At 34.3% G+C, this 60,948-nt stretch overlaps 5 protein-coding genes across 5 annotated transcripts in view; 2 read left to right on the plus strand and 3 right to left on the minus strand.

The window, feature by feature from the left end:
- Positions 1 to 106, plus strand: part of LOC132632611 (oleosin H2-like) — a 746-nt gene extending 640 nt beyond the window's left edge. Inside the window, exon 1 of the mRNA XM_060348601.1 lies at positions 1 to 106. This exon is cut by the window's left edge and continues 640 nt beyond it. The gene's annotated coding sequence lies outside the window, so the exon portion shown is untranslated.
- Positions 107 to 11,995: 11,889 nt separating this feature from the next.
- On the minus strand, positions 11,996 to 19,147 carry LOC132632612 (tryptophan aminotransferase-related protein 1-like). Its single transcript, XM_060348602.1, has 5 exons — positions 18,255 to 19,147; positions 14,600 to 14,903; positions 13,054 to 13,334; positions 12,426 to 12,730; positions 11,996 to 12,329 (listed from the first exon to the last, which is right to left on the minus strand). Exons 1-5 carry the CDS (start codon positions 18,512 to 18,514, stop codon positions 12,136 to 12,138), a joined length of 1,344 nt encoding a protein of 447 aa, XP_060204585.1. The 5' UTR covers positions 18,515 to 19,147; the 3' UTR covers positions 11,996 to 12,135.
- Positions 19,148 to 32,136: 12,989 nt separating this feature from the next.
- Positions 32,137 to 35,518, minus strand: LOC132634206 (galactinol--sucrose galactosyltransferase-like). The gene is given in 6 exon segments (XM_060350495.1): positions 32,137 to 32,881; positions 32,978 to 33,345; positions 33,470 to 33,647; positions 33,761 to 34,034; positions 34,036 to 34,600; positions 34,603 to 35,518. Coding segments are annotated over 6 exon segments (2,289 nt in total). The 5' UTR covers positions 34,934 to 35,518; the 3' UTR covers positions 32,137 to 32,308.
- A 1,567-nt stretch (positions 35,519 to 37,085) lies between these two features.
- On the plus strand, positions 37,086 to 43,574 carry LOC132632613 (uncharacterized). Its single transcript, XM_060348604.1, has 11 exons — positions 37,086 to 37,420; positions 37,611 to 37,718; positions 37,971 to 38,076; positions 38,279 to 38,408; positions 39,310 to 39,367; positions 39,452 to 39,576; positions 39,654 to 39,779; positions 40,566 to 40,838; positions 41,574 to 41,794; positions 42,488 to 42,706; positions 43,184 to 43,574. The coding sequence occupies exons 2-11, from the start codon at positions 37,642 to 37,644 to the stop codon at positions 43,307 to 43,309; spliced, it is 1,461 nt and encodes a 486-aa protein (XP_060204587.1). The 5' UTR covers positions 37,086 to 37,420; positions 37,611 to 37,641; the 3' UTR covers positions 43,310 to 43,574.
- A 5,441-nt stretch (positions 43,575 to 49,015) lies between these two features.
- Positions 49,016 to 58,569, minus strand: LOC132632614 (FKBP12-interacting protein of 37 kDa). Its single transcript, XM_060348605.1, has 15 exons — positions 58,440 to 58,569; positions 58,292 to 58,337; positions 58,158 to 58,219; positions 56,888 to 56,955; positions 56,754 to 56,790; positions 55,703 to 55,790; positions 55,224 to 55,288; positions 55,055 to 55,132; positions 54,396 to 54,443; positions 51,906 to 51,959; positions 51,353 to 51,514; positions 51,017 to 51,086; positions 49,858 to 49,913; positions 49,555 to 49,759; positions 49,016 to 49,468 (listed from the first exon to the last, which is right to left on the minus strand). The coding sequence occupies exons 1-14, from the start codon at positions 58,464 to 58,466 to the stop codon at positions 49,586 to 49,588; spliced, it is 1,035 nt and encodes a 344-aa protein (XP_060204588.1). The 5' UTR covers positions 58,467 to 58,569; the 3' UTR covers positions 49,016 to 49,468; positions 49,555 to 49,585.
- Between the last annotated feature and the right edge of the window lie 2,379 nt (positions 58,570 to 60,948).

Here is a 60,948-nt window from a genome sequence, read left to right on the forward strand (position 1 = left end):
TTTTAAATTAATCTGTGCATGTAATGTTATGCTTTTGTGTAGTGTTGAAGTGTTTGCAGCATTTAGTTTTGATCTAGTGTAATAAAATGTGTGTACTTTCTTTTCAGTAGCGCTTTCTGTTTTTATTTTACATTTTCGTTTTTCATAACGTCGTTGGAATGAGATGATTTTATTAATTCCATAAAAATGATTTGATTCGATAAATATGGTCAAAGAGAATTCAATTTGCGCTGAACTCTGTTGTATCCATTTGCGGTTTAGTTAAATGATTTGCTCATTAAAGGAAAAGGCATCTCTTCTTCTAAGTTCTATCAGGAGTTTCTCCATTTTTATACTAAAATCTGATAGACAATCGTTTGTTAATCAGTTAATGTCACAATTTCAATCCAACCCATCTTAATCCAGCTGAATGGCATCCATCCCATAATATTCTGTATGGTCTTTTAATAGCTTAGTAGTTCACCTTAGAGAACTAGTCTTGTTTGTCAATGTCTTTATATTAGCTTTAATTTGTTCCGTCCTGCATTTTGGCACATTTACTTTTTCAGTAGAAGAATATTTAGAAAGTTAGCGCGGTTCTTTGCCACAGGGAAGAGTTGAAGTGGTACTTTAATTGAAAAGTTTAGAATTGCAACATTGAAACTTCTCCGATATTTAGGGGGGAAAGGACGAGTTGTTGAAACTTCTCCGATATTTAGGGGGGAAAGGACGAGTTTTGTGCTAAAGGTTACATTCTCTACAATGCTGTACTCCCTCCGTTCCCATTGTTCCTATTTATTTGCCAAAAATAGTAATTACAAAGTATGTGCCATTAAAAATAATCACTATTTTTTGGCTTGCCTGCACATAAAAGTTATTTAACTATTCATCAATTTATTTAATAATCAGCGGCTGTAAAAGTCTCTATTTATTGTGACAAAATGGATGGTTATATTTGAGGAAGGTCTAAAATAATTTTTTAAACATATTCAAGATCAGTTTTGGTCCTTTATATTTATTAAAAGTGAACACATATAATTTTCGTCAACAATTTAGCAAGATCTCGCAATTTGGAATTTGGTTATTCACCATGTACGAGGATCCCCGCTAAGCATCCATTTAATAACTCATAATCAGATCTTAGTAACTAACTATTTGCAACTTGACAATTTAAAACAGACTTTTCAAGTGATTAAATTTAAATATTATTTAATGGATGAAAATGGAAAAAAATTTAATCCCGATCCATGTCGTAACATTATTTTAAATCCATTCAATTTGAATTGGTATTTTCTCCATCACAATTATTGTGAAGAGACATCTAAAATAATTAGTCATGGACAGTTTATTTGTGAAAATGTATGTATAGCCAAAAACGGATCGTCCCTCAAATCGGGTCAAGTTATACTTGTTCAAGTTGACTCGATAGTGATACGATCAGCTAAGCCTTATTTGGCCACCCCCGGAGCAACTGTTCATGGCCATTATGGGGAAACCCTTTACGAAGGAGATACATTAGTTACATTTATATATGAAAAATCGAGATCTGGTGATATAACACAGGGTCTTCCAAAAGTAGAACAGGTGTTAGAAGTGCGTTCGATTGATTCAATATCCATGAATCTAGAAAAGAGGGTTGAGGGTTGGAACAAATGTATAGCAAGATCTCGCAATTAAATTTAATGAGAACTATGAAAAAACAAAAAGCGTCATAACTGCAACACCAACATTGCATCAAATATTAAAGAAAAAAAAATTGACCAAGAAACACAGGAGCGGGGCGCACCAAAGGGTACCACCAAAGGGTACCGATTGTTGGTTCCCTTGTCACCAAAAAATACTCCCTCTAATCTCGTGATTCTTAGGATTCCGCACATCTATTAAGAAATCAAAAAATGACATTAATTAAATGAGTTATTTACTTAAAAAGATCTTATCTCTCTTCAAAGGCTTCTTAAATATTTATTCAATCATTTATTAGACAAAAATAATTCTCAAAAAAAGATATTAATAGCTTCTTGATTTCTTAAAAATATTTATTTTGGATAAATCTAAACAAGCTAGAAATCACTTAAAGGGAACAGAAGAAAATAAAAATTACACCTCAATATTTTTACCAAACATCTTAAATAAACCAAAAATAATATAAACAATAAAGTTTAAACTAGTTCTTTCATGATTCTCGTTATATAGAAAAATACTATATGTTTGTTAATTATTTGTTGGTATACCTTTCATGGGTACACGAGGGCGCAAAGTCTAGAGGTTCAAATTACGATTTGGGAAAGTAGAATCGAAGTGCACATAGCTACATTAAAATTAGCTCATAAAAATATAATCTTCTCAACTCGTTGAATTTTGGGCGCAATAATGATACTCTTATTTATTAAATCAGCTTCTTTTAAGCTGGTCAATTTCGGTCATATCTAAAACTTGAAATAATTTGAGTTAAGTGTCTAATTCAAATTGAACCATACAAATTTTGTCAAAATATTTAAGTTAAACAAACAAAAAATTTAGTCAGTATATTATACATAACAACATCATATTTTGAGTGTCCATCTAAGGGCGGCCAAGCGATCGAACTTACATCATAATTTACGAGCCCTTACCTAATTTAAGAAAAACAATGAAGAAATATTTTTTTTAATAAGTTTTATTTGGTAATTTACAAAAACACAAACAATGAAATTAAAATTTTGTAAGAGTTGAGCAGGTTAGAATATGATTCAATATTGACTTCATCCTGATCTAATTCATCACACAACCAATTACACTTGAGAAGCTAGTACCAATAGACATTGAAGAAGGGATGATTTCCTCTTAAGGCTCTACAACGAAAAAAAAATTGCAACACGCAAGATCTCTTCTTATAGGACAAGGGAATGGTGGGACCAGCAAGATAAACAAGTTGTGCGAAAAATTACTTCTTTTTCTCGATTCTGAAAAACTTGGGCAAAATAGGTTCTTTTGGAAAACTATGAATTTTGATTTTTCACTATTGGTTACTAGTTGAGCCACTTTAATGGGTTGAGATAAGAATCTCTAGAGATCTTTCCTTTTCTTTCTCGTGTTGAGATCTTAGAATGTTGTACGCAGACCCCCTGTAAGGTTACTTTAGATAGTGATTTTTTATGTATACGATTGACATCCACATTCTAAAGTTACTTAGTAACTCTTACTTCTTGGTGTGGGTCTTTTTCGAATGATTGATATAGAGAGAAAAATTCTATATTTCCTATCTAGGCCCAATTAGCTTGGGATAAGCAGCTTTTGGAAGTTAAATCTGACTTTACTGAGCAACACTTACTTGTAGGGTCACCAAGGCTGGCTCCTTTAGCCATTTCGATCAGATTTTTGTCTCCCTTGATTCACGACCCTTGCAACTGAATTAATCTCTCTGTGTTGGGACTTGAATTGAGCTCTGTATCCTCATTTTTTCCCCTAAGCTAAATCTTATCACTTTTCAACATATTCTAATAAAGCCATAAAGACAAAAAAAGTTTTCAAGCTAATAAGCAACTTGAGAAAGAAACTAAAGAAAGAAAGAAATTTAAAAGCCAGAAAGATAGGAGTACAAAGAGAGATACTAAACAGTTGAAAAGAAAGAAATAGAACACTAATTGGAAATGAAGCATCGACTCCAATGGCGGAGCCAGAATTTCCGCCGAAAGGGTTCAAAATATAAAAAAGTAAATATACGAAGAAGTCTAAGAGGGTTCCACATCTACTATATATACATAAAAAAATAATTTTAACCTTGTAAAAACAGTGTTTTTTTCCGCCGAGGATGTTCGGATGAATACTCTCGGCTCTATGTGCCTCCGCCACTGATCGACTCTATGAAGTCCAAACTGAATTTTTTGTTGGCTTTCGCAATTCATTCATGAATAATAATTCAAGGGCGTGAAGCGGGGGCTTGTCTTTAAGTAGCGGGCTTTCATGTATCTACACCTATATGAATAGTGTATAACAGTTACAATATTCTCTTCTTATTTTTCTCCAAAAACATATGTAGATTACTAAAAGCTAGTTGTGAAACTTCTATTGTGCATCTCAATCAAGTAAGAAGTTCTAGTAAGAACTGTGTTTGCCATCCAATTCTTGACCCATGGCAAGATTACCTACCACTCTATGAATGGAGGCTCGATGAGTATCTTCACTTCATCAAATTCGAACTCATTTGATAGATCCAAATTTATGGTTTGTTTTGAGTTCACTCGGATTTTTCACTTGTATAGGTGCACCCAATCATGATGATAGGACACTTGGAACTTGGGTGCATTCACTACGAAAAATAAAAGAATACATCACTATTTGTGAAGAAACAAGAGAATAAAAAAAAAATCTTATAGATACTAAACTAAATAGAAACAAAATATTCTACAATTAATGTAGTAACTAAATTTAGAATGAAAATAAATATTCCATCATATTCGTGGACTAAAAAAAGAGTAAAATTCTAGAGTCCGGAACCTAAATGACCCAATAAAAGACCCATTGAACCAAAATATCCTAAGAAAAAAATGTGATACCAAAATACCTTTAACGCACTTTTTTTATGCATTATATAAAACTGAGTTAACGTCTCTCATTAACATCCGTTATCCGAGTATTTTAAAAAATTAAAAAAAAAATGCATAACGTGACAAAATAATGCGCTATGCTGAGCACTCGAATTTTGCTAACCTTAAACAATGGTTAGGTCAGCTTGTGTTGCCTTTTTGTCAAAATGTTCGTGTTTTGTGTTTATAACAATTAGGCAAACTTGTGTATTCCTATTCAAATTACTTTGTATCACTTTTTTAATTGACTTTTAATATCCTATAGAATTTTAGTTAACTTTAATATTTTGAATATTAGTTAAAGTTTTAATTATTATAGTTTATCCTACATTGAAATACTTTTTCAAAGAAATTTTTGGTTTTCAAAGAGCATAAAAGTCGACCAACATTTTGAGGATATTTTTGTCGTTCAACATTTAGCGTTTCAATATTCATGTAAATTAGTTTCAGAAATTTTTATAATTATTTTCCAAAAAAAGAGTAAGACACTTAATTGATATGGAGGGGATATTATTTTTACTAAGCATAAACTAAATCTTATATTTTAATTGTCTCAAAAAATAATAAGAATTATTTTCTATAAAAGAAAGAAAGACACTTAAATTGATACGGAAGGAAAATTGTTTTTCGTAAGCATAAGCTAAGTGTTATATTTTTTGTTGTCATAGAAAATGATTAAAATTTTCAAAATCTTATATGTTCGGTTGCCATAAAAAATTATTAAATTATTTTCCTTAAAAGAAAAGTAAGACACTTAAATTGATACAAAGGGGATTTTATTTTTCATAAGCATAAGCTAAGTCTTATATCTTCTGTTGTCTTAAAAAATGATTATAATTATTTTCTAAGAAGAAATGTAAAACACTTAAATTGATACGGAGATGATATTCTTTTCTTAAGCATAAGCTAAAACTTATATGTTTGGTTATCTTAAAAGTAAATTATAACTATGTTATTTTTTTTATAAAAAAGTAAGACACTTAAATTGATATGAAGGGGATATTGTTTTTTCTAAGCATAAGCTAAGTGTTATATTGTTTTGTTGGCATAGAAAATGATTATAATTATTTTTGAGACTTAGCTTATGCTTACGAAAAATAATATTTCATTCGTATCAATTTAACTGTCTTGCTTTCTTTTATAGAAAATGATTAATTATTTTTTAAGGCATCCAAAAATATATTAGAAAATAATTATAATCATTTTCTAAGTCAACAAAAATATAATGCTTAGCTTATGTTTAGAAAAAATAATATTCCTTTCATATCAATTTAAGTGTATCGCTTTTCTTTAATTTTTATAATTAATCATTTTTTAGAACAACCGAAGACATAAGATTTGAAAAATAATTATAATCATTTTCTATGACAACAAAAAATATAACATTTAGCTTATGCTTAGGAGAGACAGTGTTCCTTCCGTATCAATTTAAGTGTCTTACTTTGTTTTATAGAAAATAATTCTAATTATTTTTTCAGACAATTAAAATACAAGATTTAGCTTATGCCTAATAAAAATAATATCCCCTCCGTATCAATTTAAGTGAATGTTTGAAACTAATTAACATGAATATTGAAACGCTAAAGGTTGAACGGCAAAAATATTCTCAAAATGTTGATCGACTTTTATGCCCTTTGAAAACCAAAAGTTTATTTGAAAAAGTATTTCAATACTGGATAAAACTATAATAATTAAAACTTTGACTAATATTCAAAATATTAAAGTTCCCTAAAATTCTATAAGATATTAAAAGTCAACTAAAAAAGTGACACGGAATAGTTTGAATAGGAATACACAAGTTTGCCTAATTATTATTATCATAACACAAGAATATTTTGACAACAAAAAGGCAACACAAGCTCAACCTAACCATTGTTTAAGGTTAGAAAAATTTGAGTGCTCAGCATAGGGCACTATGTTGCTGCGTTATGCAAGTTTTTTTTTTTTTTTTTTAAATGCTCGGATAACGAATATTAATGAGGGACGTTAACTCATTATTATATAACGCATAAAAAAAAGTGCGTTAAAGTACTTTGGTATCACTTTTTTTTCTTGGAGTATTTTGGTTCAACGGGTCTTTTATTGGGTCATTTAGGTTCCGGACTCTAAAATTCTACCATTAATGTATATCATAAAATATAAGGCGAGTAAATTCTAACAAGATTTTTTTTTTCCATAGAAACAATTCAAGAATCAATACAAAGAGTTATAGTCTATGTGCATTGCGTTGCAATTTTCTAAATATTTAGATTTGTTACAAAATATTTTATAAAATATGTCTAGTTTCACTTCTAGAAATTAGCTACCGCCCACATCTGAAGCAGAAGACCCCAAATCCTTCGATAAAGAAAATTCTATGACTCTTTTATCAGGCACAATGGTAACTACCAAAGCTTCAAAGGTAGCAAGGAAAATCACTGAACATGTAAATGAGGAAAAACAGAGTTACTTCAGTGTCGTAGCATCAAGTGGGTTATTTTCGTCTCGGTACCTAAGTTAACGCGTATGATGAAAAACTTATGAAAAGACGCTTTGAAAGAAGGTCTCATTAATGAACGAATTTCATTAATTCAAGAAGAAAACTACTACTATTATTTTCATGATTACTATTCATCCTATTTTCCTCCGGTCAAAATGAATTATCAATAACATGACGTCCTGATTATTTCGACCCAACAAGTGGTATCAGAGCCAATGCTTCAACGAAGTAGAAGACAGGTTCAAGGCGGGTTCCAATCAAACTGCAATCAATTTCGCGATAATGAAAATTTTGTCCAAAGTACTACATGTGGAGGAAAAATTCCAGTCATATTTTCAACATTTCTGCTACTGCATCTTTAAAAAAAAATTAAACTATTTTTAACTCATAATATTTTTAACTATGACAAGCATCAGTGCTAAAGATTATGTGAAGAAGGAGAATAATCCAGGCCAAGGGAAGATTTGTTAGGGTTTGACTTGAATTTCCTACCTTGTTTGGATAATACTATAATTGTGTTTTACTTCGAAAATGCTTTTTTTTTTTGTTGGAAAAGATTTTCGTGGTAGAAAAGGACTCTTCAATATCTATCTTTTTTCATGGAAAAGAAGTTTTGGACTTCTATAAAAATAAAAAAGGGGGGATCTTTTCTTTTCATACAATAACTTCATAGCATCCACAATGTAGTTCTCAAACGAAGTCTTGTTTAGGGAGAAATTATTCTCTCAATAGTTCTTATGCTTTTTTTTATGTTAATTCTCATCTATGTAGGCTGATTGGCCAAATCATATTATAATATTCGGTTTCTTTTATATAGTTCTTTTTGTTTCTAATTTATCGTCATTCAAGAGTTTCAACGGTTACCATGAACATGACGCCCTGATTAGTTTGATCCCAACACATATATACCCTTTAGACATACAATTTTTCTTTTTTGCTTTTCACTCTTTTTAAAAAAAAAAAAAAACTGTTTAATTATATATTGTAGTCATTTTTCACCAACTTGGAATTGAATTTTTTGAAAAATTTGCTCTAAAAACTCATCTCCTCCAGCCCCCCCCCCCCCCCCCCCAACCCCACACACCAAAATTCATGTTCTTTTTCCTCCATAAATTTGATTAAATGTCCACAATATATACTTTGTATAATGAAGTGAAAACACTCACTTTTTTGGATTGATGGGATAAATTCGTATTCTTTCGAAATTTGAGGCACTTTGGTAGTGGACATATATAGATGCCACGATTTCAACTTTCAGCAAAAAAAAATAATTATAAACTGGATTGTGCAAAGAGTGTGCAGATACTAGCCTCTAGATCTGCCTAATGTAAGGTCTGCGTACATGCTACTCTCCGCAAACCCCACTTATGAGATCACACTAGGTATGTTGTTGTTGTAGAATGCAAATACTATGCTAATAGTGTATGCAAAGAGGAAGCAATGGGAGCAAATCTTCTGTATATTTTTATATAAATCATAATCATTTATATATTAGCTTTTTAATATAGAAAGCAGTCAAAACATTTTGTTAACATTTTGGCATCTGCACTTAATTTCAACTAGGAGAGTATTTGTTCCTACAAAAACTAAGTCGGTTTATAAAGACTCCACAAAGTTGATCAATGACAACCTCTGAATAAACTAATTATAGTCTTCCTCACGACCGATCAAACTCGCGCTCACATACTTTTTGCTGGAATCAAAATGCTCCCTGCCCCTAGTCAAATGAATTGCAAAAAAAAAAATGAATTTCGATTTATGATTACTCTAAGCAATGGCCAGATCTTCGGTATATTTTAAGTTACATTCATTTATATGTTGTTTAATATTAGAGAGCAGTCGAAGCATTTCTCGACATTTTTGCATCTACTCTTCATTACTTCACTCCTAGAAGACAATTTAGTACTACTAAAAATTAGATCTGTTTATGGAGACTCCACGGAGTTGATCCACGACAACCTTCGAATAAATTTATTATAGTCTTCTTCATGACCTATCAAACTGACACGCACATACTTTTTACTAGAATTGAGACTTGTGCCGCCTCTAGTCAAAATCTTGTGTTTCTTCAGAAAAAGTTCACAGTCATCTATGGCCTTCTCACATTTCAGCCATGCAAAAGCTGTGAAGAAAAGAAAAAATGGTAATTACAGGGGTAAAATCAAATGCAGCTGATCAATTTGTAAGCTATATTATCAGGCGGTGTTCTAAATGTCCAATTGTTAAATTAGTTGCATGTGCCAATAACCAAGTTAGGCAAACTAAAAGTTTGGCCTTTATTTACTGTCTCTCACTCCTCGCCATTTTCTAATAGCCATAATCAAAGAAGCGTTTACTTTCATTAGAGGTTTCTACTTTCTCATATAAGTATCGCCTATAAAATTCAGGTGTGACTTATGAATCTTTAGAGACTCTGATGTGATTCTAGATGAGAAAATGATAAATTAAACCACAATTAAACAAACAAGATAAAATATAAGAATTTGAATAAGAAATAGAAAGGAGGGAGAATGAACTTTGGAAGAAAAGAAGGGATGATCTAACCATTAAAATGCAATAATCATTAGACTAATCCAAGGAAGAAGAGAAATTGAACTCATACAAGAGATTACTTACCCAAGTAATTAAGAGGGTTTAATTGGAGAGATAAGAGGGTTTTCCCCAATACTCAGGAGCCTAAAACCAAATGTTCATCCCAAAACTAACTATTCCTAAATGTGAAAAAGACTATTTATGCTAGTCTTTTGCAAACATAACCAAATTACAAGAATGATCAAGTTATAAAAATAGCCACTTGAGCATATTAGTAATCTTGAAGTCTTGCTTCCATGCTTCCTTTAAGTTCTCCAAGCTCACGATGGTTGGAAGTATGCTCCAAAGTCCTTGATTACCTTCTTCGTTGTCATCAGTTCCCTCATAAATCCACATTTGAGCATGTTATGGACCTTAAAGAGCATGTTATGGACCTTAAAGGCTCTTTTAATAAATCTTGCATAACGCTTTAAACTTTTTGTGGGTGATTGAAAACTTCTATATCCATGATAGCCCACACCCTCACTCTTAGCACCTCAATTTGCATCAGACTCCAATGCTGCTTATCTTTCTAAATTTTTCCATTTTTTTCGCAGTTGCTCCATCTTTGACTAGTGCCCATCTCCAAAGATTTATATTTTCATAAAGAAAACAAAAATAAAATGATATGTTGATACTCAGGTTCATTCAAACACACACAACATGCAATCTATTAGAATTGCCATTTATTTTGTGGAGCACTGATGGTTCACATCGAAACAAAGAAATAGCACTTGCTCATTCAAACTAAGCAAATGTGTCTTAGAAGTTTGAATTTCGTTTCTGCTATCATGTCTTATTTCTAACCATTCTTCAGGACAAAAAAAATATGCTCTTAATCTTACCTGGAGCAATATAACAAAGTTCACGTTTCATCAAAAGTTGAATGAACTTATGTATGTGCCAGGAATTAGCTTATGTATCTTCCATTGCACCAGCCATCAGTATCAGCTTATTTTGCATCAAGTTTTATAACCCATTGGCATTTACATCAAACGACAAGATAACTGTAGTTTTGAATCTAACTTCTGGATTTTGGACAGTATTTTGAGTGAGAAAGTTCTATAAGTGTGAAAGACTATTTACATTATTACAGAGAGCATTAGTGATCTAATGAGGGAGAACGAGACAGAATCGTGGCTCTTGGAAATGGATCAATGGGTCAGGCGAGTTGGTTTTTAAATAAATGGGTGGATTTGAGGTACTTTGGTAGTCGACATTGTTTATATGGTTTCATCTTTGGCCCAAAAGAGAAAATGGAGTATTATAACCTGGACTGTGCAATGCTTGTGCAAAGAATGTGCAAATATTTTGCAAATAATGAATGCAAAGAGGAAGCAATAGGCGCCAGATTTTCAATATTACTTTTATATAAGTTATATTTATTTAGATGTTGTTTTAATATAGAGAGTCGTTAAAGCATTTCAAAACATTTTGGCATATGCTTTTAACAACTTCACCTAGGAGACTATTTGCTCCTACCAATAACTAGGTCTGTTCATGGAGACTACAGAGAGTTGTTCAAGGACAACCTCCGGATAGACTCATTTTAGTCTTCTTCGTAACCTAGCAAACTCACCGTCATATACTTTTTAATGGAACAAAAATGCGCCCCACCTCTAGTCAGAATCTTGTGCTTCTTCGGTAAACTCTCACGGTTATCTATGGCCTACTCACCTTTTAGCCATGCAAAAACTGTAAAGAGGAGGAAGAAAAGGATTTTAGGATAATCATATTAAGGCTACTACAGAAGAATATATGCAGCTGATCAATTTGCAAACTATATTACCATGTTGTGTTCCAAATGTTCAATTGCTAAATTTGCATTTTCCAAGAGGCAAGTTGGGCAAACAAAAATTATGGCCTTTGTTGACTGCCTCTTTTTGTCCCCACCTCTTCGCCAAAATCAAAGAAGCGTTTACATTCATCACAGGTTACTGCATCCTCAGCGTTTACATTCATCACAGGTTACTGCATCCTCATACGTATCGTCTATTATAACATCTAGGATTTTGGTGGCTCTAACTTGTGAATCTTTAGAGACACCAATACTGCTTATCTCTAAAAGATTTGCCATCTTTTTTGCAATTGCTTTATTGCTGACTAGTCCCCATCCACAATTAGTCCTGTATGATGAAGTAAAAACATACCCACTTCTTTAGATTTTGTCTCAGCAACTTTGAATCGATGGGGAAAACCCGAATCCCTTCGAAATTTTAGGCACTTTGGTAATGGACATATACAGATGCCACAATTTCAACTTTCACCCAAAAAAGAACAAGGAATATTATAACCTGGACTGCGCAAAGTTTGTGCAAATATTGTGCAAAAAGTGTGTACGCAAAGAGGAATCAATAGGGGCAAATATTGTGCAAAAAGTGCCTACGCAAAGAGGAATCAATAGGGGCAGATCATCAGTATATTTATAAGTTATAGTCATTTATATAGAGAGCAGTAGAAACATTTCTTAACATTTTCACATCTGCTCAACACAATTTCACTCCTAGAAGACTATCTTTTCCTAAAAATAACTAGGGCTGTTCATGGAGACTCCGTAGAGTTGATCAAGGACAACCTCCGGATAAACTCATTGTAGTCCTCTAAATGACCTATCAAACTGGCCCTAACATACTTCTTACTGGAACCAAAATATGCTCCCCCTCTAGTTAAAATCTTGTGCTTCTTGAGGAAACTTTCACAGTCATCGGCCTTCTCACACTTCAGCCAGGCAAAAGCTATAAAGAAGAGGGAAAAAAAAAAACTAATTTTTAGGATATTATATTAAGACAACTACAGGTATATGCAGCTGATCAATTTGTAAGCTACATTACCAGGTTGTGTTCCAAATGTCCGATTGCTGAAGTTGCATTCGCCAACAGGCAAGTTAGGCAAACTAAAACTTTGGCCTTTGTTGGCTGCCTCTCTTAGTTGTGTCCACCTCTTCGCCATTTCTTGATAGCCATAATCAAAGAATCGTTTACTTTCATCGGAGGTTTCTGTATCCTCATAAGTATCGCTTATAACATCCAGGATTTTGGCAGCTCTGACTTGTGAATCTTTAGAGACACCAATGCTGCTTATCTCTATAAACTTTACCATCTTTCTCGCAATTGCTTCATCTTTGACAAGTGCCCATCTGCAAGATTAGACAGCAAATTTCCATAAAATAAGAATCAAACGATATGTACACACTCATGCCCATTCAAACACAGGTAACAAACAACCTATAAGAATGCCATCTATTTTGAGGGGCTGTGATAGTTCACATCGAAACAAAGAAACAGCACCGGCTCATTCAAACTAAAGTAAATGTGTCATTGAATTTGGTTTCTGCTATTAATTCTTACTTGGAAACAATATAAGAAAGTTCAGGTTTCATCAGAAGTTGTTTGGATGGAGGGAATTAACTCAAAGCTCCTAAAGATTGAGAATCATAGTAGTCCAAGATAAGTAACATACCCTAAGCGCATGCCAGCATGTCCCGTGGATTTGGATAGGGTGAACAACATTATGTCATGGTCTGCCCGAGAAGAAATTGGAGTATACTGAGGCCAATAATAAGCTAGGTCATGGACCAATATTCCTCCATTCCCATTGAACACAGCTTCCCTGATTTCTCCATCAGGATTGTTTGGGTAAGTCACAAGCTCAATATAGGGCTCCTCTTTGTCAAAGTCATTGGCATCACCTCTCCACTTGTAGAGCCCAGATTTCAAGCATTCAGTGATCAGTGGGTATGACTGCAAGAAGTTAAAAGTATATATGAATATGTAAATTTATTCCTATATCATAACAGAACCATGTATCATGTGTTGTTTAAGACTTGCTAAAAGTAGCCAAGTTCCATTCTTGGAAAGTCACAAAATTAAAGCAAGATCAATGGCAGGATAGAAAGTTAAATTACTACATGACTTCATGTGCAGCCAAAATAAGAAACTCAATAGTGAGCACCCTAATTTCAATAATATGCCTCCGGCTGCCAACTTTTCTCGAGTGAGAATAGAAGTTCATTACAGGTTAGAAAGTGTTCCACTGAGAAGGCAGGTTAACAAGTTGAAAGAAAAATGAGCCTGTTATGGTGTAGTAGCTTTTTTTGCAGCCATTCGTGGTGATATCCTAAATAAACATCTTAACACAAAATATATACTTTAAATGGGAGAAATGGATGAATATTGTCTAAGTAAGTTGTTTGACGGATTAATAATGTATCCAAGTAATAAAACGCACACGGAAGTCACTTAGAGCCTGTTTGGATGGGCTTAAAAAAAGCAACTTATAAGCTGCTTTAGATAAGCTAAGCCAAACGGGCCCAATTATTTTTTTGGGCTTATTTTAAGCACAAAATGGCTTATAAGCTGGCCAGCCAAACACTCAAAAAAGCTGAAAACAGCTTATTAAGCTGTTTTCAGCAACTTATAAGCCAATACAAACGGGCTCTTAATCAACTTTTTGCTTTCTAGGTCTGCAAGTGCTGATTCACTTCTTTTCCATGAACGGTTGTAACATAAGAAACTAGAAATAAGGAAACAGAAACCAGATGCTCTTGTTACTTGAACAGTAATCTCTTTTGAACTTTCTTTCAGTATGAAGCATAGAGATGATGAATAATGGAATTAGATAACAGAAGGGAACAAAGACCATTAAGGATCTCTGGGTTGGAGATGACAGTGTGTCAATTTGTAGGGAAAACGTAAAATACGAGGAACATCAAATATTAAAAAAAGGGATCATTTAACAGAGTGCAATAAGTAGGCACATCAAGGTACAAAGTACGTTAAACATTTAAGAAAAGCATAGTTAAATTTTTTCCTTATACAGGAAGCAATATCAAACAGGAGATGTATAGAGCAGAAACATGCACCTCACTGCATCCAAGGAACATAAGAACAATTCTAGTGAAGAACACTACTAGTACTACTTATCATGCATGGGTTGACCAGAAATGGAATGATCTGCCATTTTTAAAATCCATTGGGAAAGGAAAATTATAACGAGCATCACCTACCGAATAATATGGGGCAGCAGATACAATATTCATTGGTTCGGGAGCATCGGAAGGACAGAGGGCATACAATACAGCCTGAAACAGTTGGGTAGATCCTGTCCCAACGACGATGTGTCGGTTCTCAGTCTCAGCATTCCCGACTAGATTGTGCAATCTAGTTACTGCATTTGCAAAACCTGGTTCGAGGAACCAGCAAAGGTTCTTGGTATCTGAAAAATAACTAACAGATTGCCAACCAGATATGACAACTGTAGTTCTGTCACCCATCTGCTTCCAGTAACTCTGGTACATAGTAGGATCACCGCTGCATTGAGTGCAATAAGACATAAAGAAACTCTTACAGTCTGAACATGGTGACAACAGAATCATGGAAAAAGATTCTCAGAACTCATTAAATTAAACACAAGCATTCTTAAATGAATAGGATCTTCCTCTATAATTAGTTGAATTCACAGGCACAGACAGTATTTACAAGGTATGGTCAAGTAATAAGAGCATAAGTTTCGCAAATGAAGTACGCAAACCCATGCAGCAACGTTTGGAAAGTTAGGTATAAAATAGTAACTGTGGTGATAGAAATAATTATTTGAGCAAGTAAATCTGAAGATCTTAATTAATATTTACGAAGCAGATTAAAGCAATTAGATTTACATAACAAATGCAACATATAGTATCGTATAATTGAGGAGGGTTGCAATCTAGATGGTGGTCCACCTTTGCTACGATATAAATTAATATGGAATAAAAAGGTAGGTATGTAATGCAGAGTTGTGGACCACGCCCCACTAGAGGAACAATGGGATGAAAGAGATTTACATGCCAATACAAATTACAGAAAACTTCTAGTATTGTATATTTTTATTTTTATTTTTACTCCACAATAAGCAAGAGATGAGTTCAAACGGAAAAACGTGATGAGTGAGGATTTATAGCCGACCCCAACTTATTTCGAACTGCGCTTAGATTTGTAAAAATCAGGCCAAAGAAGAGAATTTTCTCCCATGCAGCTTCTGCATGTGCGGCCACATGGGGCTTTTGAGAGCCAATTTTCGGCTTTGTTCCCCTGTCTATCTAGGATCAGGCGAGGCAGAAGTGCCACCAAAATACATTCTTCACACTAAGGACTAAAAGGTAGTGAACTAAAAATGAGTCCAAAAAAGTTGGTAAGTGCAAAGACATGCCTCCAAAACATTTAAGACCAAGCAATGCACCCACTTTTCCAAAACGTATAAAGGGGTGGGTCTTAAAGTGCACTCCCCCAAAAGCATTAGTCTTTAGATCTTCTCAAGGACAAAAGTGGATCTGTATGTATCAAATGCACTAAACCAAGAAAGACCAGCAAACATGCATCTAATTACAAGTAGAGTAAAAGTAACTTTAAGATAACATGGTGGCTTTGGAATCCAGAATGACCACCTTATAAAGATTGGAAATATAAAATACTTAAATATTAAATTATAAAAAGATGTTTTCTTTGAGTAGTTTGAGGGTCCTCTAAAAAGTACGTAGCACGAGAATGGTGATGTCTGGTCAAGCAGATGAACAAGGCCCACCATCCATGGTGGCGAGACTAGAGGCAGAGCGAGAATTTTTAATTTATGAATTCTGAATCATAATTTATTTTGATTCTTGGGTTCACGATAAATTATCTGCACACACATATTAGCTGAATTTTTTAATACTAAAACCTAGCTTTGGGAACAGAGATCATTAAGTACGAAGTGAAGCATTCTCCACTATCCCTATAATAATAAGCACATTGGAAATCACAGCCAGCAAAGATCTGTCTTTGTCTCAACTAGCAACTGACATAAGCGTAAACCACCCACTGCAATGGCTATAATGCCTTTTGCTTCCTGTATCTTTTTAACTCAGTCAACAACTCTAAACAACACAGGAAATAAAAAATAAACAAACCTGAAAAGCGAAGTAAAAAAGACAACACAACCTAAGGCCCCGTTTGTTCACAGAAATTAAAAAAAAAATCACTTCTTTTGGAACTTTGGAGTTGTATTTAGCTATAGTTTTTGAAATTGTAATTTTTAATGAAATATAGTTATAAAAAAGTAAAAAAGGAGAAAAAATTTAAAAAATAAATTTTTTGAGTTTTTGGTATTCCGGATTACAACTTCAAGTTGTATTCGGAATTCTTATGATCAAACGCTAAAAAGTAAAAAAAGTGAAAAAAATTCCGGAATAAAGTGAATAATTCTTATGGCCAAACGCCTACTAAAACTCCTTCCCTCCAACAATTCTTGCCTAACATTTTCACAGTAATTACCCGAGGGTGTTTATACCGAACTAAGTAATTTAGTTTAACATCTAAGGCCCCGTTTGGATATGTTTGAAATCATGATTTGAAAACATAGCAAATCGTATTTGGACATGCAATTTGAATATTTTAAATTGTATTTTCTCTTATAGATATAAAAACCCCACAAATTGTGAAAACTATCAAAACATTCTTAATACTTATACAATCTTACCAATTGAGCAAGTCATAGTTAGTAACAAAATTAGTACACTACTAGAAGGCCTTTCTAAAAAAATATAACATCAATTAATCAAACTTTAATTCAATAAAAAATGAAAATTTAACATGAATAGTAATATAACTACTCTTTAATATAATCATCGCACATAAATTAAAGGTTGATAGACATATATAAAAGTTGATGGAAGTTAATAAGATTGGTAAATGATTGATAGGGGTAATTGTTAAAAATATCTACTAACTTATGGGTCTTTTACAAAATATATACTTATGGGTTAAATTTTATATTTAAAAAAATTGAAATCATGATTTCAAACTCCAAATCACGCTTTTTTGGATGATTTGGGGTTTAAAACCATGAGTGAAAATATATGTCCAAATGCTGGTTAGGGGTCCTGATTTCAAACCATGATTTGAAAACGTATGGCCAAACGCCTTCTAAAATTAAAAAGAAAATTATATTTCACATGATATATATAGAAAGTCATATATCTTGCGTTTATCGGTTGTGTAGCCACGGATGCATTTTAATTCTTCTCCTCTTATGCTATATGACATAAGCCCCAATAGATTTTCGAATCTGGCCAATTTATTTAGACCCTATTAACTGATAAAGATAGAACAACCCCACCCCCCACGCCTCTCCTCCCCGGGCAGTCCTCATAACCCTACCGATTCGGTAAAAAGAGTAAAGTAATAAAAATCAGAAAAACATCGAAACCCCTCCTCTCATGTCAGGCAATAATAGCAAAGGAGCCTTAATTTTTCCCGGCTTTACAAGAAAAAATAATACAAGAAACAAAAAAAACTGAGGACAAGAAGCTTTGTTACATGCAAATGAACAGATCCGAACTGGAAAAAAAGCAAAACTAAAATTGTACATCGGAGAATGACCAAAAACCCAAACACAAAATAAGGCAAAGATGACCTGTATCAATAGCTCATATATCCTTTTTGCAAGCAAAAAAATTGACTTTTGGCTCATGCATTCATGTATAAACCTGATAAAGGAACACGAATACGCTTGGGATCTATCACCATTCAAAAAAAAAAATTAGAAGAATTTGGATGAGTATCTGATAAATATTTCAGGCATGCATGGAAGAAATGTTAAGCAGATTAGTAAAACATGGTTAAAGAATAGATTTTTGTGTTACTTACTGGTCCAGATTTATGAGCTTTTGTTGGATTTGCCCATCATTTGCTGGCTTAGGCTCCGGTGGATACGAAGATAAGGATGAAAGATGAGTCCCATTTTCTTTATCTGGCAGGCTAGACCATTCCAGCAGTAAATTTCTATCATGAATAAGCTTTAAGAGCAACCCCAAGTTAATCGCAACAGATACGACCAGCCAGTGTACTGCCCCTGGCAGGAACACCTGGCCTTTTATTTTCTTGGCATCTGCAGCCTTGGTAGACATGTTTTCAACAAAGTTGTATATGAAAGTTGAAACGTATAGAGTGAAGTGAGAGGATGAGTGAGGGTTCTTGCCCTATGTTCTATTGTTATATATAGTGGACTTTGAACAGCTGGAAAGCGGTGGTAAGTGAGAGTTGAGTACTCATTAACTCTAGGCCTAAAAAATTAGACTTGTTCCTGATTTTCTCCACTCAGTTCGCGTAGTCGTTACGATCCAGAGATGACAAAAAGAAAAATTGTCTCTGACGAATTTGCCTCCATTTAGTGCATGCACAATAGCAGTTATGAATATGAATCGATGTGCGAAATCTATTACGGTAATCTTGACTGTTTGACTGATCATGTACAGATGGGTTGTGATTCACAGTTGGGGAGAAGATAACATTAAAGCGTTGGCTTTTTCTGGTTGAAAAAATAATTGTGGGAGTATTTTCAGGGAAAATTGAAATTTGGTGAGTCGCTAAAAGCTTGGAAGTAGAAGAAGCACTATTAAACTGCAACTCTTCCTCTATGTTAAATGAGGGTATATTAAATTTTAATAAATTATTAGTTAATTTGAAAAGGGTATGCTTTTGATGGTTCTTGTTTTTGGACTTGGGTTAGTAGAGATGGGTTAAAAAAGCTGCAAGCAAGCCGGTGACCAGTGGTGCACTCCCACTCCAATCTTTTTCTTTTCATTTTTTTTCGACTTTACAGCCTTTTCAGATATTTTTACGATTTTATTATTTTGCATCTGGGGGTTCTCTTTTTCCATTCATAAGCGACTTCCATAAAAATATTCAAAAGAAAAAATAATGATAGTTAAAACTCTACGGGTGTGGTGTTTTCAAAAAACCAATTTAATTGATTGAACCGTTCCGTATCAAATTGATATTTAGATTTTTTTAATAAAATCGACATGTTATATAAATTTATAACTGTATTGAATAGTTAGGTTGATTTTTTATTTTATAAAATAAATTGAAAAATACTGAATCGTACAGAATAAATTTATATGTGTAAAATATATTATATCTATTAAATTAAATAGAATAAAGTATCAAATTTTTGCCTTGGATATGGGATGACGAAAACGATATAAGCCGGCAATATAATTAACACCTTAATTTTTAACTCTGAAATCTATTATACTACTATTGAAATTAAATTAGTTCTAGCATCTCGAGTATTAACTAGCTTGTAAGCTATAAGATATTTCAATGATCTTGGATATAAAGCTACAAACTATTAGATATATTTCCTCTTAAATGATTTTAAATTTCTCTTATTGGATACTTAATTTTAGAAGACTCAGTTCTTGAGTCCCATTTTGATTGATTTTTTCCGCTCGTGCGAGCTAAATTATACTTTTTGTCTTTGCTTAACATTTTTTTACATTACCGTAAAATAATGGGATCAATCTTTATTCTTATCGTCTTTCATGTTTTTTTGATTCACCACCTTTTAAACAGTAAAAATGTCGAGAGTTGTTTCCAAAATCCTATAAAAGTATGTATAATATCGTGTCTTTAACTTTTACTAGTGACTATAATGTGATGTTCTTTTTTAAAAAAAATACCAAAAATTAACTGAACTATACCGATACCGAAGATGAACTGAGATGATGGGATGATTTTGAAAAGTTTAATTTTAGTTCTACAAAATGAAATAACTGAAAATTGGTATGATATAAATTTTATAAAACAATTGTCAGAACCGTACCATTGACACCCCTAGTAAAAGAACACATGCTTTAATAAATGTTTAAGTTCTATATATTAACAGTATAAGAAATATTTACATTATAAAAAAGAGCAGCTCGGTGCCAAAAAATATTTATAATTTTTTATTAATTATAATTTATAAATAATTAATATATTATTATAAATTAAAATTCACCAATAATATATACTACAAATTCCAGGCAGGCTCTCCCTTGAACGAAAAAAGAATAGAATAACCTGTTGCATAACCCAAACTCATGATGTGACATTTCGCTGTAACTCTAGTTTTGCTTCAGGATTGAATTACGTCTTTCCTTATTAAAATAAAATAAAAAAATACAGCGTCCAATTTTCTCAAATAATTAAAGACCATTATAACTTTATTGAATTATGTCTTTCCTTATTAAAAAATAAAAAATACAGCGTCCAATTTTCTCAAATAATTAAAGACCATTATAACTTTATTGAATTATGTCTTTCCTTATTAAAAAAAAAATACAGCGTCCAATTTTCTCAAATAAATAAAGACCATTATAACTTTATTGATTATGTCTTTCCTTATTAAAAAAATAAAAATACAGCGTCCTATTTTTCTCAAATAATTAAAGACCATTATAACTTTAAATGACTACATTATTTCTAGTGTGATTGTTGTTTGCAATGTGAATGAAATCTATATCTATATCTATATATAATATAAAGCTAATCATAGATAAGGTGATGTGGCACATTTCGATGACCAGTATTCTCATTTATCTTTTTTCTCAATTTTTTGACATTTTCCTCTCATTTCTCTATTTTACTAAATAAATTGTTAAAGGTTTCATCCCTCCACCCATAATAATAACTCACTCACCATGTTTAATAACATTTGCGATCAGATATTTCATATTCCGTAACATTTTTTTCTAATGAATCGTGTAGCAGTTTTTTCATTTTTGTAACCTCTACTTACAATTGTATTTAATGTGCTTTCATTCCTCAAAATTAAGCTGATTATTAATTCTTGTATATGCCTCTTAATATTTCTTATGCACTATATAGGATTGCAGTGAATCTTGTGTGTATATACTCTAATTTGTGTTCGTATGCTTTAATTTACTATTCGTTTATTTTTAGCAATATATGTTATTGAAAAACGAAAGGAAGTCGTGGGAAGGGAGGTTAGTCTACACAGACTTCAAATAAACACACAAGGCATGTGGGGTGTGGTATTATCTTCTATTTGCTTTGCAACTTTTGTGCTTAATTGTACCACCTATTTGCAGAAGTGATATTGCCATTTGACAACATACAATTAAATTACACTTTTTTTTTGCATCACGACAGGTGAAAACATTTTATGATATGCCTGCTCTCTATGTAATAGTGATTGCTTTCTAAGTTATATGATTACATGCTGCTATGAATTAACCTCCACATATAGTACTGGAAAAGAAACAATTCAGTAATTCATTAAAAGTTGGGTTGTGCCGAATGAGATAATTTTCAAGGTCACACCTCAAATATATCTATTAAACAGGAATTCTTTAATTAATGAACCTTGAAATTTATAAGCGGTACAAATATTTTCCTGTAAATAAGTTGTTCTATATATATAATTTCGCATTATAATCTATATTATTAAATGTAAAGCTTATATTATCATCTACAATAATGATTGATAATGCCAAATTTTATAACTCAAACATAAATTTATATATTACATCCTATTAGTTTCACTTTTAAATGGAAATAAATTTTCATCTTATCCTAATTTCTTACCATTTGGTGTCACGGTCCTATTGTTTAATTCACATTGAAATATTCTTAATATCTATTTACATGAATCTACCTTTTTATTATTTTTAATATTCAATATTAGGAAAAGACTATTGAAAATTCAATTATCATCGTGTCTTTTTTTACTGCGCGAAGCGCGGACATATTCACTAGTACTAGTATAAGGTAGGGGTCAAAACCTTGACCGTTTTGAATTACAAAGTGATCATAATCTCACTCAAATCCGTTTAAGATCTCGTTCTAGTTGAGATTGACCGTGGTAGACTAAAATTTGACTAGATCTTTAGGTTGGCTATAATCACATCGATCACATAAAATATAGTTTGTTTTTTGTTCGACAAATTATTCGACGTTTCAGCTTTATGATCGATAATTGATATGTTTAGGTTCATGATTACATTTTCAATTTTGTTTCATGTTCCTATTTTTTTCTGTTGAAACTTGCAACTTTGATGTTAGTTTTGTGTGATATGTTTAATTTGTTCAATTATTGATCTCAAATTTGAATAAAAGAAAATATTTGTGGTAGGTAAAGAGTTAGTGCAAAATTAACTCTATTTAATGAACCCTCGCGATACAGTTAAGGATAGTTTATACAGTCAATTTCAAATTGGTTGGAATTGAAGCGTTATATTTATTATACTACATCCTTGATGTTACAAATGTAGTACAGAATTACGAAAATCTATTACTCCTAACAGAAATCACTTTTAAAAATTTATTATTCTACGTGAATGAGTGTACATGTGTGTGGAGACGTCCATTTTAAAATATTTATTGTGGTGATGTAAAGTAAGCACATGTAAACTATAAATAACTCTTGAATTATAAAAAATAAAAATAAAAACTTGTGAAACGCAGCACTCTAGAGTAATTCATCATCAATTAAAAAAACGAATAAAGCTCAGATGTGATTGAGAATATCACTCATAAATAATTAACAACTCATTGACGAACTTCACATTCACTGTGCAACCACAAAAATTCAAATCATATTATTTTATGGATAATAAAGCTCATATTAATACCGTCCAAACTCATCAGTCATCACCACATCAATTTTAGATGTCTCTCCTGTCAGTTGTCAGTGAGATTATCTAGGAGAGAAAGAAAAAGGTTGAGAGGTGCTTTGGTAATTTTTTAAACCCGAGAGTACATAGGATGTAATTAAAAAAAGATGCAAGAATGTCGATGTTAAACCAAACTCAGAGCCCGTTTGGATTGGCTTATAAGTTACTTATAAGCTGTTTTTAGATTTTTTGAGTGTTTGACTGACTAGCTTAAAGTCATTTTGTGCATAAAATAAGCCTAAGAGCCTGTTTGGATGGCTTATGCCTATAAGCTGCAAAAAGCTTATAAGCTAAAAAAAATAAGTTGGATAGTCTAACTTTTTTTTTTTGGCTTATAAGCTGTTTTCAGCTTATAAGCTGTTTTAGATAAGCTAAGTAAAATGGGTCCAATTATTTTTTTGAGCTTATTTTAAGCACAAAATGACTTCAAGCTGGCAGTCAAACACTCAAAAAAGTTGAAAACAACTTACAAGCCAATCCAAACGGGCTCTAAAAAATAATTGGGTCCGTTTGATTTAGCTTATCTAAATCACAGCTTATAAGCTAAAAAAAAAATAAGTTAGCCTACCCAATTTTTTTTTTTTTGGCTTATAAGTTGTTTCCAGCTTATAAGCTGTTTATTTTAAGCCCATCCAAACAGACTCTCATCCCAATTTCGTCATTGCTGACTCATGTACTTAGCCTTTTTTCTGATTCAGATCATCATAATCAATGTCTGATTTTTGTGGTTAGCTTAACTAAATGGATTCTTTCTTCATAACTAGACGGCATCTATGTGTATTTGTATGTAGTTGTCTTTGAATAGTGATTATAGTGCATCTATGCGTATGTATTTGTCTTTGAATAGTGATTATATATATATAGTATATATTATGTTTAAAACATGATTAATAAAACATTGTAATTTGTGCTCCGTATCTAAAATTTTATTATATTAATGTTTGCTACGAATACAAAATCGGCAAATTTATTAATATTTTTTAAAAGAGAAGACTTGTTTAAAAGGAAACTATTTTCCTCTCTTTGAGATAAAACAATAGCAATATTTAAGCATACTTTCAATTTTAATTCGATTAATTTAAAGGTGTAAAATACTTATTATTTTTTATCAAATTTTAATTTGGATAATTCTAATTCTAATTATTAAATTAATTTTAAATGTTTAAAAAGAAACAAAGTAGAAATTGATTTTCTATTTAAACGAAGAAATATTATTTTTTAATTTTTGGTAAATATTCTCGGTTTAGCTCATTTTACTTGTCATGTTGTCTTTTGCATTAAATTCTATCTTATTTTAAAATATAAATATTTTAAGTATATTTATTTTAGTGAACATGACAACTTGATTTTGTCAATATGAGATACTATTTTCAAAACACGATTAATATAGCATTGTAGTTTGTGCTCCGTATTTAAAACTTTATTATATTAGTGTTTGCTACGAATACGCATGATGTTTAATATGAGGCCCACATTTTTTTTAACATTGTTTGTTTTTTAAATATGGGATTCACTTTTTTTTTTCAATATTGCTTGATTTTGTTAATATGGGGTCTACTTTTTTTTTTCCCGTGAGTTTGGATGTGGTGGGTTCCACTTTTTTTTTTTTTTTTAAATACTGGATGGTGTTTAATATGGGTCCCACAATTTGGGATTCATTTTTTTTTATATATATTGCTTGATTTTGTCAATATGGGATACTATGTTCAAAACACGATTAATATAACATTGTAGTTTGTGCTCCGTATTTAAAACTTTATTATATCAGTGTTTGCTACGAATACGCACGCTGTTTAATATGGGGCCCATAATTTTTTTTAACATTATTTGTTTTTTTAATATGGGATTTACTTTTTTTTAATATTACTTGATTTTGTTAATATGGGGTTCACTTTTTGTTTCCTGTGAGTTTGGATGTGGTGGGTTCCACTTTTTTTTTTTAATACTGGATGGTGTTTAATATGAGACCCATATTTTTTTTAATATTAGTTGTTTTTTAATATATATGGGGCCCATAATTTATTTTTTTACAATTTTTTTATGGGTCTGTTTAATATGGGGCCCAAATTTATTTTTTATATATATACTATGTTCAAAACACAATTGATATAACATTGTAATTTGTGCTCCGTATCTAAAACTTTATTATATTAGTGTTTGCTAAGAATACAAAGTCTGCTCTTTTTTTTTTTTTTTTTTTTTTTTTTATATATTGCTTGATTTTGTAAATATGGGATACTATGTTCAAAACACGATTAATATAACATTGTAGTTTGTGCTCCGTATTTAAAATTTTATTATATTAGTGTTTGCTACGAATACGTATGGTGTTTAATATGGGCCCACATTTTTTTTTAACATTGTTTGTTTTTTAAATATGGATTCACTTTTTTTTTCAATATTGCTTGATTTTATTAGTATGGGGTCCACTTTTTTTTTCCGTGAGTTTGGATGTGGTGAGTTCCACTTTTTTTTTTAAATACTGGATGATGTTTAATATGGGGCCCACAATTTTTTTTAATATTAGTTGTTGTTTAATATATATGAGGCTCACAATTATTTTTTTTTACAATTTTTTTTATAAGCCTGTTTAATATGGGGCTCAATAGTTTATAATAAATATAAGTTCAGCATATTATTAGATTAATTTGTCCTATAACAAATATTTTTTCATATCACTTTTGATATGGTAATCTCAAAAGGATTAACTTATAACACCAATACTATAACAATTTTTACACCATTAATATACTTTAACTGCTAACATAAAAGTATTTGTTTTTATTTAATAAACTCTCAATTTAACTGTGATGTAGATACAGTCAAACCTCTCTATAACAACATTATTGGTTTCGAAATTTTTCAGCTGTTATAGAGAATTAATGTTATACACCTATAACAGCATTTGTTATTAAAATAGTATTTAGTTGGCTGTTATAGCTAAAAAGATGCATAAAATCTATTTATTTTTTAGTTTTAATGTTTTCAAAAATAACAAATAATTTAAATTTTAAATCTCAAAGATATGAATACTTGACTAACTAAACATTAAAGAAAGTTAGTAGAATTTGAATAGATCTGGAATCGTATAACTGTCAAAAGTGAGTGACTGTTCATCGGAACTGTTATAGTCCGAATACTCATAAGGTAGGGTCGACGCCCGCCTTCCCCCGGAGGACAGAATAGCACTTCTTAGTGACTAGGAGCGGAGAGCCCGTTGCACCTTGTTTTTCTGGCCTATATGTATAAAGTTTTAAGCTCTAAGGCACACATTTTAAATCTACAGTATTTGAAAAATAAATTCTTTCAAGATTGATGGAAGAAATTCATAATTGTAGTTTGTTTCGTAGAATTCAATCTTTTAGTGTGATATAATGCTTGAATTTATGAAGTTTTGCGTCCAAACTTTCAGCAAATGGGTATCCAATTGCTTTCCCTTGAAGAGAATCTAAGAGTTGAACCGTTGAATCTTCTAACTCAGTCCAAGTAACAATAGGTTGAGGTTCTTCATCAGCACTTTCATTGTCGTCTTCGGCTTCCATATTTTCTTGTTATATTTTTATAAAGATAGTTAATTATTATATTACCAAAAAAAAGCAGATAGTTGTTATATAGGGAGGGTAATTTTAGAAAGAGCGTACTGTTATAAGGTTGGTTGTTGCTGTCATAAGTAAAATATTGTTATAGAGAAGTAAAATATAACATAAAAAATCGGTTCCGAAAAATCTTAATTGTTATAAAGAGATGTTATTATATACGGATGCTGTTATACAAAGGTCTGACTGTAATTATATATTGTTGGAGGTTATTTTATCCAAATATTATAAAAATATTCATTCATTATCAGTGTATACAGGTAAACTCCTCGAATAGTTAGAATAATAACCTAGCTATTATAATGTATAAGCTAGTTGTTAAAAGTACGTATTGTATTTTAAAAATAAATAAATTCTCGATATATATAGCTTAAAACTTTTTTTTTTTGTACTTCCTTTTAGTATGAGGAGGTCCGAGACAGGAGGATTGATAAGAGAAATTCCAATAGAATCTCAATAAAGTATGAGAAAATGACCTCATTTGCACACTTCAATCTAAATTAGAAAATGATTCTAAAAAAATCATGTGTTTCATTATTTATAATTTTCCTGTATGATTTTTTAAAATCTTTTATGAGAAAGATCATATAACTAAATATCATTTGGAATGAACTATAAAATCAAATCTATTTAATCTAGCCTCTTAAAATATAACTATCCATTTAGATAAATGTAAACACATAATTACATGTTTGTGCGTAGTGGGACTATTGGAACTTAAGAATAAATTTTCACTTTCTAAATATCTTGAAGAATATGCATTATTTATTTCATGCTTACCCTAAACCCCAAATTCTCACAGAAACACCACCTGTGGACGGACATGTTTCAACATAAAATTAATTAAAGTGGTTAAACATTGATCAAATAAACATTTAACCCTTGGTATAATGTGATTCAATGATGAAGATTTGATTTGTCCAAAAAAACTTTTACCGTCCACGCTTTTCATATACTACTATGAACGTCTCTGTCATTCCCATTGTATCTTTAATTAATTACCTAATGAATTTTTTGAAAAGCAAATGTTTTCTTGTTTTAATGAGACCTAAAAGTAGCGACATATCATCGATTAAAGCACTGGCTTTTGGGGGCAAGTAAAATAAGATCAACCTTTCATGTCTAAACACTAAGCAACAGAAAGTTTCACATTATAGTGTTTCCAGTTTAGGGAAAGGAATTTGATGTAGTAATGAGCGTGTTCAAATTTACCTTTTTTTCTTCCTAGATAGTATTCGCTTGGATAAAAAAAAAGTGTTCATTTAGCCTTTTTTCTTGAGTAAAAAATGTGTATACTTATCAAATCAAGAAAGAATTAAACTTATTTTTTCAAATTTGCCCCTATGAAGTGTTATATGATCAAATCTCAATGTCTATTTAATTAAGAATAGTTTAGTCAAATTACCTAATTGTCTAGGAATTAATATTTTTTTAAAGAGTGTGCGAATGACTAAGTGGACTTTTTTATTTATTCGGAGGGATTATTAATTTAACAATACTAGCATTTGTTATTATTCTAAGGGTTAAGTTCTTTACAATATCTTTAATAAACTCTAGTTATCTTTGATTTACTACCTAAACTATACGAATTAATATAGTTTGGTGTAATAACAAATTTGAGTACGTTTTATTACCTGTAGAATGTTATGTCATATTTTTGTTATGCTAAATCAATTATTGGGAATCTGTTTAATTCAGACAAGAATTTCGTCTTTATTGTGAATCTTGCTACATGTCTAAGTAGTTTCAGGAGTTCATTGAAATGTACAAGACTATAAGAATGTACGAAACATAACCTTGTGTCGTCTATTTTACACCTAAAAGACCAGGTAAAGTAAAACTCCATGCTCGGGTCCACAAAATCAGAACACTGCAACAGTTAAAAATAGGTCACTATCTGTGGAAGGACCATTTTGTGTTGGTGTGCAAGAGAGAGCTAAGTCATGCTAATCTTTTATACCAAGAATGTTCAGAATGAATAGTAAATGCATGGGATGTGGTAGCTTAAGCTTAGATCACATATAAATGAAGAAGTAGATTTTTGCCGCGTATGTTAATCTATTATAATAGATAATTTACTTTATTTTTAAATTATTAAAATTCACTTTTTGATGAACAACTACCTATTGCTCCTTACCTTTTATTTTATATGATTTTAGTTTGACGAGACACATAATTTGAGAAAGTAAGAAAAACTCTTGAATCGTATAGATTAAATTAAAGATATATATAATGTACTAAAATGCTCTTTAAGTTTTGTGATTTTAAATTTGAGAAGAGAAATATTGAGACTAAAAAGTTATTAAACATAAAAGTGATACTATTATTTTAAAACAGACTAATCAAACAGAAGACCTAAATTAAAATTGAGGAAGCATCTTTTAAATTACTTGATAGTATAAAAGCAGTGTAAGTTGAAACTCTTTTGCAATTAAGACCAAACGAAATGCACATATATTCAATTTTGGGACTAATATTTAAGTCATATTTATAGTGCGTAAAATTTGCAAGATTATCTTTTTCGAAATAACTTCATAACACCTGGTGTTTGAAGTGACATATGAATTAAATTCAGTTATTTTTATTTGCCCTCCAAAAGAAGGTGTTTGAAGTGACATATGAATTAAATTCAGTTATTTTTGCTTGCCCTCCAACTTCTTTTACGTAAACTCCGACCATATGAAATTCAAACGTCATATATTTTAAGTTATTTTAAAGTAAATAAACGTGCAAAACCTTCTGGGTACAAATTAAGTATATCCACGTAAGGTACTCTCACATTAAGGCTGGTCACTATCTTTTGTTTGCCCAAAATGCAGAAGTGGTCCTATAATGTAGAAGTGGTCCTATAAGAACGAAGAAGGAAAGGCTACAAAAGGCTAACTAGTCTTAGACCTTGACCCTTGAGGCCTCACCTATGATTGATGATTAATGGTCCTCCTCAACTTGCGCCATTAGCCTCCGGCCCATTACTACTCTGAAGATGCTACGTGGCTATCAGAGTGACCTTTTACTACTTCTAAAATTGAGGTCTCTTAGTTATTATAGAGAACTTGGAAATGTCCACTTATGGTCCAAGTCTAAATTACTAACTATAAATTGACCAAGCATATCCAACGTATTAAATGGAAAACATGCGCTCGAAGACTTTGAGCGGATGGACTTATGCCTATAAGCTGTTTACAGTTTATAGGTTAAAATAAATAAATTGAGATATTCTAATTTATTTTTTTGGCTTATAAGTTATTTTCAGTTTATAAGCTGCTTTAGATAAGCTAAGTCAAATAGACCCAATTATTTTTTTGAATTTATTTTAAGCACAAAATAACTTTAAGTTGACCAGCCAAACAATTAAAAAAGCTGAAAACAGCTTATAAGCAACTTATAAGTCAATCCAAACGGGCTCTTACTACATACTGTATTTATTATTATTTCATATATAGACCTTGATTTTATTCACATTGATCGACTGATTCATAATACTACGTGACGTTATACATTATTTTACTTCTACTATTTTCTGCTTATCAAGTTGCTATAATTTTCTTAAATATGCATAAGTGAATGGTATAACTATTCAGTATTTGGAACTTATTGCCTGACTAACCCGAATTCACTCCATGTAAGATTCATTATAGGAGAAAACACTTTCCATTAAGAATTTCTTTTCCCATTTTCAGGATGTGAATTGGAGATCTTCCGTAATTAAGGATGAAGGGGTGTACATCTTGTTATCATTTATGGACACGTACATAAGTGGATAGTGGCTTGCTGATGAATTTTGCTTATCTAACAGGATATATTTTGTTATTTGAAAGATCAAGAAGAATGTTATTTAAAACTTTCATCTCCTTTTTCTCTTCTTGCCCCAATTAAAAAGGCAAATGCATTTATAGCTTACCGAAGGGCAGTATCCTTTTAAAGAGTCAAAAGCAATAGTGGAGAAGGAAAGCTGCAATTATAAACACCTCTATTTGTGGAGGTTGAATAAAGGGGCATCCACCCACTATGAACCGAAAAGTTTATATGTTTTCATGTTTTGTTTTTCTGGGAAAGGAGGTAGATTATTGAGATTCCCATAGAATATTCACCAAAGAAGTACGTCCTTCAAACTTCAAAGTTCTTGAAACTTGAAGAGATGATAGATTACATTATGCATGAGACTCTGTTATTTGTCAATTAATAAACTTTATTCTAAGCCAAAACCTATTAGTCAGTTATATGAATCTCATATCATGATGAATCCTGCTAAGTCAATTACGATTTACTAATAAAAAGTTTCAGTAGTACAATCATCAATAACATCAGTAGTACAACACTAGATTCTTGTTGTATCATGTTTATCACGTTATGTTATGCTGATATTGCTGCTAAGTCAATTACGATTTACTAATAAAAAGTTTCAGTAGTACAATCATCAATAACATCAGTAGTACAACACTAGATTCTTGCTGTATCATGTTTATCACGTTATGTTACGCTGATATTGACACGCCATTTATCTTATCTAATTAAACTTTCACTAACTAAAAGATTATTAAGTTGATGCTTTTCATCGACTTGTATTTTTACATAGAGAAAAAGAGACAAACTCAGTGCTGCTTTGCCTCTAAAAAGAGACTTTTGACACACAACTTTTTTCCTATATCTAAATGTTTTATGCTTTTCCTTAAGATATTGCCCAGCAGGCTAAGCAAAGTTTCCTTAGCTGATGAAGCTCAAAATATCCAACTTTAAGTAGCGTAACCCAAAGTGATAAGAGACAGTGTATATGCAGAAACTTGTCCATTTCGTCCATGCAAAGCTTGTGCTGTTTTGTAGACTATGGGCTTTGTTAGTGTGTCCAATGAGCCATTTCTTACTCAATAAGCTTGAACAAATGAGACCGCTTCAAGAAGTTGACGGGCTTGTCACAAACAGGCCTTCCCTCTCACTTCTAAATGTGCAAATACATGCCAAATTTAACAACAAATGCTGATGCTTATGGAGTTTGTAGTTGTGAACTGGACCATTTTGACTAGGAGAGTATCTGATCTTGGGCCTTGCAATGTAAAAAAAAAAAACTGATTTTCCCAAAGGAAGTTGTTTCTGAAAAATACTAGTTTTTTTCTTTTTTCTTTTAAGTTTTGGACTTATTTGGCAATCGAGTTAATCTAGGTTGTATGAACTTCTATGAAGTATGTGTAATTAAACAATAGGTTGTTTAATTAGAAGAGACCCCATACATCAGATAAAAGTGTTGAATAAGTGGAGTATGTACCAGTTTTAACTTTCCTAATAAAGTTTTACCATTAAGCGCTTAAATTAATGAAGAAAATTAAATATATAATCATAAGTGGCATCTTTAATCATCATAAGTGTGCTTCTAGTAGTTGGAATTTTTGTTTCTGCAAAATTTACCCCATGAGTTACTAATTGGCTCGAGCTTGGAACATCATAAAGAAGGAAATGAATGATAACTCTATTTCATAATGATGTTACCACGGTTGAAGCTTTCAGCAGGAGAAATGAAGGATGGAAAAGTAAACGGAAGCATAATGGAGCATTACAATATGATTTAAACTCGTAATTTACACTTAAAGATCTTCAAAATTTTAGTAAAATTACAACAAGGGGCAGGAATGTGTAATTCAGAAATCAGAGCTCAGAACACATACTTAATTTCAGCCAATCTTGAAGAATTAAACCATGGAACTTGAACCACGACCATATGATCTTCGTAACTAAAATCAACAGAGACTCCGTTAATCATACAACATAACGGCTTCTCAGATGCGAACACCCTCATCTCACCACTCCCTTTCACTCCTATTCGTACTGAACTTTCACCATTATCATCGTCATTGTACACAAGAGAGTCAATTGCACCACCAGAATTGAGCATGTTCAGCAATCCAATTGGCGCAAACTGTGCTGATTTTTCCAACAACACTGCTACAGGGCTTACCGTTAGCAGCTCATAGTCGAATGGCTGAAGAGTAATCTCCACATTATCAGACAACTTCAAGAGCTTTAGCTTCTTCTGGCAATACATGTACACCGCGAAAATGTTCACTCCTTCCACAGAAATTGGATTTCTTCCATTGCTCCATTCAACATCTTTTGGACTAACCAAACATGTCACTGCCACTGAATACTCACTCGTGCTTTTGTTTTTCCTTAAAACAGGGCACCATCCTCCTCCTTGACAATTAAATGCTCCAAGAACTCCGCTAAACTATAGCCATTACACCCAGAAATAACAAAATAAGATAAAATTTTGATCAATAAATTGTTAAAAGGCATGAATTAAATTCTTAAGATTAATGCTTACTTTATTAAGGTTCCAAATTTTAAGCATAGTTTTGCCATCGTGTAAAGGGTCTTCAAACAGGCAATCTCTAGTTGGCAGTGCCTAATGTTGACAACGGAGACTGGAACCATCGGGCAAGACCAATGTTTTCAGCAATTGGAAGTTGTGTTTGCCCACTGAGTCGCTTACATATACAGGTCCTCCTGAGATGGCTCGAGAGGCGGCATGAAACTCAGCACAAGGGTGAGTAGATTGGAACATGTCCCAATCAGGCTGGATGAAATTTCCCATCCAGAGACTGTTGTAAGCACAATGTACCATGTGACATCCTTGCAACCAAAATGTCCCATTATAATCACCAGATGGATCAGTGCACCAAAAATCATCTCCTGCAAAAGTAGTATTAGTGAACTGAAAAATAAGACAGTTTATGTGATACAACATGTTAATATACGCTGATTGTGTATTTTTGTCTTGTTTATATAAATCCCTTTTTAAATGTTTGAGACATACCTACGCGTCCTAGAGAAATAGTCTCTGTCCCAAGGTACATAAAGTCATTGCAATGTTCCATGCTAGCAATCACACCATTCCCTTTAAAATGTTTCCTTATTGAAGCGTTTAAGGCATTGTAGTATGATTTAGCGAGTTCCACTCGTCCTCCGTAATCCTCTGATAACATCTCCAGCAACTGCATCGACAAGTATGTGAATCATAAACATTGTAGCGTTAGTCAAGCAGATAGAAACGAAAAAGAAAAAGAATAGAAGATCAATATTTATTATTGAACTTTTGAGAACTTACGTGAATAACATCCACCTTGACTCCATCAATCCCAGCTGATTCAAGATGCGAGTGCAACCCTTCGTACAGTTGGTGCACCTTCTCTGGTGGGACCAATCCAACTCCATTGTTCACAATCTTGTCCACAGCCAAATCCTCCATAGTCATCTGCAAACCCTGTGATAGCTTAGGACTAATGACCCTACTATCTGGCATGTTTGGCACATTAGGCCTAATCCCGCCCCAGTACCCACACAGTGCATGCCACACATATACATGTTCTACACTCTTAAACCTCTTTTAGGTCCTCAATAAATGCCCTCATCCCCTTTCCCTTATGACTCTCATAGTCCCTAAATTTGTAATTCTCTTCAAATTTTATTAACCTACATGGCATCTGTTCACCAGCAGCAGTCCTGTTCATCCCTTCTTGATCAGTTATTGGATCATCGTCATCGTGGCAAATTGATTGCCACCCATCATCAATTAGGACTAATCCTGGAAGGCACCCACTCTCTACTAGGCCCTTAACCCCTTCCCCTACCCCTTTTGGATTTACCTTAAGGTAAAAAGCATCCCAAGTGCACCAACCAAATTTATCAACTATACCTGGAGGAGATTTTTCTTCTAACAACTTAAAAGTCCCTAAATGTAATCTAGTAATCTTCATAGCATTTTTCACCATTTCGTACGGCTCCTCACCTACGTGCATATAAATGCAAGTCCGAAACCTGGATTCACGAGCTTTACTTGATCCACTTTCCACGCAAATGTCCAAATTATCATCCTGTCCAGGTTGGAATGAGGCTCTAAAGGAACCTTCTAGAATTGGAAGTAGCAAAACATAAGGACGGCCGTTTCGGATTTGTCTAGTATTATCATTTGTGTCTCGTGTTGAATGTCTCTGCCATTTTGGCCCACCCAGTGTGTGGTCCACCATACTTTGAACCTGAATATGCTCATGAACCTTATGTTCTTGAGCTTGCCTATAGGGACCACGTGGCAGCTTCTGGCCCCGTCGGAGTCAAATCCGACGAAGCAGCCGATTGTAAAATCTTTGGAGATGAATGGTGATGGAGTGGCAATGATTTTAGCAGGGACATGAGTAAGTATAGGATGACCATTGGCTAAAAACTCAGTGCCTTCAAGGGTGATGGACAAAGGCTTTGTGTTATCATCTATTAGCCTGGCCATCAGAGGCGGACCCAGGATTTTGAGTTCGGGGGTGCTGGACTCAGGAATTTTGAGTTCGGGGGTGCTCTATTAACTATTTATATCTGTTTCCTTTATATTTTCTATACAATTATACACTCCGTGATTAAGTTTAATGGGTGCCGGAGCACCCAAACTTTACACATGGGTCCGCCCCTGCTGGCCATTACTTGTGAAGCATTCTTGTTCAAGCTTGGAGCCATGGAAACAGAGAAACAAAGGTATTTAAGAAGTGTCTAGAAATGGAGTGGTTACTATAGGAGTTGAAGAGGAGGACGAAGGTTAATTTGAGAGTTTGTTAATTAATTGTTACAAGTGACGATCAATGCTTCTATACAGAACTCTATATATAGATGATTTCTCTCACCCACTCCCATTCCAGAAGTGTGTGTAGGAGTGAAAAAAGTCTTTAAAAAAAGTTGACCACTGGTTATGGTTGGCCACGGTTGGTTAAAGGAAATTATGAGCCGAATATTCTACAGTGAACTGTTTTTCGGTTTCAAATATTGTTATTTTATATTTTTCCAGAATTGTTAGTATTGCATTTTTTTCGCATAACTTCTCGACTTTAACAAGAAATGGAACCAATTTTCCTTGAAGTTAATTGCGTATGCCTACAGTATTTTTATTCGGCAGAAGATTGTGAATTTTGAGATACCTAAGCTAAGATAACTAGATAAGTTGCATCAACACTTCTTAAATCAAACATCATACACTATCCCCGCTTCAGTTTTGGAGACCATTGAACAGGAAAATATATTCATGGATATGACGTGAATTTGGGCAAAGTATTACCAAAGTTCTTTTCTTTTTTATTTCTTCCGTTCTTTCCAGATCTCCTTTCATTTGTTGTTTTCTCTGGATGATTCTATGGGACATCACTTGCTTTTAATGTACGAAATAAAGAAAAGATGTTTCTAGTAGCTATATTAGCCTAGTCCTCGATGCTAACAGAAAGAACAATTTAAATTAATTGCGTTTACTAATGCAACATCAAGTTTTTAATTTGTTCCTTTGCCTTTCCTGAAATTATTGTATCATCAAGTGAAGTCAAAACACAGGAGCAAAGGCATGCATGGTTCCTCGAGAGAGAAAAGGAAGTATACATGTACTATTAGATAGTCCAACTTCAAACTTTTCAAGATTTTATTCGTGTTATAACCAAACAAAAAGCTAGCGCCTAAATTACTGGAAATATACAACCAAATACTTTAATTTGTCCTCGCTTATTTGACCTATTTCCCTAGTAGTTCTAAGTAACTACTAGTAGTATATAAGATTCTAAAGCAATATCCGTCATATATCACAAGCAAAGGTGCGTCCTTAATTAAGGGTAATATTAAAAATTAAAACTTAATTATTTTCAAATATAAAAAATATGTCATATTTTTGTTAATATCACATAAAATAAAATAGAAAAAAGATCTTTCACCATCGCTAATCCATGTATAAGTCAAAATTAATATCTTAAATCTCTATTAAATTTTGTGTCTAAGTTTGTTTTATTATATCAAATTAAACTACGAAAAATAAAGTGAACATGGAGAGAGTGCTAGTATAGGAACTGGATTGTAAACGTTGCATATTTTGCATTTTTTTGTGCGGAGTGCCCTTCAAAAGCACTGGTCTTTAATTTTTGACCCTCAAATTGGTGGTCTTTAATTTTTGGCCTTCGCCTAATACCACAAAGTTCTGGTTCCGAACCCTAGCTCAGTTTAAAAAAAAAAAAAAACGCACGGCAGAGGTTTGGATTCGCCATCAGGCAGAATTTTGAATGGAAAACTCTACCTTGCTACTGTTTTTTTTTTTTTTTTTGATTGAGTCAAAATTTAAATCCTAAACCTCGTGACATTAGACGAATGACAAAAATTATAGAGCACCCCAAAATAACAGACATTGCAGCGAATTGACCCATATTTTGCGGCCTAATCCAAATTCAGCTACTATGTTGCTGGGTTGGGCTACTGCTGCAATATCAGTCCAATTGTTCCACGGACCTTAAAGTTCCATCTTTACATTACGGGTTGTAAGGTGTGTTTCGATAGGGGGAGAAATATTTTTCAGAGCTGGTCAATTTTTTTAGAAAACATTTAAACCTTGAAAATGAGAAAAAATGACTTTCAAAAGTGAAAAAAGACAAGTTGTATAATAAGTAACATTTTAACTTCATTGTAATGTCTTCTCCCACCTACCCAACGCCTGCAATTGGCACCCTTGACCATCCCTCTCCCGCCACCCTGAACCTCCATTCCCACCCCCATCCAGCCCCACAGTATTTTGCTATATTATATATAAATATTCTTATGAAAACAATTTTTTCACTTACTTATCAAATACAAAAATATAAATAAAAAACTCACTTATTTTCCAAGAAAATATTTTCCATTCATCCCAAACACACCCATAGTCCCTAGTTTAGTTCCTGAATCTTACGAAACGGGTGAGGGTCCACATAAACAACATATGTAGGTACTGTATTCATACTTTTCCGTTTCCTGTTGGTCCTGTATTGGTCAGTACAAAACTTACAACTAAAATTCATGTGTGTGTACATTTTACGGAGATTTAGTACTCCATAATTTTCTAGATGAATGCATTAAAATTGATGAATTAATCCTTAACACCATATTGATTGTGCAACCTCTACAACAACAAGTAGAATTTGTCAATCGATATTTGAGAGCTTAGTGATGGCGGGAAAGGAGAAAGAAGAATCCGAAAATCAGTTCGTATGGGATGAAACTTGTCAGCTTTACTACCATGCCAGGTGCCTTTTCTTTTCCCTTTTTATCCTTCAACAATTTATTATGTGTTTAATCTCCAATCCCTTTCCCCTTTTCTATTATTTTCTCTTCTGAAATTAGGGCTTGAATGTTTTTAATTTTATTTAACCTCTTTAAGTTAAGCCGAGTTTCGTAAAATTTTGAGTTGTTTCAGCAATTATATTAATTAATTAATCAAGACCTATCGTTATTTATCGCCTTCTTTTGTAGCTAAAAGGTGTGGCCTTGTTATGCAGCACTGGATTTTATCACGATCCTCAAGCAGGTTGGTACTACAGCTGTAATGATGGACTCTATTATAAATTCGAAAATGGTACTTATGTTCCCATCGAGTCCTTTCAGGTAACGTTTTATTTCTTTATTTGTTTTAATAACTATTTTTTTTTTATGACATGGGAACCCGCAGCCGCTACCCTTCGGGTGCGCACAGGGTAAACCCAGTTATTTTAATAACTATTTGTTCTGCTAAGCCTTCCAATTTACGCTATCCAAATGTTGGCCTAGTTGATATATGTTTGTGAATTCGTTTATCATTCTATGTCAGGATGGATGTGGTGAAATGAATAGTTGTGAGAGCATTGCGCCTGCGGAGTCTAACAAAGATGCAGACATCAGTATTTCAGGTGAAAATGTGGCTCAAACAATGGAACCACATTCGACCGAGTTTTCTGAAGGTAAATAAGTTCACCCGCCTGTCTATGGATGCGTAAATGATATTATGTGTTCTTGATGAAGTTGTTGCTGCAATAAATATACCATCCTCTTAGTTCTATTCAGACCTTATCCTTTTTGTTTCGGGTCATTGGAAGTTCTTGTTGTATGCAACAAACTAAAGCATTGGATCGATCAATAAAGGAAGTTACAAGCAGATTGTTCATCAACTTCAGTAACCAACTGCAAAGTAAAAAAGGGCAGAAAAAAAGTTCTACTAAACTAAACAAAGAAAATAACACAAGACTCAGCGTCGCCCTAATGGAATATATCTTCTTCTATATATTGGCATCTTCATGTAGTGCACATGCTCCTTAGCCGGGGTCCCAAATGTAATTTGCCAATTTCCCATCCATGTCCTCCCATAACACTGTAACTTGGTGGGTTAAGTAATCTAAAATATATAAATGTGGAGACATTACTAGGAATCATTCTTCTGTTTCCGATATTCTAGTTGGTGAAATACTTATTCATGTCCACTTTGGAGTTGAATGAATAGCAGCAGTTTCTTGTGAATTATTACTAGGTGAGTCATTATCCAATCAGTTTTGATTCATGGTTTGCTGAGCTGTTTGACTTGTGATAAGTGTTGGATCATGGATGTAAGATGTTTATTCATGCATTTCTTCACTTATGATATCCATAAAGTTCTCTGTTATTTATTTGTCTCATTATTGATCCCTCTTGGTATCCGTCCTTTGTCACAACCAGTTTTCACCCCGAGTATAATAGCTGTCCTTCAAATTGCTTCATCCTTTCAGTAGAGAACTATTTGGTTGTTATAATCCTTTTTTTTTTTTTCTCTTTAGAAGTCATTTGCACTTGACTGTCACTTACCTTCTCTTTGTATTTCACTCTAAGCAGAGCAGTTGGAGGATACAAATTGCAAGCTTCCAGAAAACCCACCACCACCCTCAGAGTGGTAAAGCAATGTGTTTAGTTATCTGGTATTTTTATTCTTGTAGTTATTTTTCTGTCCCAACTGCTGTAATACATCTACTGTCAGGCTCGAAGATACTCTCATTGAACTTTATCTGGCGAATTACTCCACTCAAGCTGCCAATAGTACTTCTGACGTAACAGTGGCTCCAGAAATAAATGACACAGATCACACACATATGTCAGAAGCTGGTTGGTTCACTATTCTGTTCTTCTCAAATTATGATTATAACTACTGCATTGCAAGTCATTCTACCTTGGCGGTGCAGGGAATGGCATCACATATGAACTCGAGGAAGGTGAATGGATACCAGATGACTGGACAAATTCTGCTGATCCAATTGCAAATGACTGGACTGATTCTGCTGATCCAATTGATGATGACATGGATGAAGGTTAGTATTGATTGTGATACTCAACATTCATAATATCTGTATGCTATACAATTTTTTTCTCACTTGGCATTAGTGTTGAAATGTTGATGAAATGATGCTGAAAAGCTAAGTTGCGCGGACTCTTCACTTTAGATGCCGCACCCGTGTCGGATACTCCAAAAATACACTACTTTTGGAGTATCCGACACGCACCCGTTGACATTTTTGAAGAGTCCGAGCAACATAGCTGAAAAGCGTATGGACGTGTCAAAACTCAAAAGTTTGCCTATTGTTAATTCATTCCTATTTTTCCTCTTTCATCTAGCATTTTATTCTATTGATTTAACTCTTAGTGAGATTGAGGAGTAATTGCTTTGTAGGTCTCCAATGATATAGTAGTTTTTGAAATTTAAGATGTTGCAGAGAAATCCTCATAAAATGTTTTGGGGTCACTTGAGAGAACTAATGTTGGTGAATCTGTCCATTTTCAGAGTACAGATGGCAAAAGTATTTGGCATTCTTAGCAATATTGAGGGAAAAATTGATGCTCTCTCTCTCTCTCTTATATTCTTTTTTGTAGTTCGAATACAAAGGGAGTTAAGTTAAAGCAATTCTTTCGTTGACTACCTCGTGAATCCCTCTATATGATGTAACTCATACGAAACAAATGGAATAGGCTCCTAGTTCAGTGAAAAAGAAAGGGAAGGAGGATTTTGGGGATTTTTAAATACATATGCATCTTAGTTTAAATTTCTTCATTTTCATGGTTCTGGATGCATGAAATTGACTGAAGTTTCCTCAGAACAGGCATTTGTTTAGAGGAAGAAAACTGGCGAGCTCAGTATGGTCAAGTTGAACGACCATTTGAAGATTCTCTGTCACATATTCGGGCTGTTGATTTGTGGGATTGGTCAGTGGTTAAAAAGATCAGAAAAGGTCGAAAAAGAAGGGTGGCAAGGCTGGTAGGACGACTGGTGAAGCCCACTGCTAAGCTGCATCCATCAATGCCCTCGAGTGGCCATCTTCTTAAAACGGCTCCAGTATGTGAAGTCCATCTTGATCTGGTACGAGTTTCATCAGGTTTGCATTGTCAAACTTCCATTTACAGGGAAATTTCTGCATCCTATTTGATTACACAGATCAGTTATTGTTAGCATGTCCCTTTTAGTTGAGGTTAGTAAAATCCCCTGTTAAACTGTTGTGACCTACTATAAAAAACTGAATTCATGTAATTCCCTTTTAATGTCTATCTATTCAGTCCGTGATCTTTTCATTCCATGTGCCAGAAACTTCCCTTTTTTATTTGTTACGTGTGAGCCAACTCGTGCCTCTCTGGTGGCTGCCCTGCAAAACTAAATGTACAAATACTTTCTTTTCATGTTTCGGTCATCAGCATGTATGCATTCACATTCATTCATGATCAGCCTAATTCAGAGTACTACCAAATTAGACATGCATATTTGAGAGGATGTCCTGTAAGTTACAGTATCTATATCTAGACAGTAAAAGAGATGTAATGAGGCCCAACTTAGAAGGAATAGGGATTTCCAACTTCTTCTGAAACATCAATCACTCTTTTTGGCATTATGAAATAAGCTTTGCACCCAAAGGAAGTGACAATGCAGATTCAATCATATTTCATTCAATCCAGCGCATCAGCAAATTGTAAAACCTCAAGGACAGACAAATTCTACTATATGTGCTGTCATGAAAGATGTTTGTTTTCTTATTTTGAATATGAAATTTTAGGTAAGGCATTGGCCACCCTAATTTCTATCCTTGTTGGCATTCATTCAAAATGTCTCCGTCCTACAGGTCAGGTGTACAGGTTGAGAAATCCTAGCACAAAATATTTGGCTTCTTTGTCTAATTATGATTCTTCCAACCCAACGAAAGATTGGCGCTTTCCGCAAATGTCAATCAACAGAGAAACCCAGACGTGCTCACCAGTCACTGAAAGAGATAAACCCATAAGCATTGGACTCCCTGGAGAGGAGGATGTGTCTCTGCCACTGGAGATCAGTGTGCCTGAAAGGGTATTGTACATCCACTTTATGTTTCAAGTACTAATACATCTTTTATACTAAAAGATGATTTGGATATGTGGTCATTGGGACGAATTTCCTATATACAGTCAATTAGGGTGAGTCCTATAGCAGATTTATTATCTTGAAGCTCAAAAAATGAGTTAAAACTTTTTCAAAAAGAAATAATCTATAATTTGCTGCACTAGAAATTTTGTTAACTGGGAAAAGTATTTCAATTGTACTAATGTATTAGATGGCCAGCACAGCTGAAAAATGAAGATAAAAGAACATGTCAGTACAGCTAACAAACAGCATAAAATGAAATATCGAGACAATAGTGCTAGTTGCTGAGCTGGGTTTGGATTGATGATGATTTCATACTTATTGGTGTAAGATAACCAATCAAAGACAAGGGAGGCAGCCTAGTGGTAAGGACCCTCCACCTCCAAGCATAAAGTTATATCTTCGAGTCACCAAGGGAACAAAGTGGGAAAGAGCCGTTTTGAGCTCCTGGATAGAGGAGCTATTGTTTGGGTTTGGGAGAATTTACCATGTAACTGGAAACACCATTGAATAGCTCATAAGAAAAATTTGTAATTTTACTGGAGAGATGCTTTCTCCTGTTTAGATGGACATGCACAAGGAATCAAGGATCTAATATCTCTTACCTATCTGCTAAGTTGTGTGATTATGTCATTGCAGGACAGAGACCATATGTATAGGGATAGAGCTGCAGAAAGAAGAGCATTGCATGGCGGTTTTGGTGTTGGTCCAGGGCAAAAAATTTCACCTAACTCTGATGATTCTGTTCCTTTGGATGCAACTGCTGGTCCAGAGGAAGCCCTTTCTGAATCCTTGAGCAATTCGTTTGGAGCTGGTAGCTATGCCAGAAGAATCTTGGAAAACATGGGCTGGAAGGAGGTACAGTTTAATATTTTCACGACTTCGAGAATTATAATGTTAGCTACAAGTGTCACTGAGGAGGTTTTACATAATCTTGAATACCTTCTCTTTGGATCTCAAGAAAGTACAGACCTACTTAGACTTGTAAAACTCTGAATATTGTTGTTCTGATTCTTTCTTCCATATTTATCGCCCATCTCTAGTTGCTCATCAATCTTTTCACTCATGCGTGAAGGGAACTTTTTCCTTGTCAATTCATTACAAGGTTGTTGTATTAAGTTTTAAGTTATCCATCTTTTTATTAAAAAGAAAAAGTTCGAGCCTTCTATATTTGAACAGTATTCGATTATCTCTATGGGTAATTTCTTGGCTGTCTAATAATGAAGATTATTACACCTCACGACTACAGAGGATCTTCGTAATGAGACTGCTTAAGTCAAATTTGAAAATTTACTTATGGGATATTGTCACCTGATGGCTTGGCTGTTTGCACAGGGGGAGACACTTGGCTGCAGCAACAAGGGATTGATTGAACCATTGCAGGCTACGGGAAACAAAGGTTCTGCCGGACTGGGCTGGAACGATGAAAGAAGAAAGCAGACCATGTACAGTTCTAAATAAATGGGGGATGTAATTCCGCTTGTTGGCTGTCTGATAGAATATAATAACCTAGCTTCACTTGTCTGCTCAATCAGCTTAGTTTACTATTGTTGCCTTTGTACTGATCACACATATGCTTCAATATTTTATAGAACACCATATGGTTAAAGTACAATATTTTGATGGCCAGCCCCTTAAACTTGTCAAGATATTTCATTTAGACACTTAAACTAAACGTTGTTCCAATTGAACACCTCAACTCCTAATAAAGTGTTTCAATTGTCTACTTCCGATTCAATATTTTTTTTTTTTTTTGTGTGTGTGTTTTAATTCGTCTATTAGATAGTTAAGTTAATCATATAAAATATCTCACCTCCTTTAATTATACGCACAAACCTGAAGTAGAAAATGGGATTTTACGGCTTATTGAGACGAATGCGTATAAATAAAGAAGATGATATATTTTATGTGAGTTATATTAACTATCTAATAGACGAATGAAAACACACAATTTTTTTTAATTTTTTTTAAATTTGAACAGAAAGTGTTTAATTGGTAACTTTATTAGGAGTACATGTGTTCAATTGAAATAGGGCGTAGTTCGAATGTCTAAATGATATATCTTGACAAGTTTAAGGGGTTACCTATGTGTTAGCCCATACTTGATAAAGTTGTCATTTTTATATACGGAAAAGGGTCAAAATTATCCTTGAACTTTGAAAAATAGATGTCCATCGTTATACTTTAGGGCTAATTATACCCTTACCGTTATACTTTGGGCCAAATATACCCTTCAGTATAACGGCGTGCCACGTGTCAAAATCTCAGTGGCCAACTCATTTTCCCTCTTTTATTTTTCATCCGGATGCCTACTCCTTCAGATCCGACCCAAATAACATATCATTACCCAAATAAACCCAAACCTAACCCGTATAACATATCTATAACGCTGCTCTCTCTCTCTCTAAAAAAACACAGACCACCTCTTCTACAGTAAATCACTGCCTTACCTCTCTCTACATCAAACCTAACTTCGTTTATGTCAAGATTTCTGTTGTCATGACTAAACTTCGTCCATTGTCTGCTACTGTTGTTATCTTCTTGTATTTTCAGTTTTCTAAGGTTTGTTGCGGATTCTCTGTTTTGTTAGTTTTTTTTTTTTTTTTTGTGTTTAATATGTTTGGCATATGCTTTTTAATGTGGTCCTGAAATGGGTGGATATGGTTAAATAAGGTTTGCTTTTGAAGTTATGTTTTAGTGGTTTTAGGTTTGGTTTCTGCTTTTGTAGGCTTGTGGGGTTGGTGGTCATCACTAAGCTTCGTCCATTGTCTGCTACTATTGTAATCTTCTTGTATTTTCAGTTTTTTCTAAGGTTTGTTGTGGATTGTTAGGTCTGAATTGTTGCACGTTTATTGTTTTGAAAATCTGGGGTTTTGCACAAAGTTAATCTATGTTGAATTTTGTGTAGTTATCTCAGTTACTCTAACCCCAACTTCAACCTTTTTGCGATTTTTAGTGGATTTAAGCCTTACACTATAACCCCAAAAACTAATACACTGAAAATCGCAAAAAGGTTGAAGTTGGGGTTAGAGTAACTGAGATAACTACACAAAATTCAACATAGATTAACTTTGTGCAAAACCCCAGATTTTCAAAACAATAAACGTGCAACAATTCAGACCTAACAATCCGCAACAAACCTTAGAAAAAACTGAAAATACAAGAAGATTACAATAGTAGCAGACAATGGACGAAACTTAGTGATGACCACCAACCCCACAAGCCTACAAAAGCAGAAACCAAACCTAAAATCACTAAAACATAACTTCAAAAGCAAACCTTATTTAACCATATCCACCCATTTCGGGACCACATTAAAAAGCATATGCCAAACATATTAAACACAAAAAAAACAACAACTAACAAAACGGAGAATCCGCAACAAACCTTAGAAAACTAAAAATACAAGAAGATAACAACAGTAGCAGACAATGGACGAAGTTTAGTCATGACAACAGAAATCTTGACATAAACGAAGTTAGGTTTGATGTAGAGAGAGGTAAGGAAGTGATTTACTGTAGAAGAGGTGGTCTGCGTTTGTTTAGAGAGAGAGAGAGCAGAGTTATAGATATGTTATACGGGTTAGGTTTGAGTTTATTTGGGTAATGATATGTTATTTGGGTCGGATCTGAAGGAGTAGGCATCCGAATGAAAAATAAAAGAGGGGAAATGAGTTGGCCACTGAGATTTTGACACGTGGCACGCCGTTATACTGAAGGGTATATTTGGCCCAACGTATAACAGTAAGGGTATAATTGGCCTTAAAGTATAACGAAGGGCATGGGTGAACTATTTTTCAAAGTTTAGGGGTAATTTTGGCCCTTTTCCGTTTTATATATCATATAAACAGTGGTTGGAGAAATTATTAGAAAAATAACTGTCCTAGATTTGATTTTGGGTTGTACGAAATCATGTCTTTATAAAATGGGGAATTATTTTTTACACAAGTAGATCCTTTATGGATATTCAAATGTGTTGTACTCTAGTTTTAGACCGGAAGAACTTCAAATTCTCTAAAACGTTTGATTCTCTGGCACTAGTTAATTACATGTGTTCGTTTATGAGTACGCATGGGTATTTTTCAGTTTTGGTGCATTCTGAAGAGTTTTTAAGAAAATAATATAATATTTATCTAACACGGTAATTCTTTTAGTGAAAATAGTAATGAAGAATCCACGTGTTAAAACTTGAGACTAATCCACCAAATAAACAAATGTCTGTTTACCCCGATTTTGGATAATCAATTAAATTTGTAAGTGGGTATAGGATATGCTCTTGTGCGGGTCCGTTGTGCCGTCATACTTCTGTATATCGGGCATTTTGAATCTCTTCGGGATCAGTTTCGGGGCTGCACTCGGAGGAAAAGGCCTTTGGATGTACCTTTTTGAATTCGGCCCCTTCAGCAAAGGCGGAGCCCTCGGTATCTGGTCCACCCGGGAATTGTATGTCTCGACCCTCTTTTCGGTTGAGTCCACCCGTTTCGCCAAAGTTTCGAGCATCTTTAGAACCTCGGTAGAGGAGCCGGCTCCGGAGCCGTCGCTCTCAACCATTCGCGCCTCGTTTCTTCCGGTTCCGGCAGTACCCTTTGCCTTTTCCGGCCCTGCTTCATCTTTTCCGCTCTGCAGCTGGGCAATTGCTATTCCTTGCTCGGCGATTGCCGCTCTTTATTCCTGCAACATCTCAAAAATTAAACGTAAGTTAACACCGTCGTTTGGTGCGTCCGGTTCTCTCCGGCCCTGAGTCCGAGACAATGTAACGGAATTGTGAGTGTTTAGAGGATCAGTGGCCGGTAGGGCGGCATTCTCTTGATCCACGGTATTTTGCCGGTTGATCCCTCTCTTGAATCGATGGGGTTCGGGTCAGCGGGGTTTGGCAATCCCCGTAGTCCGCTTCCCTCGTTTTCCGCCACGATCTCGGTGTTATTGACATGACCGGATTGTTCGATGTCGGCCATTTAGTCCGTTTTCGCAGAGACGGGCAGGGACGTTTTTTATTTTGATGAATATGGTAGAAATCAAGACCAAAGACCACTATTATCCTAGCCCCACGGTGGGCGCCAAACTGTTTACCCCGATTTTGGATAATCAATTAAATTTGTAAGTGGGTATAGGATATGTGCTTGGGTCTTGATGTGTATTCGATAGAGAAAATATGTGTATGAGGGTTCTTCAATAAAACGGTTAATGATGACAATTTGCTATGAATATAAATGTTTATAAACAATGTTGAATACTTGACGGAAGAAACACAATATAAATGGAAACAAGTATCCTTGGCCGGATTAGATATTGAGAGAGAGATTGTATATATGAACTCTTTTATTATAAATGTTCTTGGAAAGTAAAGGAGTCAACCCTTACAAAGGAGAGGGATTTGCCCTATTTATAATGTGACCTCCATGGGTTTCATACAATGTGAACTAATAAAATAATAGTAATAAGGACAGCTCTGCACGAATTTGGTGGGATTAGACTGACGGCGCCGTCTGACACACGCATGGTGGGTAGTTGACCATGACAGGACGCTACTGGCGCGTGGCTCGCGTGCAACGGCCGCACGGACCAATGGTTACTCGGACCAATAGCTATACGGACCAACGGCCACGAATGCTCGGGTCACCGGGCTTGGTCGTTTCAATGACGCAGAAGGCAGATCAGTCGGTGCCCTCGCTTAGCCCCGACCCAAGTGTTACCCCGGCCAAGGGCGAATAGTATCCGGCACATTCTCATTCCTTCCGCCAGTTCCTCGTTCCACTGGTTTGCCTCGCATCCGGTTTTTACCGTATACAATGTCAAAAAGAGGAAAGAATAAAAACTTAATCCTAATTAGTATAGGAAAAGAATTCTACAAACGAGTGTGAAATCCTAATCCCACGAGGATTATACTTAAAGAAAAACACTATAAATAAGTCACTCTATAGGACTTGTTAAATGCACTTTGGATATTTAATTTTCAATTACTTTGATCGCCATCTCATTTTGATAACTAAGACCATGACAATCTACGTCCCGACGATTACTAATTGGCAGAGTAGACTTGAAAATGGTGGTGAAATCTGTCGTGTTCGATCAGCACCCGACAGAGTGATGCGCCCATCCATTTTAGTTGGTAGTTTCCACCGTCAGGGTTCATTAAGATAAACACGGATGGAAGTTTCATGTCGAACTCAGGGTTAGCGGGGTTTGGAGGTGTTGCACGGGATGATAGGTGGAGGTGGATTCTTTGGCCGACTTAGCAGGGTAGCGACGTCGAGCCTTACAGCAGAACCGTAGGTTTGACCCTAGCTTTGAAGAAGGTCATTATCGAGACCGATTCGAGTGACGCCTTGATGCTGTTGAGTGTGGGAGACAATCACCCCGATAGTGGAGTGTCGGCGTCTCCTCTCCGAGCTTGGTATCCCCGTCATGCATACTCTGAGGCAACATAATAACTGTGCGGATTACCTGTCGAAAATGGGAAGAATGACCTACATCGTCCACCACATTCCCTGAACTAACTACTTCTCGCGGAATGTATGCTAGTATAGTAAACAATGTAATAATAATTGAAATATCTTTTTAATGTCCGTTTAAGATGACGTTATAATGTTCATTTACGTAATGTCTTAATCAGCGGACTATCGTCACTGCTGAAAAAACATAGAACGTGATCATTTTGTTATTCCTCTTCGTAACATTTTTTTTTTCGTTGCCTTTCAATAACTCACTTGGTCTAAAACGAAAATCTAGAACATACTTAAAAAGGTTAAAAGCTCTATTAAGCTCACAACAAACAAGCCAATTTGTCGAACATTAAGTTATAAGTATTTCACATGTCATAGAAAATTAATTAATTTACTTTTTAAGTTACCATTAATTCAATTTATTTAACACTGGTACTGTAAATATCTGTTTATACGATCAGATTACCTGATATTACTTGGACTTAGTCGAAGTAAAATAAAAATATGCCCATAATCTTGTTCCGAATAAAACTAGACATCTATGTTGTGATAGAATTAGTTGTAAAGTTACTCCGATTAATAAAAAAGTCCATATACTTCAAAATTGATTTAACATTTTGAATTTAATTTTTGGAAACTTACAAAATATATCAAGATATACAGTTAGTAAAATAGTTCTAAGCATCTTACGAAATATCAAAATAAATATAATGAAAACCATATACTGGTACGACAATTGGCGCTTACCGCGTAATCGAAGAGGAAAAAACAGTGTAGTTTAACAATGCACTTTGCCACAGCTAGACGGGCTACACTTTACAAGTACACAATGCTTACAGTTCCGCACAATAACACATCAATGGCTAGTTCATAATTGAGAAAATGTTCTACGTTTTCTAATGCTAATAAAAAAGACGCTGTAGATCATATTGGTGCTGTTGAGGCGGATAGGGAACTAAATACACCATTTCATAAGCGAAAATGGGAAATAGATTGCAGAATCGAACACGGACTGCAGTTACAAGTACATTGGTATGACTGCCACAGCTTGTCAGTTAAGTATATATGGTCGTGCCTTGTTGCTTTACGAGTGCATTTGGAACTGAGAGCTCTTGTTGCCAGGTCTGCGGCTTCATCTGCCTTGCTTTATGGTTGCACCATTTAAGGATAAATAGTACCTTCATACATGAAGGTAAAGCCTCAAACACAATGACCAAACAAACCTTTTTTTTTTGGAAAGGAAAAATAAGATATGTTCCCTTACAAATAACACTAGTCCAATTCCAAAAGCTTGCCTACTCATTCTCTGCCTCTGCCTCTGCTTCTGTAGCTGTCATTCTCTCATCACTGGCAGTTTTATCAGGAATTAATTCAGTTTTCTCCACAATAGTGTTTCTTTCATTAAGCTCTTCCTTCAGCTTACTGATCGTTTCATCCTTCTCTTCAATTTTATCTTGCAAGAGTAGTACCTAGGACAAATACGATTAAAATGTCAAAATCCACATCTTTCAAAGTCATCCTAATATCTGACTCACTCTAAACAAGAACGGAAACTGTGTGAAAGCACCATTTCGTTTGATCTCTCCACATCGTTCGTCAGTCCCTCTATCTGCTTGCACAGGCCTGCAAGTGGGAATAAAAATTGTTAGAAAGTGAGTAAATCAATTTAATCATCATTGCATTCTGAATAACGATGGCAAAGCAGCAGAACTCAAGTTAGGTCAGACAAAAAGGAATGTTAGTGAGAGCTAGAAGGTAAAATGAACACATGTAAAGAAAGATCTATAACAAAACTAGCACAAACATGGATTCCTTACGCAACAAGGGTGCTTGCTTCCTAGTTATGTCGTGTTACTCTTTTTCCCCCTCGAAAATATATAACTACAATCCACTACTAACCAGCTTTGACTTCAAAAAATTATGTTCTCTGAACAGAACTAACCTACACGGTTGGCAAGATCTTACTTTTCACCCATCAATGCATATATTACATACACAGAACTTAATACTCCCGCCCATTGAACAAACCAGAAATTACAAGGTGAGAGATTCAAAAAAAGGGGGGGGGGGGGGGGGGGGGGAGAGAGATGGAAACTAAGACAAGGAAGGCATAAAGAACCATTAATACAAAAGAGCAGTTGCTCCATAGGGCAAGAGAAACTACTTTGATCTACAAACATATCTGAGCTCTTGCAAGAGCAGGCTAATGAGTGAACCAGTGTAGGAATTAACAGTTTCTCAGTTGATGGTGTAGGTTTCTCTGATAATGATGACTCAATTCCATGTAAAAGCATGATTTCACTGCACAAGAATAAAGGCATGCAGATATATGGTAACCACGCAAGTCAGGTGACCGCAACTGGTTTCTTTCTGAGTACAGAGAAGATATGCATGAGAATCATGTAGTATAATTCTTTGTCAACTGCTTACTGAAGCGAAAAAATCCTAACAAAAAGAAAATTATAATCTATGAGTGGCTGCCTTTACTCATGTAGTGTCAAATGAACCAGAGGGGTATTACGCAAATATTACCAAAAGTTTCAACATTTAAGGCGAATCTAAATATCCTTTACCAATATTATCAATCGCGCTGATCATATCTAGAATACCTGTGGGACCAAACCGACCAGTCGATCACAAAAAAACTAGCAGCAAACAGAAAATTCCTAGCCCAACCAAAAGGAAAACAGAGGTGTATCTAAAAAGCAATTTGAGAGAACATTAACCTTCAAATTGACTTTTGAGTTCAGCATTCTGAGACTTCTGCAAAGCCAGTTTCATTGTTAATTCATGCATCTGCAAGTAAAGAAAGAAATAGAACTTCTGTAACATCTCACATTTATCACCTTCAAAACAATCATCATAATTTAGCAAACCTGGAAAAAGTAAGCTAGGCAACCTATGAATGGACTAGTCACTTCCATCTCTAAATTCAGTTTTCAACTAAAAATATTTTTTATATTTTACAATGTTACCTTCTCCAAAAAAAAAAAAAATATATATATATATATATATATATATATATATTACACACTTCACTGATTAAGAAAATCATTTATTACCTTTCCTTCATTAGCCTGGTTTCCAATCTCTTCATTTTCCTCCTGCAGTGTCCTACATTTAGCCATTAGCATCTTGCCCATTTTGCTTTGTGGGGTAAAATTGACTGCAGCAATGTTATCTTGCAACTCCTTCACTTTCTTATCCTTCTCCTCGACCAAATTCTGGCATTGCAAAACAAGAAAAGGTGTAAGCAAGAACGCAATCAGAGTCAGCATGCCCACGAAGGAACAATGAAATGGTCAAATAAACTACACATGAAAAGCATCCAAAATTTTAAGCACCAGCATGCTTTATCATTGGCAACAGGATGCATCATCTGAGCTCATAGAGCAATTCAAAAGGTAACCTGGAACTACGTCACCAACAGAGCCCTGCCCCATTAAATAAAGAATTCCAGCCAACCATCAAACAGACTTGGAAGTACAATGAAGTTAAAGTATTGAACAACTTAGTAAGTGTTTCAATCTCCTCTATTGAACCACTAAATAAGTGTATCAATCTCCTCTCCAGACATTTCAGCTTGAAATTAAAATCAATGTCCAGATAACTTACCTTCAGTCTAGTGAACTCTTCATGAATAGCTGGATCTAGTAATAGCTTCCGTGCCTGTTAATATACCCCCAAAAGAATAAGGAAACTGAGCAAAATGTAAACAAAGAGATTATAAGTAAGATGACATTTTCCCGGAAAATTTCCCGGAAAATGGGAGTGAGAGAGAGAGAGAGAGAGAGCTCAATGCAGATACATATTCTAGCAAGACAGAACGCAAAGGTAGAAAGGTTAATTCAGCGAAAATGGAGCTGTTCTCAGAAGAGAAACAAAGAAAAAAGAAAAAAAATACATAAAGAATAAACACCAGCATAATTCAACTAGTAATAAACATAAACTTTGAAAAATAGTATAGGGGAATAGAAAATAGGAGAGAGGGAAATATGATGCTGATGTTGAGTGTGAGCATACCAATCAAAGGAGAATTGACTACAAGGAAATCACCACCCATTAAATGCAATAACAATTTTAGCATCTTCTCTGTTTTTTGATATTGTGTGATTATGAGGGTGTAGTTGGAAAAATAGTGCGGGCTTCATAAGTTAATTATATTAAAAATAAATCCGTCCCTTAATTAGTACTCCCTCAGGTTAAAAAAGAGTGTCCACTTAGTCATTTGCACACCCCTTAAGAAAATACTAACTCCTAGGCAAAAAAGGGCAATTTGACTAAATTACCCTAATTAAATAGGTAATAGGATTTGGTCACTTAATAAGGGCAAATCTGGAACCGGAGGGAGTAGTATAGATAGTAAGGAACAAGTGACCACTGAGGACTCAATCTTTTCGCAAAGATTAAAGCCCCAAACCCAGCTAGCTAGAGTAGGGATCTAGTAGCTCAGTTGGTTGGCTACCTGGACTTTCATCTTGTTGGTGAGAATTCGAATCCCCACGTTGTAATCCCCTTCCCCCTATGAATAAATAAAAAATAAAAAAAACCCAGCTAGTAGGATCTAAATTAGGGTTAGGCAGAATGATTCAAGCAGGTAAGAAGTCCAGGCCACCATTTGCAGTTCCTAAGATGCTCTATGTTTTTAGCAGGTTTGATGTCAGATAAATGCTGCTCTTACCCTTCAGTTTTCTTTCAACCATTAGTCTGGAAGCGAAAAGCTTCTTGCAAGTTGCATCAACAAAATAGAAACACAAATGAAACCATTCCCATTAATAACTCCCCTTGCTGACTTACAATTTATTTATGACTGAAAAATCTGCTTCGAGCCAACCCTTTGGGCCAACTGCAACCTTCGAAACATAGGGATGAGGGGCGAAACAAGTCTTTCAACCTTTGCCAAATGCCCCCCCCCCCCCCCCCAACACACACACACAAACAAATAACTTACAATTTACAGCCCTAACAATATCCTATGTAGTTTTCTAGCATACTGAGTATATTGGGACTTGGGAGGGATTCTAAAACTGTGGTAGCTACTGCTTCCTTTTTTCAGACTGCTCTATCATGACTTATTCGCTTTCTTTAGTTTCGTTTTCATTTTGCTTTGAACTGCTTGTGCTTATCTGACCTTTTCTCGTCGTGTTTTCTCTTGAGCCGAGAGTCTTTCGGAAACAGCCTCCCTATCTTCCGAGATAGGGGCAAGGTCTGCGTACACTTTACCCTCCCCAGACCCCACATTGTGGGATTTCACTGGGTATGTTGTTGTTGGAGGGATTCTAAAGCCTTGAGACCACTAGTGTTAACAAAGGGACTAAATTCTCAGGCCAATATACGTGCATAAGGTTGATACTAGATTGGAGTTAGAAGTAAGATTCCGTAACTAGAATTAGCAAAGCAACACGGTGCACCAGCTAACAATGTTATTATTTAAGCAAAAGGCATAAAATTAGCATAGCAACAACCAAATGAACCAGAACGAACAAGGAAGTTTAAAAATTGAGATGCAGGAGCCCACGAAAATGTGCTGGCGTGGTTTTGGCTGACAAAACTAAGCTAGCATGCAATTTAAAAAAAAAAAAAATTGAGGCGGGGATACAAAGTGGATCACTAATTTAACTTATGGCAGAAAAACTACCACCCTCAACAATGACCCCAAGATAGGAACACGACGTCTATTTTTTTGGAGGGTATCCAGGTGGAAGCAGAGCAGAACCCGACTTCCATCGGTTGACAGTTCCGCAATATGCATCAAACTACTTGAATATCCCTTCAGATTTCTGCAACACTCAACTTTAATGCTTAACTTCCTCATAACTCATCAACCAGCAGCCAATGGCATCATAATCGAAGTCTAATTGAACTCCTAAAAGCTACTCCTGTACCAAGCAAATTACTGCCTGATACAAAAAATTAGCAACATACAACACATAGAACTCCTTTTTAAAAGGGAAAACTGGAAAAAATAACCAAAAAAATTGAACAACAGCAGGGAATACCGCACACTCTCTCTCTCTCTCTCTCTCTCCCCCTCCTTTTTTCGGGCTTTATACTCCAGAGCATGCAGACAGCAAATCTATGAGTGAGAAAAGATACTAATACTACCTGCATAGATGGCGGCTTGAGTTGAGCTCTAAGGTCCCGAACTGCAGACTAAAACATTTACCAAAAAAAGTAAGAAGAAAGAATTGACCAGCACAAAGTAAGGAGAAAACGATGAATTGGACATATACATTTTAAAACAAAGGCAACTAAAGATAAAAGGAAAAACACCCAACACTCTATGCTTTACAAAAAGGATTTAGAAAACAACACACTCAACATTCAGCAACAACATTCCATTGCCTTCTTACATAAGGGCAATGCAATGGTCTTGTCATAATAATTGCAAGTATTGATTAGACCACAGATCTCTTCAATTGACAAAATTGAAAATGAAAGATTAGCTGACTAGCAGTAGGCTTGTTTACCCTAATATGTAGGTTGCAAACTTCATTGTACACCATAAAGACAACGCATTTTCTGAGAGTAAAATACAATTTACAGCTGGCAACTCAGATGACTTTCAACAAACTCAATTTCTTAGTGAAATCATTTTCTTTTGCTCCATATATTTTTCTTTCGTCGTACACTATAACATGTTTCTCTAAATATCCAGCCCAATTTTGTTAACATAGCAGCAAAAAAAAGATCGTATACAAGATTGTTCACTATAACCATGTAATAGATGCAATCTATCATTCGATGGTCATGGAGAACTTTACCTTCAACTCTGCTATCTCCTGCTCTCTTTTGGCAAAAGTTACAATAAATGCAGCCTCCTTTTTCTTTGCTCTTTCCAACTACAGATTGCAAAGATGAGATAATGATTAGAAAAACATTCAATAATTTTATTAACAGTGAACAAATAGAGAGGAATAATCAAAACAAAACCTGTTCACGCAATGACTCCTCAGATGATCTGAGGTTCTGAAGATAACTGACCACAAATTTGGGTTCTGCAAAAAAGAGTACAGTTAACTCTTTTCATTGTAAAAAATTACTCCATCTCAATTAACATGAAAGAACTTTCCATTTAAGGGGTGACCCCAAATGTTGAACAGGATTCCGGAAATGAAAAAGATGGATTTTAAACAATTCCACTTTAAGCAGTGATGTGATGGTGGAAGCATCACAGTAGTCTACTATTACTTTAACAAACAAGTCAAACTTTTCCAAAAAAACTCCATACCCTTTCAAAACCATATCATATATCAAATGGGACAGAGGGAATTAAAATATGATTTTTCTTTCATGATGTATGATTCTTGAACAAAACAGAAGCAACTGGGAAAACAAGAAGATCAAAAAAGACTAAAAGAAGAGGAACATGATTATAGTGACAGTAAAGAGATGCTGACAAAGTACAATACCAGGTGTCATGCCAGGAGGTATGAAAGACTCCTTTTCAAACGCAGAGCGCCACTTTTGTATTTCAGATTTTGCAGCTTCAAGTTCTGTCTGAAACAAATATACACAGTTAAGTAATTAGTTTAAGATATTTCAATCAAAGTTTGGTCATTCAACAGCCTATCCAGGCTCCATTAAGTGGTGCAGTTCCAAAAAGTCCCCACAGAAAGCTTGAACAATTTAGTATTAGCACAAGAATCAAGAAAGGAACGGGAAACATCAAAAGAAGACTAAAAACTGTGAAATTAGAAATCTTAGCCCCTAACATTTTAAGGACGTGTGAGTAGCCGAGTCAACTCAAAAGAGCAGGTTGGAGAGGGCAGACCTATTTATGCTGATGAAAGATAGGTAGTCAGTAAATCATCACTATCCAGGCAACATGTTAATCAAAGCATCTTCTTCTTTTTTTATAATGGTGGTGCCCGGGCCAGCTTGAGCACACCTTCACTAATTTCATGAGATACCTGCCACCTCCCACCAATAACATGTACCACGTAACTCTGTCCATCAATCTTAGGACAGATGGGAAGAAGTTACCTAGTGTTTTTGTCTCTACTGAGATTTGAACCTGAGACCTCATGGTTCTTCACTTCATTGACCACTAGGCCACGCCACACCCTTGGGTGCACATGTTAATGAAAGCATATTATTATCCGATAAGGAAAGGAAGAAAGAGATATTATCCTATATCACGAAAGCATCTAAAATGAATTTACGAATGAATTGAGTGAAGTACTCAAGTATCAAAGAAAATACAAAACAACTTCCCCTAAAAGACACTACATGCGCTTACTTCTAATTAAAACCCTATATAAACATCGAATATTAACCAAGGCAAAGTAAGATAATCCAATACCATAATCAGAAGAAAAAAAACATCTACATTTCTGGGCTCTGATCATAAATATGAAAAAACATAAAAATCATACAGCAAAACTACATAATGTTGAAAAAGAGGATGACAGATTGTTATAACCATGAAAAACAAAAAACAAAATGTAAAATGATATACACCTGACATGATGCTAGGGTATCCTTACAATCCTGAAGACTACAAAAGCACAAAAGAAAGTGAGAAAGTGACAAAACATAAAGAATTAAATCCAAAAAACGTTCACAAATATGCAACAAGGGTCCAATTACCATACCTCTCGCGAAGAGACAAGATCATTCCTGTCGCTGCACCGGGTGCTGTTTCTTCTACTTTCAAATTACCCTAGTAAAGAAAGAGGTAAATGATAAATATTAACTTAAGACCACGATGCTGATAGTCCCTATGGCGCCTATTAGTCTAGTTTAATCACTGGGCTTGAGAGAGCAACCTACCTATCATGTGAGAAATTGTGGAAGATAGTGGTAGAAGTTGTTTTGAAAAGAAACTTATACATCAGTCAAAGTTAAATATTCTTGAAGGATTTGGATCCTTGACAGTATCAAAAAGTGCACTTAATTATGTTAAACAATTCCTGAATGTCCCAAAAGAAGCATGTCACATAAATTTAACTAAGAGAGTGCTTATGAGCAGCCAACTACCCATGTAGCCTATTGAATTTTCCTCGGTCTCTCTGTTTCTTCTTCTAATCTAGTGTGTATAAAATTGCTAACCATATCCTTCACATTGAAAAATTCTCAACAACTGTTGCACCAAGTTTTGCATTTAAGTGGGAGAAGCATAGAGGGGCAGGCCCATTATCCCCAAAGTTTTAGAGCCGAAACAGCGGATCTCTGGGTCGTTTAAACAAATTCTTAACAGTTCAGCAAGTTAGGGTAACCAACTTACTAACATCTTTTCTTTCTCTTTTTGATGAGTACATTTACCAACATCCTATTAATAGCAACACTGCAAAGAAATTGCATAACATTTTCTCTCGAAAGCCATAATCTCTTTACTTCACTCTACCACAAGGCTATCATCTAATCTAGCTAAGGCAACCCAACTTCCAAGCATGTAAATCAAGTCCGGAAAGTTATATTTTTCCACAGCGGCAAAGAAAATTAATTTAATGACAGTTTCATGGTCAGTATCAATACTTAGAAATCCAACATTAAAATCATCTCAGGCTAAACCAAAGCGGTATTAACGCCATCTCCAATTCATCAAACTGCACTTTGACTATTCTTTTCTCCTAGGATCATGATTGCTCTACTAGTATGGCATACAAGACAAACTTACAACAACCTTGGGAGGTACAGAGGTTGTTTTCGATAGACCCTCGGCTCAAGTCAAAGCAGTTCGAAAAGAAGGTAAAAAACAGGAGCAAAGAAGCCATGACAGACCATTCTTAAACAGGGACAGTAACTACAACAAAATAATACGATAGATGAAATACAAGAAACACTAAATAGTAACAGAAATCGAATAACAAGAAACTACAAGAGTAATGAAACTTATATAAAATAAAAAAGGGGGGGGAGCACCTTTTTAGAGCCAAAAATATCGTCTTCATCATCGTCAAGGTCTCCAAAGCTTCTTTTGGTACCTAAAATCACGTCTGAAAGTGTTAAAAGCAAGAAAATATACGCATAAAACTTGCAGCAAAGGTGAGCAAAACCTGAACGTGGCCTATTGGCGGCGAAATCTCCACCAAAATCGAGGTCCTGACAATTCCCCAAAGCGAATGTTAATTCTTCAACATTATAGTATACGTGAAATACAAGTAATTACTAATTACTATTAGAGAAGAAAACCCTAGAAATTACATCGTCGAGGTGATTATGAGACGCCATTGGTGGAATCAATTCAATTTGGAACCCTAATTTGTTGTTGAAGGAGGAGGACTGATTTGCTGTGTCCGTGTTTTAAATCGCCCTTTACTACAACTTGCACGTGGACATATCAACTTTTGCGTCAATAAACAAAGAGATAATATACTTCAGAATTTTTAAAATAAAATAAAAAATGATTCTAAGAAATTCTTCTATTTCATTTTCAAATCTATTACATAATTAAAAAAAAAAAAAACTTTAAGTGATTTGATAAAGATATCTTACTGTATTGAAAACATTTAAACTTGTCTTGTTTTTTCACCGATTGGGATCTCAGTTGCTCTTGATGTGAATTTACATGTTAGGGATATCCCTTCTTCCACCTATTTAGTTAAAACCTTATATATATCATCTCATAATTCTATTCAAAAGGAGATATTTTTAACATTAAAAGGTAATTGAGGTCTAATAGGTAAAAGAATGGGTGTTTTTTAGCCGAAAATTGACATTAAAGATAATTGAAGTCCAATAAGTAAAAGGAAGCAAGCTTACACCATTTTCAATATGAACATTTTTATCCTTTTCCATATTTAATATTCCAACTTGCACATTTTCTCCTAACACTTTTAATTCCAATCTGGAGTGTTTCATGATTTCCTCACTTTTGGGATTACACTAGATATATTGTTATTGTTGTAGTGTTTCACGATTTGATTAGATTGAAACGACTCTTATTGAGACATTGGGAGAAGAAACTTTAGAAAACCAACTTGTATAAACAAATTGATTCAATTAAGTTTCAGTGATCAAAATCAAATAAGCATGACATGACCACAATTTTAATTACGGGAAAGGGTCAGATTTGCCCTTGTACTCTCACAAATAAGTTACATTTGTCTTTCGTTATACTTTTTTGATATATTCACCCTTACCATCCAACTTTAGGGTCATATTTACCCCTCATCAATTAAATCCAATGTCCACACCTAAATTTTCCTACGTGGCGGTTACGTGACACGTTTTTTTTTTTTTTCAACTAAATCGATCCACCCATTTAAAATCTTTTAACCCCTGCACGACCCACTAAAAAATAAAACCCAAAAGCTTCATTTGGTTGACGGAATAGACATTATTGATATGAATCTAGACAGATGAATCAACTGTTGATGAAAACGCAGACATTGACAAAACCCAATGATCATGCTGATCAAAATGTAGAACTACAAAAATAGATATTTTCTCTAAACGCACTCGCTAAAGTTCATATTCTTTAAAAACTAGTACTCCTTTATAAATGTGTGATACTCTTTTGGGCGTTTTGTTATTTCAGTTCAGAATAGATCATTTGACAATGTGTTTCTTATATGTTTGAGCTCTCTGGTACTACCAATCTGTATTGCAAAGGTGTAAACTTCTGAAAGCTATAAAGTCAAACAGTTGCTTGATAGAATCTACACAATTTTTGTTTCTGTTGTGGTGGTAACTTATTGCTAAAAAGTGAAGGGTGATGCATACATTATCCTTTGGGATTTTAATTTCCATCACTATCGTAATTCTTGAATAACATTGGTAGTGCTTAGTTTGTTTCCTTCTGCTATTGGCAACTATTTCCTAAAAAGTGCACAACTCCTCTAAGCTGATTCATCTATAATTACCTCAACCAAATCCACAAAGAACAATATAAAGCAAGAATTATGTGATTAATGATTGGTAACATGCTTACGACAAATGGTTAAAAAGATTTACTTATCATCGATAAAAACGGTAATTGTTACTTGAATTACATGTTTTATATCTTACGAAAAATTGGGGGCCTTGAATTTTTCGGGCCTAAACCAAGAGCTTCATTGGCTTAGGGGTGGAGTCGCCCTTGTTTCTATCCCATCCATGGTTTCAGCACTCTATCTTTACCACCATATGCTACTTTTTCACCGTCTGGACTCCAGTCAACAGCAAAAACCTACCAAGTTCAGATAGACAAAGTTATCTAACAGTTCTTTAGAAAGAAACGCTGAACGAAAATGCTTATAGCGGAAACTTTGCCTCATCAGCATGGCCGGGAAGGTCTTGCTTCAACTTTTTTGTTCGGATATCCCAAACCTAGATAGATAACACATAAATAGTTTCTTAATGACTTGCATTTAATAGGTCAAGAACCACAGAAATGCAGAGCCATACCTTCAAGGTTGAGTCTTTGCTCCCACTCAATAGGAGCCTACTGTCAGCTGACCAGCTGTGCAAAACACGAGGACAGTAACTAACGGTTGGCTGTTAAAATGCTGGAAGATTTGAGTTATACGGCAAATTCTAACCTTATATGATAGACAGGTCCAACATGACCTCGGAATGCAACAACAAATTTTCCTGTGATACCATTCCATAGTTTGACTGACTTATCACGAGGCACTTGCTATCCATTGACCATCCGGAGAAAAATAAACGTGATTAACGAGCTACAAAAATTGAAAATCATGGATTAGTGCTTAGAACCCAAAGAAAGAAA

This window comes from Lycium barbarum, chromosome 3 (genome assembly GCF_019175385.1).
Source record: "Lycium barbarum isolate Lr01 chromosome 3, ASM1917538v2, whole genome shotgun sequence".
Lineage (NCBI taxonomy): Eukaryota > Viridiplantae > Streptophyta > Magnoliopsida > Solanales > Solanaceae > Lycium > Lycium barbarum.

Excerpts from the sequence above, each read along its gene's own strand:
- LOC132632612 (XM_060348602.1), bottom strand. The coding sequence starts at position 18,514 with ATGTCTACCAAGGCTGCAGATGCCAAGAAAATAAAAGGCCAGGTGTTC. Across the intron at positions 13,335-14,599 it reads CTGCTGCCCCATATTATTCG|TCATACCCACTGATCACTGA; the intron begins GTAGGTGATGCT and ends AACTTCTTGCAG. Across the intron at positions 12,330-12,425 it reads GACATTTGGAACACAACCTG|CTTTTGCCTGGCTGAAGTGT; the intron begins GTAATGTAGCTT and ends TCTTCTTTATAG.
- LOC132632613 (XM_060348604.1), top strand. The coding sequence starts at position 37,642 with ATGGCGGGAAAGGAGAAAGAAGAATCCGAAAATCAGTTCGTATGGGAT. Across the intron at positions 39,368-39,451 it reads CCACCACCACCCTCAGAGTG|GCTCGAAGATACTCTCATTG; the intron begins GTAAAGCAATGT and ends ATCTACTGTCAG. Across the intron at positions 41,795-42,487 it reads AGATCAGTGTGCCTGAAAGG|GACAGAGACCATATGTATAG; the intron begins GTATTGTACATC and ends ATGTCATTGCAG.
- LOC132632614 (XM_060348605.1), bottom strand. The coding sequence starts at position 58,466 with ATGGCGTCTCATAATCACCTCGACGAT. Across the intron at positions 55,289-55,702 it reads ACCTCCTGGCATGACACCTG|AACCCAAATTTGTGGTCAGT; the intron begins GTATTGTACTTT and ends TCTTTTTTGCAG. Across the intron at positions 49,914-51,016 it reads ACTCAAAAGTCAATTTGAAG|GCCTGTGCAAGCAGATAGAG; the intron begins GTTAATGTTCTC and ends TCCCACTTGCAG.